Genomic DNA, 72,089 nt, shown 5'->3' with positions numbered 1-72,089 from the left:
CTTTTTCTGAAAATTAGGAGTGGCAGGCTTCCTTTTCCTTCATTGGACACAGCTTGAAACATGCAGACAAAATGTTGTTTGGAAAAGAGACTGTAGTCAAGGTCTTGTATCTGTAAGAGAAAACATGGCTGACAATTATGTTGGAATACATTATTAAAACTGCTTGCAACAGAGCCATTGAATCTGTCGTGGGAAATATGGCCATAACTAGTTTGAAATGCATTATTAAATGTCTTACCCATTTTAATATTATCCCAAGCTCACTGACAATTTACATGAGCAAGTTTGATGTGGCAAATTAGGAAAAGGTTTGCAGCACGTCAACTATTCTGTGTGTTATTGTCTGCATGCAGAGTCTTCTCAGTATTAGGCATTCTTCTTACAACATAGAGTAAAAGATGTGCAATGGGTCAAGTTGTAGATCAGATTAACATTAACTATTTTGTTTATAGGGCCATATTAATGGGAAAAAAAAAGAATAAAAGAATAGCAAAATGCATTAAAAATTCTGACACACAAAACAGAGAATCAAAACTGGCATAATTCTTGGCTGGCTCTGTGGGGCTGGGAGAGTGTATTCATTAGTCAGCTTTGGAGTTTGTTTACATGGATCTTCTGGATCACCATAATTACAAGACATAACTTCTTTACTTCTCTTGTGTCTTGTGGTCTATTGTGACATGGGACACATTCAGTCTTTCTTCCTGAGAGCCAGTATAACTGCCCTTCTGTAGTTGAGATAAATTGCCATGAAAAAAAGAAATACCCTTAAGGCATTTATTTCATCTTGACATTGTTCTAAACAGATTTCAAGGAAAATAGTATCTATATAATACTATCTATACTAGTAATATTGAACTAGTCTGTTGTATTATGAGGATTTATGTGATTGTCATTCTTACTGTTCATTCACACTTAAATAGATGGTATCAGCCTTCAGGTAGTTCGATAACTAATTTAACTTCCAACTTAATGTCCCTAATGATGCATCAGTCAAACTGCATTTAACTTTAGATGTTGCAAGTTTACTTTCAATCTTGGTGTGCTTGCGATGCATTTAGAAATCATTCTGTTTTACTGCAGTTATACTAACAAAGCTTAGGCTAGTTAGGAAAAAGCAGCATGATATGCAAATTTCAGATGAAAACTTTTCCAGCATCTGGAGATTGGATCGAGAGTTTTTGGCTCTCTTGCTTTTCTATGTCATCGTTATGATCAGACCCAGAATGTCCAAGCAAAATAATTACTTCTGATTTATCACTACAGATTGCTCAAAAGCATGATTTAAATTAAAAAAAAATATATTTGTAAGAGTCTGAAAGGTGCCATACAGGCAAGCATAGGACCATCCTGGGCTGGTTCAGCCCATAGAAGAAGAAGTTACTTTGAGATGCTTCTCAAGAGTTTAATAACCATGGAGGCACCATGGCCAGAGTAACCACATTGTATTGTTAATGTAGCCCTCCAATGACCCTATGAGTGCTGAGCAAACCTGGTCAGCAAAGGAGAAATGACACCACAGACATGCTGTAAGCATCTAGGTACTGTGGGACTGGGTTATATGTTGATTGGATAATGAGCTAATTCTGTGAAGTATGGAAGAAAGTAAGAGATACATCTTTAGGTGGGGTCTGACTCACCTGGCCTGTGGTACAAACAATCCACCCATTAATGGGGGCAACTGCCAGGGAAACATGAATAATCCTAACACTGCTCAAACATGATGAGAACAATCTGGGGAAAACTATACTGGAGGGGTGGTCCATAAGGACTAGGAAAGAGCAAGAACAGTCATTGTGCGTGCACCTGAAAACGGTCATAGTATTGTGTATCTGTGACTTAACCATAAAGCTTGGATACATGTATTACATTTTTTTTTAGCTTTGCTACACTTGTAGATTATCTGATGTTAACTGTTTAGTGTTGTCCAAAGTCTGTCATATATGTAGAACTGTTCATCTCTTAATAAATACTTATACCCAACAATGATCTATCGAGTTCAATGTGACCTCAAATCAGAAAGAATCCTGGATACCCCTCTAGTAGCACATCACATAGTCAAACTACTAAGCAGTTCAAGTGAAGAAAAAAAAAAAAAAGACTTTTTTAAATTGCAAATTCTCTCTCTTCCTGCAGAAATTTCAGTCATTTCCAATGGGAGGAAACTGACAAATTATTCATCAATCTTAACTATACAGATTTTTTTTTTCCCTAGAATGGTTAAATACTTCAAAATGCAGGTGCTGATTCAATCAGCTTCTGTTAATCAGTACTCTCTTTGAAGTATATGAGTGCTAACTAAAGGCAAACAGCTATAGCCTTGTAAATTTTTATTCTTACCTAATATATTTAATGAAGAGAGTCATGTGTGGGCAAATTAGGATGAAAAAACACAGTGTAAATCAAGTGTATAGATTCTTTTAAACAAAACTCATGGAGTAAGACAGAAATAAGATACTGCTTATTTCTCCCTCACTTGGAATGTACCACCTACTTTAGGAACAACATGGTGGCTTATTTTTTCACTTCTTACATTTACTCTCCCTGCCGTGTTCTGAAGGGCACAGTGTTTAGAACACAATATATGATAATAAATAATTTTTTATTTAATATAAACCTTATTGGAGAGATTCCTAGAAGCAGACTGTGGAGAAAAAGACTATCAGATTCAAAATCCCACATGTAATTTAACAAGAGGGTAGTTGTTTGGGATACTGGAAAGCAGCCAGTGAACATTGTGCATGTTTGCATTTGGCACAGGGACGGGAAGTAATGAACAGCAGATTTCAAAAATACAAGAATGCTTTTTAATATTTTATGCTCTGTATATACACTATAATTTATTTATTTTTGGAGGAGTGTTTTTCTTTTGTTCAGCTAGTGGGGCTTATGTATTTTTATAGTCTATAGGATTAGTAAAAATCTTTATATCACAGTAGATAGAACTAACTTCAGCAGAGCTATGCAGCTTTTCCCACAGTTTTCATATACATGCCTTTATATTATCTTTTTTTTTTTTTTTTTCCTCAAATTCAAGGCATAATTCCCAAAGCTAGGAGGAAATATTATCCTGGAAGACTTTTTAAGAAAGAGAATTTTTTTTTCTAGTGCATTGGCATCTTCTCTCAGATTAAAATAGAATAAAGTATCTAAATTAAATTGTACTTCTAAAAAATCTCATAGCTCTTGCATGTCATTTTTAAGGTCTATTTTAGGCTCTGAATTAAGGCAATTTTTCATTTAGTTTTACTTTACCTCTGAGATTGTATGGTTGGTAACAGTAGGTAAGCCACTAGGGTTTACAGACTTCACTTTCTTTTTACATAGGGATGCTATTTGTACAGTGTGAGACTTTTTTTTTCTAGTCATGGCATTCATAGAATAAGATAAATACATATGCAATATGATGTGATATGAATACATTTTACATAAGCACATACTAGAGAAAAAATACAGAAATCACTTACCTCTCATATGAATTACAGCTATCCTAATTCTTGCTAGTAATACTTAATATTCTGTTACACAACTACATGTATTTTGAATATACACACTTAAGAGTAATACTGAAAATTCATTTTGTAAAAGCCAAGCAAAATCTTTGTTTCTATATCTCAGCATTTTTTTCCATCTCAGTGATGGTAAAAACATATGTGTTAAGTTTAGAAAGGGAGATTTATGAAAAAAAAAAAAAAAAAAAAAAAAAAAAGAGCACCTTTCAGGTGATTTTAAAGTATTTGTACGAAGTTTGGGCACAAGGACACTGTGCCCTGAAGTTAGAGAAGTAATATTGAGAGTGCGTATACTTGTGTATGCTCTGTGGTATACAGAAGTATATATACTTATACATACAGGTATACACAGGTTTACCTTTTATACCCTGATAAGATACCAGCAGCAGAAAAGCTAGTTGCTGTAGCTGTAGCTAGGAACATTGTGCGTAGCATTTAACTCATCTCTTTCTTTGGCACATGCATTTGCAGAGGACTTTATACAGAACTGCTAAGTGCATTGTGAGAAGAATTATGATTTGTATATTCATATATATCATGCCACTGACTTTTTATCTTGCTATACTGCGTATGCTGAATAACACTGCAGTAATTCTAGGGCCACTCCAGAGAGTTCAGTACTAGATTTATGGCCAATGCAATGAATGATCAGGATCTGTGTAATGATTCCTTTACTAAAAGGCTGCTGATTTGAGGCAAGATCCAGTACTAACTTTTATTTTAATGGAAACTAATAATACATGATAATTTTTGGATGGAGCAGGCTGCCCAGAGAGGTTGTGGAGTCTCCTTCTCTGGAGATCTTCAAAACCCGCTTGGACGCAGTCCTGTGCCACATGCTCTAGGTGACCCTGCGTGTGCAGGAGGGTTGGACTAGATGACCTCTAGAGGTCCCTTCCAACCTTAAGCACTCTATGATTCTATGATTTTTACGTTTTTCTCCCCCTGTACTTAAAAGAACCACACAGTAGCTGCCCCTAAATGAAATTTTAATAAGCAAAATTCTTAAACTGTCTTATTGAGCTAACATTTTTGTGTGTGTGTGTGTGTGACTGTTATATGAATCCTAGAACAAAAGGAAGGCTATAATTTTATTTTACTATTTCTGTCTCGTACTCTCAAACACACAAACATACTGAGTTTCTGGAGGGAATATGTTCTGGCAGTTCTCCCATATAAGTAGCATTATGTATACAAATATGAAAACCTGATGTAAACAACAGAACTATTTCATCTTCAGGAAGTTAGGTGAAATTTCAATGAATTAAACCCATTCTTTGTTTTTGACCAGAATGAGTAACTAGTTACAAATTCAGGTTGATTTTCGTTAGCTAACATTAATTTAAAACATTTCTGTTTGTTAGTAAATTAAGACCTCTATTGATCTTTACCAAAGATAACATGACAATTAGATTTACATACCAATTAAATTTATAGAAGAAAAGTGGAAGATTTTTCCCGCTGCTTTGAACACTTGCTTATAATATTCACTTATTCTTAATAGATATTTAGGCAAAGTCTTTTACCAAACCATCAGCTCAGGTTTGAGCAAACTCTTTCGATTGGTCATGCTCTAAATCAAAGCAATTCATTAATAACAACATTGTATAAAGAGTTTTATTGCGATATATTTTTCTCATGCAAATGACAGACCTCATTGTATGAGCAATCCAAGTAGTAAATCAAGTTATCATTATGAATCTATGAAGACACTTCCCATCTTGTGAATGATTTTGGTGAACTCATGCAAAAAACAGCAACTGCAATAAATAGTTTCTCATAGCTAAAACACTCATGTGCAGTAGGAAACGGTCTCGTCTGATCTCCTGCCATAGAGTATCTCCAAGAAGATGAGGCTCTGTTCCTCACATCCACTGTTACCTAAAGGTGCACGAGGGAGATGCTTGTGCATCTTCTAAATCAGTGCATTTATTCCAAAAACTTGATGGCATTAAGCATACCTGGTAAGTAACAGACAGCTTCAGAGCATACTGTAAGAAAAACAAGCTGGAGAAATACACACATGCACATTACTTTATCAAAGAGGAGAAAAGTTTGGAGTAATTTTTCATAGTCAAGGATAGGAGATGACATTTGTTAAATCAAAGGGACATTTGAGCCATATGAGTAAAGATGAATGACTGACCACAAGACCTCCTGGATATGAAAGTGTTAAATTAAAGATTAAAATCTTTCTGGGATTATTCAAAGGAGACATGGGCTATACCAGCCCTTCCAACCAGCATTACTAGAAGAAGAAAATACTACTTTTTGGATATTGTGAATAAATGCTTTCCTCTGACTTTCATCTGAACCGTTCATAAGACATCTGAGCCACTCCTCACCATTTCATAGTGATCTACTTCCCCAACACACCCCACAAATAGCAAGAAAGTAGAGAGAAAGCATAAACATTCCTCGAGCTAGTCACTGATTCCAACCTTTCACTCCAACACTGTCAACACTGAATTCAGACCAGGTTGCTTAGACTTTTGTCAGGTCAGACCTTCAAGAATGATTTCCCCCAGATCCCTGGGCAACTTTTTTTCAATGCCTAACTAAAATGCAAAGCAACAAAAGACAAAAATCTGTTTGCTGGGTTACTTTTTTTTTTTTTTTTTTTAATGGCATTTAGTGAATTTTAAGGACTAATGTCAGGTTCCCACTGGTCATTGCCACACTTTATTTAAATACTGTAATTACCCTAATGACCTTTCCATTCTTTAGTAGGTCCTAAGATTTCCAAAAGGCGTTCGTAACTCACATTAGTAGTTCAGATAATTCTCCAGTAGCCTTTCAGGATTCTTCTGCATGCACATTATAGGCCTGTTAGCTGGTAAACGTTTAATAAGAAAAGAAAGAACTAGTCTGATAGAAAAAAAAAAGACAGATATGGAAAAGGTAAAAGTAGGGATTACTAAAAAAAAAAAAAAGACTTACATAAAAATTGACAAATTGACTACTACTAGACCAGAAATTTTACCTAAGTACAATACCTGACATTTAAAAAGGGATTGGTGATCTGCAGGGGGAAGGCTTAATAAAAACGATAATACAGAAGAATATAGAGGAGTTCACACTCCATTTTGGTATCTTCATTTTTAATAGTAATTATATTTTTTCATATGTATAAAGTAGTGAAATACAGTTATCTTTTTCCAATCTAAGCAAAGTAAATGTTAAGCTGATTTTTCTGCTTAGCACTCTAGCTGTTCCTGCTAAAATTTTGCCTCTGGAAAGCCAAAGATCTGTCTCATATCTTCAATATTTGCTGATCGTATAACTTTTTTATCTTAACTAAAGCTAAATTGTCCTAAGCTAACTGATATAAGCTATATAAAACTTGTATTTCATAAATGCATATTAAAACAATTAAGATTAAATGAACAGTCAACATTTGTGTACATATGCATCTCCAGTTACTGACTACCATGCTCTATTTACATGAAGAATATGGATCAAGATCCTAATCAAGTCAGCTTGAGCAATTGCTAAATTGATTTTTTTCCCCTTCCAAAATGTGGTTCAGACCTAATAAGGAAATACTTTTCTGTGAATAAGAAATATCCTAAGTAAGTAATTGAGGATAGTGCAGTCTGTCTATGAACATATTTTAAAGAGCACTCTGCCTGTGATATTATTTTGTTTCAGAGAACACACCACTATGTGTTTTAAAAGTTTCTATTTTTTAAGCTTTCATTCCCTTAAACACGTGTAAAAGTAGCAGCATCTTTACTGTAAATATTGTGCTTTCTTTTCTTTTTTTTTTTTATTATGTCCAACTAGAATGTTAGTTTTAACTGGCAAGCTTAAGCAAAATGCCACCGCATTTCAGTTGTATCAAGCATCACATATTTCATTTAGCTCACAGACACTTCCAACTCTGTTTCTTTATAATTGGCATAAGGAAACTGTAACTTTTCTGCACATGTCTTTCATACATGGAATTTCTTATGAGTGTGGCAAGCTGAAGATTTTACATATGAAAGTCATTGTGCTATAACTGCCTAGGACTCAGGTATCCCTCTTTCTGAATAATTAAAGCCTTCTTATATCTTTGCTATACTATCAGTTGGGTGATTGCTTTGGAAGCCATTAGAACCATCAAATTTTCTGTAGCAGATGTCTAATTTTTCACAAGTTCAGTTTCTCATCCCTCTATCACTTGATTAAGTGCTCTGCTTTTTGGGTTCTATCCTTATCTCTGAGAATATCAGGGTGTGTTAACAACCATCAGCTCTCTCTATAGGTTCCTCAGGGCTCTGTGAACTATGCAATGAACTCAGAATTTTATTTTTGTCTAAAAAGGGGTCCTTCTCCTTTCTGACATTTGGCTTCCTGAAAGGGAGATAAGATTGTTTCTTTTATTTAAAACATAGCTACAAGGGACTTCTCTACATAAATGTTCTTTGTCTTGAAATCCTGGTAATCACAGACCTGTGTTTTATTCCTTTTCTTTGGACAGAAAGACTTCCTAGGCTTTGAAAAATATTTTTAAGCAGGGAATAAGAGATTGGACAGTCTAAACACATTTTAAGCTTGCCTCCATGCTATTTCTTGTACAAAGACTGTCTGTCTTCTTTGACCAAATGGTCTTTTAGAGTTCTGATGTTTACCTGATTTTACTGTTGATCCAAAATTATTTCCTGTGGTAAGGAAGACTTCCCACAGGTACTTATGCATTATGTTATGAAAATATATTTCTTGGTATTATGTAATGATTCAATACTTATAGCTATTTAGTTATGTATAGTTTAAAGAAACACTCTCCTCTTTGTGCACGGAGCCAACATTTTTAATTTTCTTTTGCTGAAATTGTCTGTTATCTTACCCAAGCAGATCAAAGAGGGTAGTTGTTTCAGATATGACTGTGCATTTGTACTAAAATACAACAAAAAAACTAATGTCCTGGTGATTGCGAATGGCAAAATACTACATAATATTTCTTTCTGTGAAATGTTAAAAGAAGAGTGTTTCAGCAGATAAATTACTATTTCTACTGCAATGTTTTAATTTAGAGAATGTAGGTAATATACATTTCTGAAACCTAAAAACAGCAAGGAAAAACACTTTATTTTCATGCCTTTTAAAAGGAAAAAAGTAGTTATGATTGATTAATTTAGTAATGCCAAAGAAAACATACGATATATTTCTGTTTATGGTAAAACATCATTTAATGGCTTGAAAAGTAAGATCTTTTTGTACTCTTTTTTTGTTTCACTAAAAGAGGTCAACCTTAAAACCCTGATTCCGGTTAATCAGCACTAAATCAATAGACAGTGATGGGCTCTAAATTAGATATTATCATTAAAAAGAAGTTGGAGCCACAGTCGCTTATTCTCTCAAAAATGTCAGCTCATTTTACTTCAGCAGTCAAAAAGACACTAGAGTGGGAAAAGTCATTAGGAAAGGACCTGAGAATAAAATAGAAAACAGCTTTGTACTGCAAACTATATTCGGTAAGCCCATGTCTGGAATATTATGTGCAGCTCTAGCCATTCTGTCTCAAAAAAATAAATCTTGTAACTACAGAGGTACTCCAGAATCATCAAGAATGATGGTATTGCCAGCAAGTGAATACTTTGGAATTTGGGAGATAGACTAAATAGCCTAGGAATCAGACGTCCTAGCTGTAGAGCCCAAGAGCCAAAAAGTCTACAGATCATAAGAACATACAGACACTGAACAGGAAATAGAACAGAGCAACTGGAAAAATATCGTAAAGGGTATGAAAATTTAGGACAGCAAAAAAAGATTTTTTTTTATACAGAGGATAATGCCTTGAGAGAGATATACCGAGAATCTGCACACTGCATTGATACATTATACCAAAGGCAATAAGATATTAGAAAAATTGAGAATACCTATTGCTGAACATCATATTCAGATATAATAATCTGGTTGTAGCCTCCAGCTTAGAAGGCTTCAACCTCCTGATTTCCTGAAGTTGAGTAGTATAATAGGATTACTCTTATCAATTCTCTTTCTTGTACACAAGCATCTCTTCCCAGTCACTCTCAGAAACATAATGTTAGGTTGATTAGTCTTATGATCATATCTATCCAGTACCTTAAATACTCGCAGCACAATGAGTCTTTACCTTAAGCTGGTGTGAATTTCTACTTACTTCAGTAGTCATGAACTTGGGTAGTACAAGGTAATTGGACTTTATAAATCTCTTTTTCCTAGAAAAGAGACTCAAAATGAGATTATCCTGAACTGACAAGAAAAGTGATTTAAAGCTCTTCCTTTACCTTTTATTTTTTTCTAAATAAAAAATAATCAAAAAAGAAAAAGGTGGTATCTGAGTTTTGAGTCTTCATGACAGTAGAGGTGATTTTAGTAGGCAGTGCAATCATTGAAAATAGCATGTAGAACTATACAACATATTTAGAGTGCAGAACAGATTACGGTATGTAATGGACAGCAACATTAATATTGCATTCAAACTGAGATGTCAAACTTCAAATGGAGATGGGGACAGATTTCATAATCTGGACTATTGGAACAAAATCAGAAAACTGTCTAGAGAGATTCCTTAAAATGAATTTGATGCATTATTTTCTAACAAAAAATAATGTATTATGCATATAGTTGATCACAATCATAATTTTAAGTTGATTTATTCCATATACTTTCATATTACAAGCAAAAAAACAAGAAAAACAAAAACATACAAAAGGATATTTTCTTTCAACCAAATATGTGATCTTGGTGGATTTGGTTATTCAATTTGATAGTAACTGTGTAAGATATAGCAAATATTAGTAACAATGAGGAGGCTTTCACTAAGCTGTTATAGTCTGCCATTGCATTAGCATCATGAACAACAGTAATCTGAGAAGTACCTTGCCTTCTTGCAGAACATGGATGCTCATTCTCAGTAGAATACTTTGCTGACTTAACTTTCAGATAGTCTTAAGTAAATCTGCCCTTAAGAACTGAAGACTGTAGGTGTCTAACCTCTCTTCTCAAAATCTGTGTGCTATGATCAAATGGCATGTTTGCTCATGTCTCAGTGAGGAGTCTAAATAAATCTTTGAAAGTTGTACTTTTGAAAGGATCACATAATCACCTTTTTGTAGAGGATATCTGTAGAAAATACTTGGACTTATCTAGATACAAGTACTATGACTAACCTATCAGAGGAAGAAAAGGGTAGACCAGGCACTAAAATATTTACAGAAAAAAAATATATTTTTGCATCAATTGTTCTTAAATGACTACATGAAAAATATGTATAAAGCAGAAGTAATCTGTGTTCATCCATTTTCAAATAAAAGCTTCATATTCCACTCTGTGTAACAGGACCTGTTACACCCTGTGTAACACCAATAGTAACTGAAGATTTGGACACTTTTTAAGGACTGAAAGCATGGAATGTACTATGCATATTTACACAACTTCCCTGATGCATCCGCAACATGCAGAAGTATCCATGTATCATACTCTTAATTCTAGACGTACAGTTCATGAGTACATCTTTCCATGGGAAAGAGAAATTTATCTGAGGTCTGACTGACTTACTTACAAAGAGTAATATGTTCCTATGTGCTCTGTTGGACTGCAAAGTTTGAGTTGTATTTGCAGGATCCTGTGAAAGGAAGCTTGTGGATAAGAAGGAACAGTGTCTGATAGCTTCCTTGGGGAATCACCATTAGGGCTCAAAAGCAACACCAGGCACTTGAAATAGGTGTATTCGGTAGTTAATATTCATCCATAAAAAATAATGCTGCCGATGAAGATCATACCTATCCATACTTTTTGGAAATGGGGAATGTCTATATCATTTTTAGAGCAGAACCTTCCTCAGATATTTTGCTATAGAAACCATCAATTTAAAGAAAGAAATATAAAGAATTAGTTCTTTGTTTTGGAGGGGAAGCTGCTCTGAAACAAGATTAAGTTACAGATATCAAACCAACATAGCCAAATGAAACAGGATAAGAGGCTTCGTCTGGGTTTTTTATTATAAAAACAGAAATATCTTCATTTTAAAAACAGTAATATTGCATTCATTATATCTATATCTTTTTAAATGACTAAATGCTAGGGATAGTCCATTTCTACATGGAAGGAAATTGATATGAAGGAGATACTGAAAGTGAGACCTTTTAAAAGAAGAATTACTGTGCATCTGGTATTTGCATTTCCTATTAACCTTCACTTACACAAACAGAAAACCTGCTTCAAAATGGTGAAAGGCTCAGTTCAATTTGCCTTTTTATAAAATTTAATTTAAACAAAAACCTGCAAGCGAGCAGAAGCTGAACTAAAGTCTGTTGCTGATTGGTTTAATCTGGGGGACCTGAAATTGATGTTGACATTTTTCCAGCCTGGAGCAATCGCTACATCGCATCTCTTAATTGGCTACCCAAGCCTTTTTGCTCTCTCTTACACAGCAGCAAGCTCACACTTGCAGTTGCAGTAACCTCTTTTTTGTAAACACTTATATGGACGAACCGATGGAGCAGACAAAGGACTCCCTGCCCTGCAGAATGCAGATTGCCATGAGACTTTGCAGAAAATCTTGGTAACTTTCTACATTGTGTGAGACTGTGAAGTATGACATTATTAGCTTAGTATATGAACTTGCAAAACGTATATCAGCTTGGTATTACTGTACAGTCACAGTAGCATATCCTGGATTGAGCCACTTTTATTAATAGTGACAACCCTAACAACAATAAAAAGGATGCATAATCAAATTCAGTTATCATCAGTTTATGGGAGGTTTGCAGTCGCACTAGTTTTTCCCCTGAAAGGTTTGCATTTATAACATTTCATAAATATTATCTCATTCTTTTGTTAGTTTCACATAGTCTCTGTTAGAACCTACATATATTTACGTAGATTGCTTCTACAGTCACTGTGAGGTAAGATTTGGAGCTGCAATTCATATTTCATTAGTCTTTTTTTTTTCCTTAATCTTGTAAATAAATCCATCCCTGTCTGCAAATTCAAAAAACCAAAAAAAAAACCAAACAAAAAAAAACAGTTACCTGCTGTAGAGACTGTTATTGGAGTCATTAACAATGTATAGAAATTATGTACTCAGGTTACACATCTGAGAACTGCCCCTAGGTAGAAATTTAGCTTGAGAAATTTTCCTCTGATTTCTTCTAGTTATATGCTTCTCTTCCAATAGCAACAGAATTCAAAAAACAACACAAAGAAAACACTAATTCCCTTCAATACAAGCCCCTCTTTCTGAAAATGAAAATGTAGATAGTTTACTGAAATACACAGAAGACTAAATGTATCATTGCTTGTGGGAATATCATAGAATCGTTAAGGTTGGAAGGGATCTTTAGAGATGATTTAGTCCAACCCCCTTGCATACGCAGGGCCCCCAAATGACATCTGCCTCTCTCTCCTCATCTACCAAGCTGGTCATTCCATCATAGAAGTCTATCAGGTTAATCAAGCATGATTTCCCCTTGGTGAATCCACGCTGACCACTCTTGAGCACCTTCTTATCCTCCACATGTTTGGAGACAACAGCCAGGATGAGCTGCTCCATGACTTTTCCTGGGATGGAGGTGAGGCTGACTGGCCTGGGTCCTCCTTCTTGCCATTTTTGAAGACCAGCGTGACCTTGGCTTTCTTCCAGTCTTCTGGCACCTCCCCCATTCTCCAGGACCTTTTGAAGATGATGGGGAGTGCCTTAGCAACAACATCTGTCAGCTCACGCAGCACTCTCGGATGCATCCCATCAGGGCCCATCTATTTGTGGGTGTCATTTTTCCCTAAGAGCTCTCTGGCCCAATCTTCCTGTAGCCAGGGCAAGTCTTCCTGTAGCCAGGGCAAGTCTTCCTCTCTCCAGGCACCTTCTCTGGTTTCTAGGGTCTGAGATTCCAGAGGGCTGCCCCTTTGAGGGGCCCTCAGACTGCATATCCACTCACACTGGGTAATTCATCTGGAGAAATATTTCATGTTTAATCACAAACGGTGTCATTTTTTTTGCAAAAACACATAGAATGATTTTTCATAATTATTACTTCCTCAATTTTGATTGGCAAACTTTAGAAAACTATATCAGGAAACAAAGTTCTAGTAAATTTTAACTTGTTGGCATAACCAGTTTGTTTTTGTCAAAAAAAATGTGAGGTTTAGTGCTTCACAATTCATTTTTTTTTAATAAAATAAGAAGTCAGCTTATTGGCTTAAGACTTCCAGAGTCAAACTATAATTTTTCCTTTTTGTCTGAATTTCTTTAACTTTCTTTGGCAGCACTTTCTGTTCGCAGCTCTTCACAAATTTACATAGTTCTGCAATCTCTTACAGTTAAAATGTGAGAATTTTTAGCAGTTTACCAATAAGGATGCATAATCACATAAGTCTGCAGAAAGCCCAAGCACTTCTCTAGTTGTTCAGCATTTCCCTCATCTCAGTTATCTCTTCTCCATTCAGCTCACTTTGTCTAACCCTACTTCACATTTCTGAGAATTTTATGGCCACAGATTCACTCAGCAGCGAGAAATGCAATCAATGGGAAAGATGTGGTGATTTTGATAATTAAGGTGAGGATGCCAGTGGCCAGAATAAAACAGGTTTTGTCTGTTTTGTTTTTCCTTTTTTTTTCTTTTTTTTTTAATGATCAAAAAGTTTGTGCCTGGCTTTAGTAAAGTTAGGCAGGCCACGCAGGATATTTAAAGCACCTGTGCAGAAAGCTTAGCTGGGAGTAGGCAATTCACTGTTTGATAAGTATAGACCCAGCCACTTAGACTGAGCCATGAGAAAATTCTGTCATTCCCAAAGAAGACCAAAGTAACGCTAAATCATCATAACTACTCTGAATATCCCACACTCCTCTTTTGGGATGAAGATACTAAAGCAAGGAGGTGTATATTTCTAAAATTTGTCAATGCTCATGACTTGAACAAAGTCATGAGCTTGAAAGAGGAATACCTGTAAGAGAAACATGAAATTAGGTAGTTTCTTCCTGCTGGATATAAAAAATATAAGAAAATATAATAATAAGTGTAATTAAGTGTACTAATAATGACATAACAGACCTCTGCAGAGCTTTAAAGTGAAGGTCAGGAATCTTGCCTTTCATTTTGAAGATTTTGATTCACCAGTTCAATTGAGAACTCTATCAGTATTTTAAAGGGTTTGATGCAGAAGAGAAGATCAGTATCAGCACCAAAGGTTCAGTTCTACTACATTTTCAATTTCTTCAATATCCAGACCTAATGAATTTACAAATCTGGCCTGGAATTGTTAAAAACAAAAGGGTTCTTTGTTACAAGTCCTTTTGGGCTTTCCACAAATTCAGAAAACATCTCTTGCTCTTCTTTGGTGTCTTCTGTCAAATGCCTTTATGTTTCTTAAATTGATTATCCTCACTTTCCTGAACATTACAAGAGGTCTTCAATTTGAAATGTAACTCAAATTTTGAATTATGTTCCTTCTAATTCAAAATGGTTTAGAATCTATTCTTGAAAACAGTGGAATAATAAAGGAAATATGAGATAGAGAGATATGTCAACACACAGCTTATCAAGTTGACAACTTTCTGTACATATGATGTTTTAGCATTTCCTGATTGTTTGAAAGAATACAGGTTTTTTGTGATCTTTTCTGTGTCAAATATATATCTTCTGACTTCCTGTGATTTAAGTTCATGGTGGACAAATACGAATTCATTGAATATATATTGCAAATCCATTTAGTAATGTTCAGTATGAAAATGACAAAGTATGTAGCAATTTCATGATTTAAGTAAAACTTTTGTTTGAATTATGTGACACTATTTTTTCTATGTCAAAATAATAGCACTCGCTATTGCAAAAGACATTTTGAAAAAATATAAATTAAGAATAACCAGTGAACAATGTCTGTCAGTATTTACCATAGACATTAAGCCCTAGGTATTAAAACCTTATCTCTACCCACACCTTAGTACTTCAGCTACTTTGATAGATGAACTACTTTTTTCTGAACACTTAGTTCCCTGGATCACTTCAGAATTAGACAGACGCCAGTTCTGGCACAAGGTAAAGTGTAAGAAAGATCAGGGCAAGGAGCACAGAGAAGAAGAGTTAGAGAGGTTGTCTCAGCAATTACATGTGATTAGATCAACACAACTCTGTGGCAAATCACTGTAGGTTGATAAGTCCTACTTGGAAAATTAGTGTCCCTCCAAGGTTAGTTAAAGAGAGGTAGACTTCTACAGAGTGATTCAGATCTTAAGCAATCACCTCTGAATGTGCCTGTCTCCTTCTTTACAGAGCAAGACTACCAACCACATGAGGCTCTTCAATTTAATGCCTAAGCATGGGTAGAAGGGAACAAAACCTTTTCTCTATGATCATCTTGTGACTTTGTAAAAGTTTTATTATTTACATTCTTTCTTTCCTGCCACATTTCTTTCATGTGCTGAAAAAAGGGTTAGTCTGACACAGATTTACTGCTAAATGAACATAATTCTCCCTGTCTTGTCTGGAGAGAAAAAAAAATAAGGAAAAAAATAGTGTTTTGTCAAAATTGCCATTAAAGTCAAAATAATACTCATTTATACAGGAAATCTCACATTCACTAGAATATTAGAATCTCTTCTCTTTAACAAACAGTACAATCTAAATAAAGGGCTTAAAGTTCAAGATTTAATGATTGCACCTGGTTCATCAATTAAAAGAGAATTGTAAAAGAGATACTCTGACATATGCCAAAATTAAACATGCATTTTGCAATAGCACTTTTGCTCCTGATTCTTTCTTATAATGATTCTGATCAAAGCAAAGGAAGGAGTGAAAATTGTCTTTAAATAGAGGTGCCTAACCTTTAGCACAGAAAACCTGCAGCTTCTTAAATCAAAATCAAATCTTTATGCAACTAGAAAATTAATTATAGCACTATGTTTTTATGGATATGAAACCTCCTGGCAGTGCTGTGTTGCATAATAAAGCAATCTTAAGACTTTAACTTATACACATGCATCTTTTCCATCACAGATGTTTTATGCCTGTGGAGATAAGTGTGTTGACTACCATATTCTTCTTTGAAAGCTTTGAAAATAGAGTCACTAGCATACAACTTCAATAGTTCTGAGACAGTTTCACAATCACCCCAGATGTTAGCAAAAAGTAAACACATAGCACCAAAATTACATAGGTGTGTATGTATTCATGTTGGGATGTAATTATATTCTGATATATATGCACGCAACATTTATTTTTTTACTGTTTGTTACTCTATTTGTAAGCTCTGTTTCAAGAAGAGAGTGGTTATCTTTAATCATCTCTATGATTCCAATTCCTCCTCCCTGTCTTACCTGGTGATTTTTATTATAATATCACAGTCCTTCCACTGAGACCTGCAGGCTCCTGTCAACACTTGAAAGGTAGATAATCAAGACAGGAGACAGTCTTGCAAACTGGACTTTGGAAGTGCAACATAAGGAGGTGAAATAAATATTGTGAAGTGAAACTGACAAATACAGCAACTATGTGGATTCTCGTCAGAAACAGCATGTCTCTGAAAGTCAGAGTGAGGGCAGCCCAAATTATTCTTTACTTTGCACATCATGGTTGTTAGCTCATATGAATTCATTTAAGCAATTCAGGGGACTGACTCCCTCCCCAGTCACAAAAGCACACACAACTGCATCATATGATATCATCAAAGCCAAGGACTTAGGAACATTCAGAAGAGTTTGAAAAAGAATAATTAGACTTGTTATAGTAAGTATTAAGCAAAGCAGAAGTCTAGGAAAACATATAGAAGTCACTGCTTTAGGGCATAGGGGGATCGCTAGCTACAATCAGATAAAAAAAAAAATACTGCCTAGTGGTACCTTAAGGATAATATTTCCTGTGGTCCACCTCCTGCAGAGCTTCATGAACACAACTCTGAAGCTTAAAGTCACTGCTGACCTTTATGATGTATATCTACTGCTGAGCTTATTCTATAGATGTTCCTGTAAACTCATTTTTTGAGAGAGCAAGAAAATAAAGGTCTAAGATTTTCAACTTAGCAAGTGCAAACCACAGCTCTTTCTCCTCTTTTCAATTATTTTGTCTCTCAGTCTCTCATATTTCCCAGTGAATATGTACTTAGTCCCGCTGTTCTTGTGCAACCCAGGAACTATTTCTCATCCAGCAATCAAAAATAAGTTTCCTGAGAACAAATTGTTTTATATAAAAACACTCTGCAAGTCACGTATGTTTCAAATATTCTAATGTAAGTTTTATCAAATTTCCTGTGTGTGAGCTTTATGCTTGTCTGCACGTCGTAGTAAGATATATCAAAAATTAAAGATTTTTGTTCTTGATGTATGTAACACATGAATGCTGGATATAAACCGAGAATTAATGCCTTGAACCATATCATCATGAACTAAGCACTCTGTATAAGGCTTTGTAAGTTATCAGATTCATCAACTCCTTCTAGTTACTGAACAATCTCTCTTAAATATCTTTTAAAAAATCAGTTAATTCAAACAAAATTGTTATTTTGAGCAACTTTTAAATTACTGTATAACTTTGCAGCTACAAGCTTTCATAATCTTTAGATCAAACTGCAGCCCCAAAATTCAGAACTTCTATCTCATTGCCATACCAACTAATTGCATTAAAAATTGCAACTTTCAGGGTCTCATTTTCTTCTTTAAATCTTTATTTAGTGGTAACAGTAAAAAGAATTCTAGTAGAGAGTCAGACAAAAATAAGTTTTTATTCTTTTGGATGTTTTGAGAGAAACAAATAATCATATATCTTTCCTTTTGCTATCTGCAGAACAAAATAAATAGAAATTGCAATTCAGGTGGTTATTCATGGATCATATAAAAGTAAGGGTGCAAAACAGTCTAATGGAATAACACAAGACTCGTTAAAAAGTAACTTTGGTTTTGTTTTGATATCTTAGGCACAGTTTAACCTCTGTATCATGCTTTACCTACTTAAAAATAGAGATAGTATTTTTTATAGAATCATTATGCTTTCATAGTGGAAATGGAGACCTGTGGTTAGATATAGCTTTCCCAGAAACATCCAACCTTGGAATGATCCAGTCTTCTGCAAGATACACCACATAGGAGCAGTAGTACAAGTGCTACAAGCCAGTCTTAACTTCCAGCATCCATTTTGTGCAGATGTATGTTGATACATGCTCTGCATAATCATAAATACATCCAAAAAGCAATACCTAAATGCAGCTGCTGGTGGAAGTGAATGTGGATACTATCTCTAAAGCAAGCTACTTGCCAGTTAAAAGCCAGTTTATGTATGTGCAACACAAAGCACGAAGTATTCAAGGAAGCAAGTGAAGAATACACTACGTGACTTCAAACTGCCATTAATATTCATAACCGAATATAACAATGCGTGAACTAAACTTTAATCAACACCACATACCTCTTTAGTAGTAAATGACCCTGTGTAGAAAAAAGTAAATCATCCCCTGAATTGAAAACAAAGCTTCCTTTTATCTTGTTCATTTTCAGACCCACTAATGATCACTAAAACCTAGGCAACTAATGGTGTGAAACAATTTAAGTGCTAATCAGACATCAGTAAGAGGAAAAGTTCGCTGACAAGCTGCAGTGGTGATGTCTAATCTGTGTTCATTTATGATCAAATTCTACCACGGCATTCTGGTATTGTCACTGAAACATAAAAGTCTCTTGCATGCAACATTAAAGCATCATTTACACTGTTTTGAGGGCTTTGGGCTGAATCAAATATGGGGGTAGAGAAGGAAAGAAAAAAAGCAAAGAAACACAAAAATCTGTGAAAGTATAAGGGAAAGTTAGGAGCTAGAAAGTATCCCTGTAGATTTTAAAATATGGTTAAGAAAATTATTTAACTGGAATGCAGATTTGCATCTAGATAATGTCAACCTAACTGAGTTGTGGATGTCAGGTTTTCAAACACTGATTAATCACTATAATACGTTTCTTGGAAATGTATCTGTTTGACAAAATCTTGGTTACAGGGCAATTCTGAGCAAATCTTGCTAACAGATAGACTGTCAAATTCCTGCTAACTTGCCTGCTGGACTTAGTGGGAAGCTTGCACTCCTACAACTCACAGAGGCAGAGTGGGCACACCAAACAGCTGTCTAGTGATTTCATCTCAGCAGAGACTATACTGAGTGGAATAGCTTTCAAAGTCTGAATAATATGTTAGAAGCCTTGGTTAGAAAAGACATAAATAAATAAATAAACAAGGGTACAGAGAATTTGCCTTAAAAGACACAAATAAAAAGTCTAGAATTTCTTAATGAGCGAGGAAAAGGCTGAGGGAGGGTATGACAGGCTTACAGAAACACAAAGGCACCGAACAAGGCTAATACAGAACTGTTATTTACCAATTATCATAGCACTAAAGGTAGGGAACTTTCCTTGAAACTGGTAGGAGATCTACTTAAAATAGATTTTTTTGTTGTTATTAAAAAAGGTATATTTTTAGCATGGCATGTAGCAAACTAGGATTTGCTGCTGCGGAAGACTCTGGAGGCAGACAGGATCAAAGATTCAAAAGTGATTAGGGAAATTCATGAACAACTGATCTGTAAACATAGAATAAGGCAAATAGGTAGGAATATGTTATCTAATATACCTAGACTAATGCTTGTAGGTACAGAGTAATTGAAAAAGTTGACGAGAAAGTATATACTTTTCCTAAAAATCCTTTTCTATTGGAAGTGCTGCAGAAAAACTCTTGGCCTAGATGGACCACCCATCTGATCTCACAGGACACTGCTGTTCTTATCATGAGTGTCTCACTACAAATGAAACACAGGGAAATCCTTCCTTGAACGGAGGATATGGAATGGTATCTCTGCACAACACTTCATGTGATCCCCAGGACTCTAGTATTTAAAGGATAATTTCCAGCTTCTCATAATATCCCAAATATTTCTTCTATGCTTTGTGGTAAAAGTGGCAGGGATTAGGGTTTCCAACAAAGAGCATCTGAAAAGCAAACATCAAATCTAGTTTACAGAGGCGCCTTCTGGATGGTGACCCTTTTGTTTTGTTTTGGCAGGCAGAACAGAAGGACTTGGTCAGCCCTTGGATGGCTAAAGTAGGATATGCCTGGACATTTGGGAAAAGCAAGGAAATTGACTTCTAGGATAGCAGAAAAGAAATCGGCACCCATCCGTCCCTCATGATACATCTAAGGTGAAGTATGATCTTTGGCTACACAGAAATATAAGTTTCTCATGATCAGTGGCTGTGGTACCATGAGCTGCTAGAAAGTGTAAACCATAATAAGCCAGTGATGATTAACAAAACCAGAAGCACTTATAATAATACTTAATACAAATAATTTTCAATACGTCTTTCAATACACAATATGTTTGAAGCTCAAACTGAATAGACTCAAAATCTAGCACATAAATTTTCTGTTCAGGTAATAAATATATTATTTCTGCTACTGTACCTGATATGGAAATGCCTACATTTAATAGGTGTTATCCCTTCAACTTTTTGAAGTAGAGAAACACAGTATATGAAGATTGGGCACTCCATCCTTTCCAAGGCTAAAATTTCTTATGCAGGCAAAAAAATTCCAGAAACAAGAAAAAAAATAGCATCAAAAAGTTATTTCACAATTTTCATCATACATTTTGTCAGATTTTATTTCTTTAATAAATCATACGATTTTCTGAAGTGTTAACATTTGTTTACAAGTAAAGCAGATAAGTTGTGTTCAGATAAATTTCTTCTGCCAAATCCATGTTGCTAGGTCTGGTAATTAAGATGCAATGCATATAAACTCTTTTTGAAAGATTTTTGATTTCACAGAATCACAGAATCATAGAATCGTTAAGGTTGGAAGGGACTTTTAGAGATCATCTAGTCCAACCCACCTGCACATGCAGGGTCATGTGGTCTTGTGCATGTGGCACAAGACTGCATCCAAGTGGGTTTTGAAGATCTCCACAGAAGGAGACTCCACAACCTCTCTGGGCAACCTGTTCCAGTGCTCCATCACCCTCACTGTTAAAAAATTTTTCCTTAAGCTCCTGTGGAACTTTTGGTGCTTTAGTTTGTGGCCGTTCCTCCAGTTCTATCTGTGGCCACAACTGAAAAGAGGCTGGCCCCATCCCACTCCCTCCCTCCTTTAAGGTATTTATAGATGCTGATTAGATCCCCTCTCAGCCTTCTCTTCTTTAAGCTGAACAGGCCCAGCTCTTTCAACCTTTCCTCATAGGGCAGATGTTCCAGGCCTCTGATCATCCTTGTAGCCCTGTGCTGGACTTTCTCTCCACATCCCTCTTGTACTGAGAGGCCCAGAACTGGACATAGACCTCCAGATGTGGCCTCACTAGGGCTGAGTAGAGGGACGGGATCATCTCCCTCGACCTGCTGGAGGCGCTCTTCCTAATGCACCTCAGAATCCCATTGACAGTCTTGGCCACAAGGGTACACTGTTGCTTCCTAGTCAAGTTGTTGTCCACTGTGATGCCCAGGTCCTTCTCTGCAGAGCTACTCTCCAGAAGGTCGGTCCCCAGCCTGTGCTGGTGTCTGGGGTTATTCCTCCCTAAGTGCAGAACCTTGCACTTGGCCTTGTTGAATTGCATGAGGTTTTTCACCGCCCATTTGTCCACTCTGTCCAGGTCCCTCTGGATGGCAGCGCAGCCCTTGTGGGTATCAGCTACTCCTCCCAGTTTAGTATCATGAGCAAACCTGCTGAGGGAGCACTCTGTGCCCTCATCCAGGTCATTGATGAATAAATTGAACAGGACTGGACCAAGGACTGACCCCTGAGAGACATCGCTAACCACAGGTCTCCAACTAGATACTGCACCACTGATCACCACCCTCTGAGCTCTGCCATCCACCCAGTTCCCAATCTACCTCATGGTCCACTCATCTAACCCATACTGCTGGAGTTTGCCCAGAAGGATGCTGTGAGGGACAGTGAAATGCCTTGCTGAAATCCAGTTAGATGACATCTGCCGCTCTCCCCTTATCTATCCAGCTTGTCATTCCATCATAGAAGTCTATCAGGTTAATCAAGCATGATTTCCCCTTGGTGAATCCACGCTGACCACTCTTGAGCACCTTCTTATCCTCCACATGTTTGGAGACAACAGCCAGGATGAGCTGCTCCATGACTTTTCCTGGGATGGAGGTGAGGCTGACTGGCCTGTAGTTGCCTGGGTCCTCCTTCTTGCCATTTTTGAAGACCAGCGTGACCTTGGCTTTCTTCCAGTCTTCTGGCACCTCCCCCAATCTCCAGGACCTTTTGAAGATGATGGGGAGTGCCTTAGCAACAACATCTGCCAGCTCACGCAGCACTCTCAGGTGCATCCCATCAGGGCCCATCTATTTGTGGGTGTCATTTTTCCCTAAAAGCTCTCTGGCCCAATCTTCCTGTAGCCAGGGCAAGTCTTCCTCTAGCCATCGCAAGTCTTCCTCTCTCCAGGCATCTTCTCATGTCTCTAGGGTCTGAGATTCCAGAGGTCTGCCCTTGATAAACACTGAAGCAAAGGAGGCATTCAGTAACTCTGCTTTTTCTGCAGAAAAAGCTCTAGAAGGAAGGGGGGCCCAAGAGAGCTGGTTAGTTTTCAAGCGGCACTTCCTCCACGTCCAGCAACAGTGCATCCCTGTGTGTAGGAAGGGAGGCAGAGGGGGCAGGCGACCTGCGTGGATGAGCAAGGAGCTTGTGGCAATGCTCAAGCAGAAGGCAGCGGTATACAGAATGTGGAAAAAAGGACAGGCCCCCTGGGAGAAATACAGGAACGTAGTCAGGGAGTGCAGAGATGCGACAAGGAAAGCTAAGGCACGACTGGAAGGCAAGCTGGCAAGGGACGTTAAAAATAACAAAAAAATTTCTTCAAATACATTAACAGCAAAAGGAAGATCAGGGAAAACGTGGGTCCGCTGGAGGACGGGATGGGCACCTTGGTTACAAATAACACAGAAAAAGCAGAGTTGCTCAATGCCTTCTTTGCTTCGGTGTTTACCAAGGGCAGCCCTTTAGAGCCCCAGGCCCTAGAGACAAGAGAAGAAGCTGGTGGAGAGGAAGACTTGCCCTGGGTAGAGGAAGATTGGGTCAGAGAGCACCTAAGGAACCTCGATACCCACAAATCCATGGGCCCTGATGGGATGCACCCCAGAGTGCTGCGGGAGCTGGCAGATGCCATAGCTAAGCCGCTCTCCATCATCTTTGAAAGATCCTGGAGAACGGGGGAGGTGCCAGAAGACTGGAAGAAGGCCAACGTCACGCCAGTCTTCAAAAAACGCAAGAAGGAGGACCCAGGCAACTACAGGCCAGTCAGCCTCACCTCCGTCCCCGGAAAAGTGATGGAACGGCTCATACTGGCCGTTGTCTCCAGGCACATGGAGGACAAGAAGGTGCTCAAGAGTAGTCAGCATGGATTCACCAAGGGGAAATCTTGCCTGACTAACCTGATAGCCTTCTATGATGAAATGACCGGCTGGATAGACGAGGGGAGAGCGGTGGATGTCGTCTATCTCGACTTCACCAAGGCTTTTGACACCGTCCCTCACAACATCCTCCTGGGCAAGCTCCGGAAGTGTGGGATAGATGAGTGGACAGTGAGATGGATTAGGAACTGGCTGGATGGCAGAGCCCAGAGAGTGGTGATCAGCGGTGCAGAGTCTAGTTGGAGGCCTGTGGCTAGCGGGGTCCCCCAGGGGTCAGTCCTTGGTCCAGTCCTGTTCAATTTATTCATCAATGACCTGGATGAAGGCACAGAGTGCTCCCTCAGCAAGTTTGCTGAAGACACGAAACTGGGAGGAGTAGCCGATACCCCAGAGGGCTGTGCTGCCATCCAGAGGGACCTGGACAGACTGGACAACTGGGCGGTGAAAAACCTCATGCAATTCAACAAGGCCAAGTGCAAGGTCCTGCACCTGGGGAGGAATAACCCCAGACACCAGTACAGGCTGGGGACCGACCTTGTGGAGAGCAGCTCTGCAGAGAAAGACCTGGGTGTCATGGTGGATGATAAGTTGACCATGAGGCAGCAGTGTGCCCTCGTGGCCAAGAAGGCTAATGGAATCCTGGGGTGCATTAAGAAGAGCATCTCTAGCAGGTCGAGGGAGGTGATCCTGCCCCTCTACTCAGCCCTGGTGAGGCCGCATCTGGAGTATTGTGTCCAGTTCTGGGCTGCACAGTACAAGAGGGATGTGGAGCTGCTGGAGAGAGTCCAGCGCAGGGCTACAAGGATGATCAGGGGCCTGGAACATCTGCCCTATGAGGAGAGGCTGAGGGAGCTGGGCCTGTTCAGCCTGGAGAAGAGAAGGCTGAGAGGGGATCTAATCAGTGTATATAAATACCTCAAGGGAGGGAGTGCAGAGGACGGTCATGGTCTCTTTTCAGTGGTGGTCACTGATAGGACTAGAGGAAATGGCCGGAAACTGAAACATCAAAAATTCCATAGGAACTTAAGGAAAAATTTCTTAACAGTGAGGGTGACAGAGCACTGGAACAGGCTGCCCAGAGAGGTTGTAGAGTCTCCTTCTCTGGAGATCTTCAAAACCCGCTTGGATGCAGTCCTGTACCACGTGCTCTAGGTGTCCCTGCGTATGCAGGGGGGTTGGACTAGATGATCTCTAGAGGTCCCTTCCAACCCTAAGCATTCTATGATTCTATGATTCTATGATTCTATGATTCTGTTTGTCGAATAGTTTTTGACAAATATTTCATATTTTTTTATAAAAGTGAATGAACTGTGTGATAAAGCTAACACTGTGTGTGTGCAGAATGTTAAAACTCTCAATATAAACTTTTAGAACAGTATAAATCACTGTAAATCTCATATTTATTATTTCTGACAAACTTGCAATTGAAAGAGACGTAGTGTGAAAGCCAATACTTCATAATAGCCAGAAAACATCTTAAGCTTCTTTTCAATGTATATGTATACAGACAATTTTTATTTTTATTGAGAGACGATACTTCACCATTTCCAAATATTTAAAGGTTTTCTCTGATTGTGAGTCTCATTTTTCAACGATATACAAAAATAGCATGCAGACTTTATTACCCTTACCCTTACTATCCAACCTTCAATATCAACCAATGAGTTATAGATAATATGTTCTGTTGCATTAGATGATATATGATCTGGACAATTACCAAAAAGGACACTCATCTTTTCAATTCCCCTGTGGGAATGGTGAAAACTGAGCAGTGTTTCCCTGAATTAATATTGGGCCTGATAACTACAAAGACACAATGTCAAAGTAGAAACTATTTGATTTTACTACACTTTCATGTACTTTCATATATTTCCACATATTCCTAATGAAATTTCATTATGGTCTTGGAAAGTTAGTAGGCAGTTCATCTTTTACTACAAAGAAGTGAGGAGCTATCAAAATATTTTGATATTTTAATGTCTTTCGGCATAAGCGGCTACAGACCTGTAACAAATAAAAAGTATCTTGAAAGACTCCTCATAAAGTTGAATTTTCTTGAGAAAATTCTATAGTCAAAACCTTTTTTTTGTCTTCCATAACTGCATGGGATAAAAAAAATCATCTTCAGGGGGAAAAAAAAAAAAAAAGCCTTTGTGGAAATAGAGTAATCTTGTCTACAGGTTTTTTTAGATAATCTATCAATAGTCTTGAAAAACTTTGCAATTCAGTTGTGAAACAATTTGTATAAAGTCTCTAAAATAGATAAAGATTTACGAAGGTCTTTACATGTATTATACATATGTGAGCATATGTGACATATTTTTTAGTCTTTTGAGGTCATATATACATTACAAATTCCAGAAAGGCAACTGAGGAAAAAGTGTCTTCTGTGAAAGACACTTTCGCATATAAACATTCAGAAAATAGTGTGAGGAATAAGTGTTACTCATTTATTTCTAGTTTCTTGTCTCATCCTAGGCATGTGCTGAATGCCACATAATGTCTGAAGAACAAACCTGTAGGGGTCTCTTTTTTCTGTTTGGAGAAATCTTCACCTTTTCTCAGTCCTAATCTTAGATGATGTCTCTCTTTTCAGTTGAGGAATTTACCATACTGTCATCTTCACTACTCAGGTACTATCACTACCTCTTTGGAGCCTAGAGTTCTCTTATATAATAGATATTTTCAGATTCAGCCTATCTTTATTTATTCAAGATATTCTAGAAAAATTAGGCTTGACACTACATTTCAACTCCCTCTCATATTTTCATGCACACTTACTGAATTTGCAGTGTGAGTGAAATTGCAAGAAAGCATCATAGTACCCATGTATGGAAAACATTTGCCATTTTAAACAGCTTTTACCTGCTATATGTTTTGTTCTTTATGCAACATTTCACTACCCGGCTACCAAGCACTAAAAGCAAGGCCTGGAGCATTACAATGTTTCATAAAGCAAAGTCTGAAATACAGTACCATATTAGTGATGTTCATTTTGGGTACAAAAATCAGGATAAATCAATGCAACTAAAGATAACAGACTTTTTTGTTTGTTTTTTATTGTACCTACTTTTAGAAGACAAGATTCTTCCAGATAAATTCTATGCTTGGGATAAGGTTCACTCAAGAGATACTGCTCATTTTTGTTTTCAAAGGTGTTTTTATTTGTTTGTTTTAGTTTTTGTTTTCTTTTCTAATTGATTCAGACTCTCATTTGCTACAGTGATGAATGAAGTTAGAGTCACCCCCCAAAGTAGCGGATGAGTGAACACCCTAACATGAGTGTATCTCTAATGCTTTTAAGAACAAATATTTAGTTTCCATGAGTGCTTTTGGAAAGCTTGAAAGTTGCTAGAACTATCTGGTTACTATGCCCATCAGTATAAAAAATTCATCTTTTCTTGAAATAGTTCTCAATCCTCTTCACAAATCATCGCTGTACCAAAATAAGCACTTCTAGGAGACTTTCAGCATGAAAGGCCATTATTAGCTATATCTCTCAGTTTACCTAGGTGCAAAAAAAAAAAAAAAAAAAAAAGTCCTTTGAAGTACCACAAAAGTTCTTGAGTCCATCTACTATTTTTGATAGGTCTTTTTTTCCTATCCTGTTTTTTCTACATCCAAGAAATAACCTGAATAAACATAGTGAAGAGTTGTATAGAAGGAATAATTAAAGTCATTAAAAAGTTTTAAAAATTCAGTAGAGTGTTAAAAATATTACCCAGAGAGTGAAAGTATGGACTAAATGTGAAAATTGATCTTACAGTATTTTTGTGATTTATTTATAAGCTATGGATGGACTTCCAAATAACTTTCCAGTTGTATTGATTACAGAAAATCTGGGAAGTGGCAGTCAGAATGATCTTCTGCCTGGCAGAGCATCATATACCTTTTTGGCCCATATGAAGAACACCTCCTGCTGCCCTATATGCCATATAGTATGACCTATATCCATTTACATTACAAGACTTAACTGTCTACTGTACACTATCTGAATTTTTTTAACAAGTCAGTGTGGGAGAGTTTCTTGAAGGTCTTTCCAAAACGGAGAAAGTATCCACTGAAAATTCAACATTTTGCAGAATAATACAGTAGCCCTACATATTTTCTATATCCAGCCCTGGTCTTCTTGCAGCTTTGAGTGTGTATCAAGGATTGCAGCATTCAGGGAACTATGCCAAAACTTGACATACTATCTGATAGGAAGCACGCTGTCAGACAGACTCTTGAAAGAAAAATCTATCAGGGCTTACTAAGCACAATCACATTGCTTCTACCATTAGGAAATCCAAAGAAATCAGATTTTGAGAAACTGGGAGGATATACTGCTGGATCTATTGTTGTGTATCAGTTCTCTCTCACATAAATTTCCTGGATATCATTACTTCATGTTGGAAGTCAAAGGATTATGGCCTGGATGGATCTTTGGTGTGATTTGGCAAAGTCATTCCCACAAGAAGGTGGCAGCTGTGAAGCTCAACATTTGTTTGTAATGATCCTGAAATACTGAATGTCCTAGGGGCAGCCGGAAAGAAGCTGGTGAAAAATGGAACAAGTCACAGTGTGAGGCACTTCAGCACTGTCTTTACCAAATACTGGATGATCTTTTAAAAGTCTGAAAAATACAAAGTCTTTGGAAAAAAAAGCACTACTAAAATTGAAGTCCTCTTGTAAGCCGTTCTAGAAAAGCATTTTATCTGTAACTGACTTTATGTAACTTGCTGTGCCTGGAGAAACATTGGACAAGATATAACAGGTACAAATGGAGCAATACAATGTGCTTTCAGCCCTATTATTTTGGGATAAATAGAAATCCCTACGTACATGATACATTTCAGTTTGTCAGCACATCACCGTGACCTGTTTGTGATATGTTTCTTTTACAACCACTATGCAGTCAATTTTGTCAGGACTTTGAAAATGTATATAGCTACAAAAGTTTCTACTTTTTTTTTTTTTAAGAAGTGAGTTTTATATATTCTAACAAATTAATTCAGTCTGTAGTATTCAGTATATATATATATATACATTATATATATACACACAATATATATATACTAATATATTATATCATGTTGGCACTCAGGCTTCATCCAAAGGTTACTTCTTCTTTCAAAGAGAAATTCTATTTTTTAACCATTTTTTTTCCATTTGGGGAACTGCAGGGCTCTGGAATATAATCATATCTCTCTGTAGTAGCAAACAGCTGAGAAGCTCTTTAAGCTAGCCTGCACTGGGCATTTGTAACAGGAGTTATCTCTACTGCCCTTCTGTCTGTAATGTAAACATACCCCAGTGTTGGGGTAGTGAATCTGATTAGAATCGTAACATTTTCTCAAGGACTTTGAAGTGCCATGAACAGCAAATACATTTTCTTTCTTCTTAGATTGAAGCAAAGGAGTTCACAATAGAAGGGGATGCTAGGCACAGTCTCCAAAACTTCCACTGAGGATTGTCTAATTGGCCATTACTGCAGTGCTCTACTGCTTGCATTTCAAGAAATGCATGTCTGTATCTTATTTCATTTTTAATGGTTACAGGACCCCTACTAGGTAAAAGCAGAGAAACTATCCTTACTGTTAGTTTCTTAATGACAAGTCCAGAAAACAAACAACAAAAAATATTAAATTGGCAAAATAATCAAAAAAATTAAACTGGCAAAACAAAACAAATAAGCAAAGCCGAATGGCAGAATAACATAAAATCTTTCATTCCACCTATATTTTCCATGGGAAGAACACAATATTCCCTAAATAATTGAGAATAAAATTAGGATAACTGTCTTATAGTTATGGAAGCAAATAGACATACTTATTATGAAATGAATAAAGAAAATGTACTACGCATGACAAGATAGAGAAATGTTTGTGACAAAGACAAGTCAAAGCTGTAAAAATGATCCAATATTTAGGCAGTGGCTTCTGTAGCAGTTTGTGCATCTATCAGACCCTGAATGCAATTTCCACGCGTTCTTTTTTATTCAACCTAACAAGACCACAGTGAATGGATGTCAAACTGAACAAAGTTTACTTACATGGGTGAAGGATGCCTTCAAAGGCAACACATTCTTCTCATAGGGTGACTATTTGCATGACTATTTCTGCCCAGCTCCAAAAACTTTTCCACATAGAATGTAAAAACAAACAAACAAAAAAAACAAGTGGTTATAGCCTCAGGACTCTGTTGATTTATAAATGGTAAGTACAGATGTACTCCAATCATAGCATGACTTGTATTACAAAGTCAAGTATGTATGTATTTGACCACACTTTTAAGACCTATAAAAGGATTTCATATTTTCCTACAGAATCCTTAGCAACTCTTAAGCCAGATTTTGTGATTTCTGATTACAGAAATACCGAAGGAATTAAAAACCATCTACAATAAGCCCTCAAAATCACAAGTTTGCTTGAAATATAAGTTGGAACATGAGGCTAGTATCTAATTCATCTGAACTTGAAGACTCAGCCTACTTCACAAAAAATATGTAAATGTGACTGAAAGGTGTTATCTTTAGTTACTGAACTTTGAACTAATTATAAACAGTTAAAATGCACTGATGAAAAAAGTATAGTAAGCTGATCTGTCAAGAAGTAGAATTTAATTTTTCATGGCTGAATTTATGAATGATGATACCCAGACAAAAACTAGATTTAGCACTTAACACTTGCTCAAAGGATTACTGAATTTTGTTTTTTTAAGGTACAAGAATCTTGCATTTTACAATCTATATTCCTTAAATATTAGTCTGAAATGAAAAAATATTTGCAGACACAGACCCTGTGCAGATCCCCTGGATTCCCTTTCTGTAATATTAATGAATTTGGCAGATTATCCTACAAATATATTTCTATTTTAGATAACAAATGCCTGGTGGGTATTTCCATGGGTTGACAAATTTTCACAACAAATTGGGAAGGGGTTACGTTGATACAACACTTGAACCTGACAGCACAGTAATCAGAGCAGTTCATTTTAGCTTGAATATTATAGGATTTATCTTATTCCCAACAATAGGAAAAGTCTGTTTTAGACTGGACTCACTTCATATTCTGCGTTAGATAAGAAAATGAAAATATCAAAATTATTGGAAGGAGGGATTTCTCAAATCTAATAAAAGAAGAAAACATGTAAATACTTCATGATTAATGTGAAATAGACCTAAACTTCTTTCAAATCTTTCTTTCTCTATTTTCTTTCCTCTATTTCCAATTTCAAAATAGTGTAAAGTCCATTTTCTGTCTTCAGAAAAGTTAACTCTCTCATGAATTACAGTCATAAAGACTTCCAGAGCAACAATATATATATACGTACAAGTCTCAAAAATTTCAACTGAAAAGTCACTTAAAATAAGACTTGTCTGTCTCTTAATCAAATCTAGTATAGCCTGTCAAGTTTTCATAATTATCTGTGTTTTTTATTCATTCAGGAAGATTAAGCCCCTTCAGCAAAGCTCAAGACCAAAGAACCCCAAACAATATTTAGATGCTAAAAAAAAGAAATGCTAAATTATTTTCTTACTCAGGACTCATTAGCATGCCTTCTAGAGTAGGAAGAAAAAAAAAAGAAAGAAAAAGAATAAAAAAGAATATTTTCTCATGTTTTGCTGAAATGCTCTCACTAGCATTTTCCTATTTACAGATTACTGGTGCAAAATAGGATATTCAAGTCTTTCATGACAATCAGAAAAACATGGGGTGCCATTTCATGACATGGAGAAAAAAAAAACACCTTTGGAGATGTAAAACAGCTTATGCTTTTTATTTTTCTTGTGTCAGCAATAAATTTGCTTATCTGGTTCTCAAATACTAGTCTTGTCTTGTGCTTAGTTTATTCATAAAGTACATGAGAGAACTGAAACTCTTCTCTGCCTAAGGGATTTAAACCTTTTTCATCTAAGCTAGAATTGGTTGTACATAAATGCAATGTGTATTAAAATAAAAAAGCATAATAAAGAAAATTATCCTTGCAAAAAATTCCCTTAGGTGGTTTAAAGTTATACAGACATTTTTAAAATTCTTTACTGAAATGCTATATAATATTTAACTGAGATATGAATTTCCAAAAAAACCCCACAAACACTTTTATAAAAAATATATTTTTGTTATACCCCTTCTTTTTTGCAATTGCTTTGTTTATGTTTTACACAACGTATTTTAAAGCAGCCTGCATAAACTGTGTGATATTTTCATGAGTTTGGTATAACAGAGTCCAAAATATCCTTTTATCTTGAGGAGAGAAAAGATACAAAGTTTCTTTATTACTGTTGAAATAAAGCTAGTCAAATAAAAGCTGTGCTTATTCCCTGACATTTTTTTTTGAAAGTTAGAGACAAGACATCAAGGAACCTAAAGGATGTTTTTTTTTTTTTCCCTGAAATGCAAACAAGAATATCTGTGGAATATCACATTTTCTCCTTCCCAGTCAGATGGAAGAATAAATATCACAAGAATAAAACTGCCATGTTTACCCAGCACCTTGAGCTTGGGCAGGTACTTCTTTTTCACAGAGGTCTGCGTATTGTACATGCTGAACTCGAACAGGTAAGCTGCTAAAAAAAAAAAAAAAAAAGAATATCTGGAAATATAATTATCTTTCTATTTCAAGTGTAACTGTTAAACTTAAGCAGAAATTTTTGCAGAAGTCTTTCTTCTATACCTGCTATTGTGTGCTTGTGAGTGGGTACACCTCTTACTTAGAGCTTGTAATTAATGTGGTAACATTAAAAAAGATTTTCCATTTATTCTGTTAGAACACCAATTAGAAATACTTACCCATTGTAGGGAAGCTCATCCAAGAAAAATTTGTTCCCACATCCACTTAGGTATGTAGCCACTGAAATTGGATACACCTAGATAAGAAGATGCATTTTTGGAACACTAGAAAATAATTTAATACTATCAACATCGGCAGCAGTTGGAAAAAAATATTCATGAAATAAATTTAATTTCAGAGCTGGTCTCCCTGAGCAATTTTATATTTTCACCTTTCAAACTAGCAAGTATCTTATTTCTGTAAATTTATTAAGGCTCCTTAGATTCCCCAAGCAATTTTTCAGTGCCTTATATTTCTGTCTTCAGAATTATTCATTAGGGACATTTACTACATTCAAAAGAAACTCCATATCTCCATGGCACATCTTTGATTGCTGAGTTATTTAATATAAATATGTTATCTGATATTGGACAAAGCTCAAAACAGCCTAATCCTGACAAATTCCTTAACTACTAGACTACTAGACTTTGTACATTTTTATTTGTATGCTTTCTACTTGTCCCAGTTAAATTTTTACTGTAGGTTAATATGGGAAGCAAGATATTGACTTTGAATCGTCTAAGGATGAATGGGAACTCAGTGTGGGGTTTCTCATTTCTCAGATGTGAGTAGAGGTATTAACACCTCTCTGTCTTTTCTCAGAGCAGTTTTTGAAAAACTCTCAGTGAAGTCTATATGTGAAGAGTGATTGGAGAGCCTGGATGTCAAGGAGAAAAAAGCAAATTCCCACAAACCTCAGCCAAACCTGCGAAGAAAAGTCAGATTGCAGTCCTCAAGCTTAGCAGTTAGTTATTGACTAACTAAGTTAGCAATTGACTCCTCCTAAAACACCATTTATTGGCACGTTAGCTTTTCAGATCCCCTTCACTAGAAGTTTCCTCACTGGTACTGAATAGAAAATGCAGGAAGTTAATTGTGTGTTCCTTCCTGCATTGTCTGGGAAGCCCCGCTATAAGAAAAATAGAGGCAGAGAAAAACTTCCTCCTTATAACTTGTATGTGTAGATTCTCAATAACCTATATAAACACTATTTAATTACCATGGATAGGAATAGAAAGGCTATGGATAAATACATTTGTCAAACTCCTATATATTTTTCATTAGCTGATTTATGACCTGGAGGGGCTACTTTTCTGTACCTGCTCTCTACGCACCCTGCTCTCTGCCACACACGTTTCCTTCTTCTTTCAATGACACAAATTACTCTAAACATAACCCTATGTACCTTGTAGTAAGGAAAGCCCAGTTTAGTAACAAACAACTTTTCTAGATTTAAAAACATGATACATCTTTAAAGCCTGTGATCTCCTGGTCTTTCAAATCAAGAAACTGACCTCTAATACGTGACAGAGGAGATTAGCAGCTTCTCACCGCCACAGGCTACAGCTTTGCCTTCAGACCACAAGAAATTTTGTTTTGTCAACTTCTTCTTTACTAAAAAGAGAATATGTAGAAGCTGTTTATGCTTTGGTGCCTTGTGTAGCTTTTTAAAATTCCTTACATATAAGCTTATCATCATTAAAGTTCCTGACTGTATGCCCAAGAATTAGAATAGCCCCAAAGTATTTCCAAAGGTTATATTGCACATGCAAAAGAGTTAGCTGGCAACAATTCTATGCTAAAAGAGAATCATGCTATTGTATGATGCAGAAGCGTTACCATTCATGTGGACTGACCTACATATCTCATAGATGGCTTCTCTACTGCTGAGCAATAAATAATATCCCATGCTATTTCTTATATTTAAAAAAAATATAAAAAAAAGAAGCTCTGAGTGTATGCATGTCTATTCATTCTCTCTAGACAATCATAAATCATAGATATCGGTGATACTGTCTTGCTATACTGGTAACTCAAAAATGCTATGCATCCTCTGATTTTCAGAGCTGTGAAAAACAACTTTTACCATGGAAAAAATGTATCTATTCTCCCTTTCCAATTTCCTATTTTTCACTTTATATTATTATTTGTGCTGTGATGCCTCAAAGGAACTGTAGCAAGGCTGCTGACAAGACTCTTCCTACTGGGTTATCCTCCCTACATGATTCAGCAGAGCCCTATGGGAGAAAAGAATATTTGTAGCCTCCGTGAATTAAAGAGCTGAGAATTCAGGCATCTAGACAAGAATAAAGAAAAACATTTTTATTTCCTGTATCTAAAACTCACTTCTCCTCCTGCAAAAGAAACAAGTACTATACAAAATCTCAACCTCATCATCATGAGAGATCTTTGCTTCCTTTATAAGACATAAGAAAATATTTCCCCATTTTACTCAGAAGTACGTTCATACCAGTAAGAGTTTTCCAAGCTGTTTCTCCCAAGGCCATAATAAATTTGCTTCATGGACCACATCATTAAATAGTACTTCCTGTATTGTCTTTAATTAAGGCTCTATAATGCTGATACATAGTTTCACAGGATGAAATTTTGAATATTGATTGTCTTGTTAATTCAAGTTGGTAACCACTTCTGCAGATCCAAAACAGTATATATTTTATACATTCACACCACTGTTTTTTTTAATCAATAGCATTATTTTATGTTAAGAATTTTTCAATAACTTTTAACTAAAATTCAGAATATTAGCTCACAAATACAGCTTACAGCATATCAGGTCTTTCCATGAAGGGAGTGATAGGGGCTCATTCATTCTCCATTGAAATTCTGTCTTTTTCTCCTGGTAATTTTCATTTTATTTCCATCACAATAGAGCAGAATTTCAGACCCAACATTAAATTCATCAGTCTATCTATCCTTTTTATAGAAAAATCAGTGGGGTTTCTGTATTCTGTGCTTTCTGAAATATCAGTTATTTTGATATTATTGCAATGAGAATTTTAGTGTATCACTCAGTTTCATTTACATTTAATCAGGTCATTTCTTATTTTTTTAACGATAAAGCCAGTAACTCTAAGTTTTAAACTGAGTCACACATTTATAACAGTAGAGGAAGTCTCTCTGGAAGAAAACTCCCTTTTTACTTTGGGTGAAGTAGGGACCTGATGTCTAGATCACAAGCGATGTGCTGCACAAGTCCTTTACATACACACAATTCAGTTATTTGTGAGAATAAATATTTTTCTTCCAGTCTTTCTTTTCATTATTTAGGGTTTGTGGGCACTACTTAGAACAAAATTTGATTTTTTTTTCTTTGGGATCCATTCCCAGTTCTTGACCATATGAAAAATAGAAAAGCTTTTTTTGTTTGTTCATTTCTTTTGTTTTGTTTCTTCCAAGAAACACAAAGGAATGTGAATGCATATTACAGGAATGCTATACATTTTTCTGGCCAATCTATTAAGCAGTTTTGCTTAAGGTCATTGACAACTTCAGTCTGGTGTTATATTACACTGGTTCTTGCATATTAAACTTTAATTTGCAAGAAACATTTGATAATATAACACAATATATATAATATACAACATACAGCTACAAAATACTGCAACAATATACAATATATAACACAACAGAGTTTTCCTGATTTCAAATGATAGGAGAATCTCAAATTTGTTTTATGATCATGAATCCTTCATGTCTGGAACCACTACAGCAAAAGAAAAAAATAATTGAGCTTTGAGCCAAAATATGTTTCTGCTAAAATAGAGTTCATAATAATAAAATTTGTGTTAATTTCCTGTCAACACTTTGTGTTAACTTCCTGTCAACCAACAGACACCTGATCTGACATAAAAGTGAAATGTCACTAGCAAATAATATTTGATCTTACACGGTCTGATATTACAAGGATAATGAACCAGAAATTTCTGAACAAGTTTGAACTGGCAGACTGAATTTAGATCATTTTGCATCATGCTGCTACACCACCTTTGATCCAGAATGAGAAGCTTTAAACAAGATTTACTGTATAATCATGACCTTCTTACTCACAAAGTTAAGCACATATTTATTTTCAAAATCAAATCATTTTACAAATTATTTTCATAAGCATCTATGAATAACTTTCCTGAACAGCAGTTAATAAGGTTATTTTCCTTGCTCTTTGGGAATTAGAGGTCAAAATTACAAGCAACCATCTTAAGGGGAGAGAGAATAAGACTAGAAAACTTATCTCTTTCAAAATTGTTGCTTTTCTTTATAAATAAAATCAAACTCTCTTAAAAGAAAAAAAAAGGAAAAAAAGAAAGGAAGCAGTCTGAACAAGCAGTTCTTTACGAACAAGACAATAGAAACTTTTTTTATCCATTTGTTATTTAATAGAACATTTTCATATAGTTGGTCATTGTTACATTAAATGTATGATGAAAATTAAAATTTCTGCTTTTAAGATTAAAGACATAAGATGCATTGGAAAAAAATTCATTCACTAATTCTTATTTTCTAGTCTAGAATAAATCTTTTTCAGAATTCTACAATTCTTAATTAGCCATTCACTCATGTAAAAACCTCCACTGCAGTACAAAATCTACTGAGCTCTCAAAACCTGGTTTAGATGGACCCCACATTTGATGAGATTAATAATGCTTATCATACATGTCTACTACATTATAAATTTGATTTTAAGCACATGAAAGTTTATTTTATGACCTTGACAGTGGATATATATCAATGCATATATCAATATACTTATCAGTATAAATAAATATGTATCAATATGTAGATTATATTTGTCCTCTTTTATTTATTATATATGTAATTATAGTGAGATTATTGCATATAAGACAATATGAGATTTTTTAAACAGTTTTGGTTTTGCCATTGTATTCTAAAAGGTCCACTGAAGCTAGATATTTTTAAGATGATACAGGCAAATAAATATTTCTAAGAAGGTGTGCAGAAGAGGGGAGTTAATCTTTTAGATTTGTTTAAATATTTAGATATTCCCTATATTTATATATGTTCTTTACCTATATCAATAAATGTAGGTCAAGCAGTTACAGATTCTCTTTGAAATAGAACTAAAAATGTGTCTCAATAGTTCTCCAAATATTGCTACATCTGCTCGATTGAGCATGCAGCATGATTCTTTCTCCAGTGTAATTTTTGACTGTTCTGCCTTAAGGGTGCAATCCCACAGTTGCAGTCTGTCTCCTGCTTATGGGGAGACACAAGAATGAATTACCAGTACTGCTATTGGAAAATAAATGTATCTTTAGTGTTGACATCTTATTTATCCCCTGTTGAGAAATAAAGTATCTGCATGTATATCATGTATTGAAATGATGAATTATAACTGTTAAACAAAAATGTAGTGTGTGTGTTACAGCCAACAAGTAGACAAATTATCATTATACTATGCAAGTAATACTTTATAAACCCATTTGTCACACCAGAGAGGTGTCATATGCAATCTGATTCACTCTGCTTAATGTATGAAATGAAACGTTGCCTTTTTTTCAGAGAATATAAAACAATCACAACTTACTTACATTCCAGAACCAGTGATAGATATTATGCTTCCATTAAAAAAAAAAAAAAAAAAAAAAAAAAAAACCTCAGTGTCTTTTCTGCAATTATGATTGTCAGTTTGGTAAAGCTCTATTCATTTTAAAGAAATCCACAAGGATAGACATTTTGCCGATGTAAATCAGCAAAGACTTGGCCATCTTAAAACAGTTACACTGTCTTAGAACTGGTTTAACTTACAAGACTTTTGTCTGAGGGAGTATAATTTAAACTCTAATTTAGAGCAACGTGTGATATAGTGATATAGTGACTTTTGCTATGATCTTTATATGAAGCAGGATAAAAATGTCAACAAGTTCTTAGGACAAATTCTGTAGTATATATTTTCACACTGATGATGAGATATAAGTAAGAATTATGTTTCAGGATCTAGAAAGACAGTTTTCCAGCAAACGCTACCCCTGAAGATGCTTAAATCTTAATAGCACCTTGCACTGTTTATTAACTTCTTAGAAGTCAAGTGTCATCCACACGCAGCAGAGTGCTAGGTTCTGCTATGGACCCTCACCAAATACAGACATTTATGCTACAGACTTAAACGCCAAATATATTTGTGTAAACTTTTCTTTATTATTGATATAAAAAAGTGGACTCTAGAACAAAACTGTCCCTGATATTTCAGGAGATGAATCTCACTGTCTCTCTTACTGCCTCATACTCTGTCCGTGTCTCTGGAGAGCCCAAAGAAGTAGACTTGCTCTGCACATAAAGAATGCAGAAAGAAGGCATTTCTGTATTCGACATAGGCTATGGAAGAGTTATTCAGGAAGAAAAGAATAGCTGCAGGCTTTATATAACAGATATGTACATAGAGCACTCAACTGCATTTGTTTTCCTATTCATCTTCAGGATGTAAAACCTGACTGGTTTCTTTCTTGGCAGCTAGGATGCCAATACCACAAGCATTATCGAATTAGAAGAGAAGATGAAGTCTGACACTAGAGGGCTGGATTTGGTTGCTATGTCTATAGAAGCTGAGTGCTATCTAAAAAGCCACAGGATATCCCAAACCTCTGCACATGGCAGATATGAAACAGGAACAGTAAATTAGTAGCCTAATGGGAGGACACCTGTGGTACCCAAAATGACACTGGTTGCCAATGTTTAAGTAGAAATGGTTTTACTGAAGTGAGTAGAGGGAGATACAAGCTTGCTTACATTATTTTTCATACACTTGTCTTAAAGGTTTAAATGGTTTCCTAAGTCTTATGCTTGAAGCTTATAAGTCCAAGCAAGGGAATCTAACAATATTTGTTAAAATAAAGTTTATTATTATTATTAACTCAGGAATGGCACTTTGTATAAGCAACACTGCTTATCACTTCCCTAAAAAGCTGCTAGAACACCTTATGAATAATGACTACTGTCATTCCATATTATCCAGAGACAAAGCAAAATAAGACTTACTGCCATGACAATGGCATTAAGTGAGAACAAGAAAATAAGTACCCAGATTACCTTCTATTCATTGAGCAAATACAATTACAGAAAGAAATAACACTGTAAACAAAAGACATCTGAGACTGCTACTATCCCTTGGTACAGGAGCCAGGATGAATTCAGTAATTTTAGGTTACAAGTAATGCAAGAGATATAATAATTAATAATGAAGAAGAAGGAGAGGAAGAAGAACAAGAAAGAAGGAAAAGAAGAAGGAGAAGGTGAAGAAGGGGAATAAGAATAATAATAAGAAGAAACAAAAGAATAATAAGAAGCAGCAGAAAGAGAAGCAGGAGAAAGAGAAGAAGGAGAAAGAGAAGAAGGAGAAAGAGAAGAAGGAGAAAGAGAAAGAGAAGAAGGAGAAAGAGAAGGAGAAGGACAGGATAAAGAAGAAGGGGAAGAAGGATAAGAAGAAGAAGGAGAAAGAGGAAAAGAAGGGGAGGAAGGAGAAGGAGAGGGAAAAGGGGAAGGCGAAGGGGAAGGGATAGGAGAAGGAGAGTTTATTTGTCCAGGTACACTTTTTTAATCACAGAATCATGAAATGCTTAAGGTTGGAAGGGACCTCTAGGGATCTAGTCCGACACCCCTGCTCCAGCAGGGACACCTAGAGCACAAGGCACAGGGTGGCATCCAGTCAGGTTTTGAAGATCTCCACAGCAGGAGACTCCACAACCTCTCCAGGCAGGCTGTTGCAGGGCTCTGTCACCCTCACAGGAAAGAAATTCTTCTGCACATGGAGATGAATCTTCCTGTGTTTCAACTTGTACTCATTATCCTGTTACTAGCCACCACTGATAAGAGTTTGGCCCCATCCCCGCTACGTTCCCCGCTCAGGTATTTTTACATGTCGGTAAGATCCTCTCTCAATCTTCTCTTCTCCGGGCTAAACAGACCCAGCTCACTTAGTCTTTCCTCACAAGACAGATGCTTCAGTCCCTTAATCATCTTTGTCACTCTACGCTGGACCTACTCGAGAAGCTCCATGTCCCTCTTGTACTGGTGAGCCTACAACTGCACCCAGAACTCCTGGTGTGGCCTCACCAGAGATGAGGAGAGGGGGAGAATCACTTCCCTTGACCTGCTGGCAACAGGATTCCATTGGCCTTCTTGGTCAAAAGGGCACATTGATGACTCACGGTTAACTTCTTGTCAACCAGGACTCCCAAATCCCTCTCCACGGAGCTGCTTTCCAGCAGTTCAACCCGTAATCTCTACTGGTGCCGGGGGTTATTCCTCCCCAGGTGCAGGATCCTGCACTTGTTCTTGTTGAACCTCATGAGGTTGGTCTCTGCTCAATTGTCCAACCTGTCTAGGTGCCTCTGAATGGCAGCACAGTCCTCTGGAGTGTCAGCCACTCCTAGTTTAGAATCTTTGGAAAACTTGCTGAGGGTACACTCCGTCCCCTTGTCCAAGTCATTGATGAACAAGTTGAACAGTACTGACATAGTTCTGACCCCTGCGGGATACCACTGGCCACAGGCCTCCAACTAGACTTGACCCCCTTTATCACCACCCTCTCGGCTCTGCCATCCAGCCAGTTCTGAATCCACCTCACTGTCCACTCGTCCAGTCCACACTTCCTGATCTTTCCTATGAGGATGTTACAGGAGACTGTGTCAAAAGCCTTGCTGAAGTCAAGGTAGACAACATCCATGGCTCTCCCACCATCCATCCAGCCAGTCACCTCATCGTAGAAGGCTATCAGGTACATCAAACACAACTTTCCCTTGGTGAATCCAGGCTGACTAACCCTAATCACCTTCTTTTCCTTGACGTGCCTAGAGATGATCTCTAGGATGCAGCTGCTCCATCACCTTTCCAGGGATGGAGGTGAGGCTGATTAGCCTTGCAGTTTCCTGGGTCTTCCCTCTTGCCCTTTTTGAAGACTGGAGTGACATTGGCTTTCTTCTGGTCCTCTGGCACCTCCACCGCTCTCCATGACCTCTCGAAGATCATGGAGAGTGGCTGAGCCATAATCCCTGCCAGTTTCTTGGGTGCATCCCATCTCGGCCCATAGATTTATGGGTGTCCAGTTTGTCTAAATAATCCCTAAACCAATCCTCCTTGAGCAGCAGAAAGTCTCCTTCTCTCTTATGTCTGGGCTCTTTAAGACTGCAATTAATCAACTTTGCAACACTGAAATGGTCAGAAGTTAAGAATGTTACCTTCTTACATTTTTATTGATTGTTTTCTTGGTTTCTCTAAATGCAACTAGAAAAATATTTCAAGACAATATGAGTACTTTCCATTGCAACAGAGCCAGCCACTTTCTGGGGCACTTGTTCTTTTTTTTAGAGGCATTGTTGAGGTCCAAATTAAAATCTTAGCACCAATAAGCCAGAGCAGCTGTCTTGACTGCAAGTCAGACCTCTTCAGTTCTGTTTGAAATGACGAAGTGTCCATCTTTAGTATTACCAAATCTGATATAACATGATGCGATGTTTAATGAAAAGTTACAAGCCCATTTTCCTAAATAAATAGAAATTTGAATGTATAAAATCAATAGCAAGTTAAAGGAGTGGTTAAATATGTACACTGCTCTACTCCTAACTTGTTACATATTCACGCTTTCATGGTTTATACTGATAACCCAATCCAGCACAAATTACCTCTTCTTGCTTTCTGTGAGGCAATAAATAATGACTTTACACTACAAGTGACTGCAATACCTAGAGAAGATGGTGTCTGCATGTTTATATTCACCTGAAGTGCTGCATTCTGATTTTTTTTCCAAGATTCTGTTCTAACATAGGCTATTTTAGAAGCAATCTGAGCCCCACATTCCTCCACACGTAGTTTCATTTTCTCTTATTCAAAATACATCATAAAGTCAGAGGGTGATTTCTTCTGTACTGTCTAATAAAAATAACTATAATAACAATTACAATAAAGCACGTTAAACTTGGATGCTTTTAAGCTGCAGTCTACAAAAACAATAGAAGTGCACTTTCAAGAGTAAAAATCTTGAACATAAAAAGTGCATACTGTTAAAAAAAAAAAAAGAAACTCACCAAGGAAAAATGAAATTATACATGAATTCCACCCTTTTTGCATTCAATAATTACAGGGCAGCAGATGTGCACATGTTAATGAGCAAACAAAACCAGCAGGCAATACAAATAGATCCTTACCATATTATGTTTTAAGGGCAACAAAATTGATTTTTTTCTTAACAGAAAGGGAAAAATAATATTATGTATTTTTAAAGACAGGCAGATGGAAAATTTCTGATTATTAATAAAACTAATTCATAAGATTTATTCAACGTCACTTGCCTACTAAGATGAAATGACTAAATAAATGATTAGAGCTTATTTGTGGTAAAGGTTTCAAAGAACCTATATGGAAATGTCAAAAATGAAGTTATTTATGAAAATGCATTGTAAAGAAAATAAATCCTAGAAAGTTTTCAAGTTGCAGGAGCGGGATGAGTGGGTCAGTCAAACTATTAAAATGAATAAAATGGAACATCCTATCTGCTTGGAAAGGAGTGATGAGGAGTAGGAGAGGCAGTAAAAGTAAACACACAGATGCCAGAAAGAGCGATGAATTACACTGCAACAAGGTAACGATTTGGCAAGAAGTTCTGACCCTTTGTGGAAGAATTGTTTGAAAGGGGCGACTTAGAGAAAGACTAGAGCCTAACAGAAGTTTTGGCATTACAGAAGCTTGCTTGGGGTGATGCACAGTTGCCACTTCCAGAATGATTGCTATGAATGGACTCAGCTCCTCCACAGATCCCTAGGCAACACAGTCTGCCCTCCTCGCAGCTGCAAAGGGGAGTAACGGAGGATGGAGCGAAGTGAAGACACCACAGCCAAACTCTGTTGTAATCTCTGTGCTGGGCCACTGATAAGCCGCACAATAGCTGTCTAATGGGAGATATACGATAACATGTGCGGTGCTGAGCCAGCAAATTGCCCCTTTTGGATGAATTTTGCTTGAACTTTGCTCGTTATAAGCTCATTATAATGTCCATCCTAAAAGTTACCTGCCTCCGAGGTATGACCACCCCTCACTGAGCATGCGCTCTAGATTTTCGATTGACTGTACCTTTAAATGAAAGTGAGAAAGTTTTTTCACCAATCAATAACAAAGTATGACTATATGTTATGACAAAATCATAACAAAGTATGACTATAGTCACTCAAGCTCCACTTGAATGTAAAGAAAAGTGTAAAAGGTGAACTCAGGGGGAAAAGTGGAGGGAAGAAACCATCGTAACTCCTGGGTCAGTCAATGGGCTGAATCCCCTTTCCTACCCTCAGACTGGGACGCTGACTGAGGAGACTCAAGACTGAGAGCCCTGTCCCATCTTCTGGGGTGAGTGATGGTTGCACATTTGTACATCAGAGCTCGCTAAAAACCCCACGCTGTAGTAGAGAGTTTCCTGCACTGACATCTAAAATTTGCTTTTAAATGTTACATGTGAATAAATCATGCTGTCTTTGAACGCGACCACTTGTTTGGGGAGGGAGGCGATCGGACCTACAGTTAACAGACTGTTCGTGAACCCAATACTGCCAGAGTTGGACGTATAGCTAACACAGTATTTGATATTTCCTTTCCCCCACCACCACTACGGCTTTCAAATTGAAACATTTTACATCCTTTTCCTATCCCTTCATAAATTTAACAAAGTTCCATTTTAAAATCAGCTTTAGTCTAGGCGTAAACAATTTGATAGTATTTGTGGAAAGGAACCAAGTTCTTAAGACTTATTTTACCAAGAGGAAGAAGAAACACTTTATTAGGTACTCCTGTAAGTTAGGTTTTGTATGGCCTGGTAACCTTCTCTGAATCTAACTGATTTTCATGAGTTTTATGAACATGAATAACCAGATCTGTAAACAGTACACCAGATAATATCTTATTCATGTGTAGTTCAATGAAACTAATATTCTGATAATGAAAAAAAAACCCTATTTTTCTAACCATTAGAATTTTATAAGAATTCATGAAATCGGTGCCATCCCAAATGTCATAATAATTAAAAACATTCCTACAAATACTCATATGTGAAAGGCAAAAAAATATAAACAGTTGAAATAAGTGGCAATTACAACATAACATTTTGAAATAAAATTTTCCTGTAATACAAACAGCCCGTTTGAAAAGTCTTAGGGTCTGCAGAAGATGCACCTGGGATAAGGAATTAGATTAAGATTATATTAGATTAAAGTAAGAATGAGAAGCTAAAATGAGGTATATTCACATCCTTATTTTAATAGTAAGGATTGTACAAAATAATATACCTTGATTATGTATCTTACAGGAAAATTGTTGTGTTTATTATTCAGGTTCAATCTTCACTCATCAATGCAATCTTATTTCTTGTACCTCTGCTGTGTGTTTTAAAGAAGGTGGGCATTGAACTTAGTTACATATTGGTAAATAGCCTAAAAGATGAATTAAAAACATGGGAAATAATGTCATTTTATATTTAGCAATAAGTTCCTCTGGTTGTCTAGAATGGAAAGTAAAAAGTCTCAAAGCTACATTTTGATACATTTAGCCAAACACAGCAATAATTCCTCAGTAAATGTCCTACTGGTCTGTCATATGATACTCAAGAGCAACAGAGAATTATGCTTCATCTTTGGGCAATGTGGTCTGAGGGTATGGACATGCAAACAGCAAGGCAATGTTTGAGGCATAAACTAAAGCAAATTACGCTACAGCAGCCTTGAAGAAAAGAACATGCCGAAGTATTGACAAATTTCACCCTGAGTCATTCAAGGGATATATTTGCCAGTTATATGTGTGGCCTAAATTGCTTCTATAAAGTACCTCACACATTCCCACCTTTTAAAAATTCCACAGCTTCATTTGTCACGGGCTGTCATGTTACTGTGTCCATGGCCTCAGGACTATTTATAACGAAACCCAAAGTCAGGTGAAGTTCATGCAATTGAGAGCTTTGCTGCAAGTACTGTATTTGGTGGTGATCACTGAGAGAAGTGTAATGACAGGTTTTGTTGGTTTGGGTGCTTTATGTAATAGAGGAGAAGAACATGGTTATTCTGATGGAGAATTCTGAACATCTTTCCATCAATCCTCCCTTAATAACTTTTTTTTTTCCCATTGAAGAGTTTAAAGTGAAATCAAAGAAGGAAAGAAGTGGCAGCATTTAATTTTTAACTGAAGAAATAAAGAGTGATAGAGATTTACAAGGACTTTGATGACTAACCCACTTGCACAAAAAAAAAAAAAAAAAAAAAAAACACTTATATGAATTTTAATCTTAATCTTAAAAAAGATCTGCCTTACATGAGTGAAAAATAACAGAAAGAAAACATTTTTTTCATTCTATCTGCAAGCATTTAATGTACATGTTTATATCACAAGGCAGACAGCAGTTTGTTGAATACATTTGGAGGAAATGTGGTATGGGAGAGCTGTCAGTTGGAGGCTAGATAAACAGTACATAGGGATTAAATGCATGTGGAGGGGGAGAAGAAGGAATACTACCATTTATGCCCTGGCAGTAAACATTTGTTGGCCTTATTCAACTACATGCCTTGATTTCTGCGAGCCAACAATTTTAAAATGTTATACCCTTTTGAAAGATACTGTAGATGTTCAAATAATATGTATACAACTGCTTATTGTTGTCTTCCCATCTGTATTCTCTTTCCTCTGCCAATAAATCCCAGGATATTCTTGTTAACTTCATCTCCCACTGGAAGAAATGATTAACCCTAGGTTTTCACTAGGTTTTTTGCTTGTTATAAAGTCCACAACCCTGCTTTACAATAAAGAAACAAACAAACAAAAAAAAGTTTTTTTTTTTTTTTCTCTATAATTGACAAGAACATGTGTTTCACATCATCTGACTGATTTTCGTAGCTCCTTCACATGACAGTCCTGGCAGCATCTCCAACCTCCCTGAAGTTTGCAGTAGCAAACATTAACACTAACCTTTCACACCTGCCATTTTTGCCTTGAATAACAGTCCTCAAACTTTCCACTTTGTAAGCTCCTTCTCCTCTGTAGTGTTACTCTCCCATGTACAGGAAACTTCAGTTAATTATTGCAAACGATGTACCATACCTACCAAGATATTATAGCCATTTTTTCTACCTTAGGTAGGTAGAAAGGTGGAAAAAGGAGACTTGGAGGCACATATGCTTTGTATTGTAAAATAGGTTGGCCAGGTATAGCAATTTCAAGAACAAAATTGTAATACTGGCAGTAATCACTTCTCAAATAAATGATACAGACCATAATGGAATAGCAAAGGTTTAAATCCTGTAAAGTCTGAAAGTCACAAGGAAAAGACCAAGAAGCTAGGTAAGAGGAATAAAAACATTTAAATTCCATTTCAGAAATTTTCATAAGAGCATACTTTTAAGCATACTTTGAGGAATGCAAAATTAAATTCATAGCAAATGCTTATGGGCATCAAAAAAGAGTATCATCAGTCTCTACTCACCTTCCCAGACCTACCTCAATATTCCTATCTCTCGCAGAACCAACCAGAATTCTCTTCTAGACATAGTGCCCTCCTTAAGGAAGTGTTTCTGTTTTCTATTTCCTGTCCCCAGACTTTTCTGCTCTGCACATCCTCATCATCTATGCTCCCCTTTCCTGGTGGAAACTGGCTTCCTAGTGAGTCTCCCCTTAGAGACATTTCCCTGTCTTTTCAGGGAGGGTCTCTGCTCCTCATCCAGGAACTTGCACTCCTGTGCACCCGAGCCAGGCAGCAGCCTCCTCCCACGCTGCTTCTGGGTCCCTGTGGTGTTGGGATGAAAAAAAGAGGGGACAGAGATGGCCTCACCCACCCACAGAGGATAGCAACAAGGCAAAGAAGTCTATATAGCACATCAATAGCAAGAAGGTCTAAATTAAAATGTAAAACAAAAGTTATGATAAAAAATGTTTGTGAGTTACTAGTTTTTACTCACCTTTGCAGGTGAGTTTTTTTTTTTTTTGCTGTATTTCACTGCTTCTTCTATCCTTTGAGAACAAAGTACCTTAACTACTCTTAAGGACTATCATCTTCAGCTTTCCTGTGAGCAGTTATACTTATGTGTGCATATGTTTTCAAGTTGTCAGACTTTCCACATTTCCTGTGCTTTGATGTAGCAGTACCTTGACTGTTAGCAGATATGTATCTCATTACTAGTGAATCTGAAAAAACTAATAGAAATATAATTGTTTTGAATTAAAGTATCCAAAAGGCAGGGACTGCAAATGGTGGTGTGCCAAATCTCACTTATATTAGACTCAGATTTTCCACAGTTGCATTATTTTCATTGTATAAAATACACACAAGAATAGTGGTGAATTCTTCCCTATTAACCTACATTAATATTTTACTGGGGTGAGCAATTACCTTTTTTTAATTTACCAGCTGTGAAAAAAAAATCTATAAAGAATAGATCCTACACAAAATAGTCCCAACCTAGTGGCTGGAGACAATTCACATGCAAAATGCAGGCTCTGGTCTCTCTGACCAGAGATTAGACTTTCTCTATATTTTTTCCTGAGGTAGTAGGTTTACAGGAAAGAAATTGTATCTGTCCTTTAGATTATAGCCTGCATTTACTAAGAAATGCCACATTCCAACCTTGTGTCGTTACTTTCCCAAGTAACCACCTGGCAATTTTCCACTCCAATGTTATTCTACCTTTGCTGTCTGTTTTGCATCAAAGAAAGCCTCCTGATGCCATCAGACCAGTATAATTCTGCAATTTTTTTGATGTATTTCAATACATATTTTATAGTGATAGAATTATGATTCAGATATTGATCAAAAAAAAAATCCTGATAGCTATATTCTAAATAATACCCATCCTGATGCCTGCCGGAGGAAAAACACAGAGGGACACAATGAATCCAGAAGTTTTCCAGACTACACTGATGACATCCTGATACTGCTCTATAATGGAATGATGGGGTGACCATTTTTTCAGATGAGCTAAGAGTGCTTACTTATCTCAACTTCAGTAAGTCTTCTTTTGTGTGCAATTCTGAGCTCCCCAGTAGAAGACAGACATGGAACTTCTAGAGATTGTCCAGTGTAGAGCGACAAAAATGATTAGGGAACTTGAACATTTATCTTATGAGGAAAGACTAAGTGAGCTAGGCCTGTTTAGCCTGGAGAAGATAAAATTGAAAAGGGATCTTATCAATATGTATAAGTATCTGAGGGGTGAGTGTAGGGAGGATGGGGCCAAGCTCTTCTCAGTGGTGGTCAGTGACAGGACAAGAGGTAATGAGTACAAATTAAAACACAGCTTCCTGTGTCCATCTCCATCTCCATATGAGGAAGAACTTCTTTAATATGAGGGTGACAGAGCCCTGGAACAGGCTGCCTAGAGAGGTTGTGGAGTCTCTTTCTGTGGAGATTTTTACATGTCACCCTGTGCCACATGTTCTGGTGTCCCTGCTTGAGCAGAGGAGCTGGACTAGGTGATCTCTAGAGGTCCCTTCCAACCTTAACCGTTCTGTGGTTCTGTGATTATTTTGACATTGCTTCCCATACCATCTTTATAGACAAGCTGGTGAAGACTGGATAAGTGGTCAGGGAAATGGACTGACCTGCTTAACTGCACAGGACGTTGTGATCAGCACCTGCTAGGCAAAGTCTATCTGCAAACCACTGCAAAGTGGTGGTATCTCCCAAGGAAAAACACTGGTGTCCATATTGTTTGACATGTTCATCAATGATCTGGATAAGATGGCAGAGTGATGATTCTGATGATTCAAAACTGAGAAGAGTGGCTGATACACCATAATGTTTTACTGCCATTCTGAGAGGCTGGAGAGATGGGCAGAGAGCAACTTCTTGAGGTTCAAGAAAAGAAAAATAAGTCCTTCCCAGGAGAAGGATCAATGCTTTGATCCAATACAGTCTGGTGGGGGGGGCAATGAATTGGAGGACAGGTCTTCAGAGAAGGACGTGGGAATCCTGGTGAATGACAAGTTGATCTTGAGTCAGCCATGTATCCATAAGGAAAAGTGGCCAAAGGTATCCTGTAGGGCATTAGTCTGAGTGTCTCCAGCAGATGGAAAAAGGTGCTCTTTTTCCTCTACTCAGGCCTGGTGTGAGTGCACATCTGGAGCCCCAGGTCTGGGCTCATAAACACAGGAGCAACATGGAGCTACTGACAGAGCTGGGACTGCTCAGCCTGGAGAAGAAAAGACTGAGGTCTTACTGATCTTATCAATGTGTTTAAATACCTGACAGCAGGTTGTAAATTGGAGATGAATTAATTTGAGTCTTTTCGATGGTGCCCAGCAATATAGCAGGAGGCAATGAGCACATACTGAAGTGCAGAATATTCTGTCTGAACATGAGAATTAGCTTCTTTACAGTGAGGGTAACAGAGCACTGGGGCAAATTGTCTGGAGAGGCATGGAGTCTCCATCTGTGGAGATATCCAAAAGCCATCTGGAAACAGATGTGGAGTCACAGTCTAAGTGCTCCAGAGGTGCCTTCTGACTCCAGCTATTCAATGGCAAAGGAGATGTGGTAGTATGTAACTGAGTATATGACCATCATCAAAGACTATTTTATAGATAAGTTTGCATAGTGTGCCTATTCATTCTTAATAAAAATAGCTGCCTTTGACGAAAACATGCTGTCTCTCTGTCTCTTCCAGTTGTGTCATTTCCCATCCACAAAGGACCACCGTTAGCACTCGTTACTAATTATAATGTATTATATAGAAGAAAAATTATAATCTTTATTATCAAAAACTGTGAGACAATGCGGTGGTTTTAATGTTTCTCTGGAAACTAAAACTATTCAGCTACCTAAACTTTCATGATTAAAATCTTAAGTCTATTTTTTAACTGTTAAGGCATTTGCATAATTAAGCATAAAAGAAATTTAATTAAATCCTGAAGTCGATAATGAACCAAGCAATTATTTTTTTCTATTTATTCCTCAACAAAAATATCTTTGAGCAACACAAACATATCTTTCTACTTTCTTTTTTTAAAATTTGTTCTGCTGCCTTAAGGCCACGCAAGTGTCTGCATTTATTTACGTGTAGAAAGAACTTGAACCAGCTACTTGAACTGAAATAGACATGTGGTTTATGAACATTATTACTTTAATAGACAAAACTTTTCAGATGGTGACTGAAATGGACAGATATCTCCCATACCATCCTTTTGTTAGGAAATGACCCATACTTAAATTATCAAGAAAATGAAGTGACACAGTAAGGAAGAACGACATCTTCAATTTATTTACAGAATAATTCTGTTGGCATTATATGTGGTAGAAAAATCCCTCACATCACATTTGATCAAAATTCTATTCTTGTTTTGACTAATTTATTGAAGTAATTTAATATGTTTTCAGTTCATGGGCACATAAAAAGCATTCAGTAGGATTGTTTAACATATGATGTCATAAGTTATAATACACGGAGGTGTTTTGCATCAAATATCTAATACATACTAATACAAATATCTAATACATACCATTAATCAAGCTATAATCCCACTCCTTTCATGAACAGAAAATGCAAAATCATATTGATCTCTCTCACCTTTTTCTTTCTTTCAGGAAATAGTTCTAGTCAGCTTTAATGCAATTGTAGATCTTTTCATATATGAAATATATGTGAGTTATACATTTAAATATACAACTCATATGGTATATGGATATTTTAAAGTAGAATCATACTATTAAAAAGGTATGGCCACATAATGAACTTCCAATTTCTTCTCAAGGCATAGAAGAAAAAAAATCTTAAGAGCATAATTACTTGTATTCCTTATGAATTGCTTTTAGTATAACATCTTTCCATTACCAGTCCATAGAACAAAAGCCTGTCTTTCAGTAAGATTATTTTAGCTCATGTCTAACCTTAATAAAAACATTTACTCATTTAACTGTCTAGTATATAGTGTGAAAGAAAACAATCTTAGAAGTCACAGGTTTCTGATACTCTTACTCATATTAAATAAGTAAGTTTTCACATTCCTTCCTATCACATTCTTATTCCTATTCAGGAAGTAATGTAGTATTCAACGTAACTATGAACAGGGTCAGAGACACTGCAGTTGTCATTCCTGAAAGACTTGGTGGGATATTTGGGGACAAATATTTACCTCAGAGTTGGTTCTTAAACAGTCAATAAGCTCTCAGTCTTCACTGGAATGGGTTGACCAGAGGGCCTGTGGAATCTCCTCTCCAAGGGGATCACCTTGGAGATATTCACAATTCACTGAGGCCCAATCCTATGCTTTGATCAGGGGGATTTGGACAAGATGATTTCCAGAGGGGCCTTCTTTAGTGGTCCTAATGAGAGGATGGTTGTACATCAGGGATTTAGATCCATATAACAGCCAGAACAAGTACAGACCTGTGTAGTGCTGTACTACGTTGCATGTATAATTCGGGCATTGAGGCTATGCTGCACATATCCCTCAGCAGTAAGCCAAACTTAGCCCACTAATTGTAATGGGGGAGCCTCTAGGCAGCTCCCATTTGATATCAGAGGTTATGTCCCCAGTTTTCTCTGTCTTTATCTTAAAGTGTGGCAGCACGTTCTCATGTGAATGTCTTTCTGCTTGACAGTGGAAATGTTGAATAAAATCATTTTCTTCTAAGAAAATAGTGTAAGAGCTCTAAAGACCAAAATGCTGGTGAACCTTTCACAGAATCACAGAATGGTTGGAAGGGACCTCTAGAGATCATCTAGTCCACACCCCCTGCTCTAGCAGGGTCACCTAGAGCACGTGGCACAGTGTGGCGTCCAGGCGGGTTTTGAAGATCTCCACAGAAGGAGACTCCACAACCTCTCTGGGCAGCCTATTCCAGTGCTCTTTCACCTTCAATGTAAAGAAGTTCTTCCTCATATGGAGATTAAAATTCCTATGTTTCAGCTTACACCTGTTACTCCTCATCCTGTCACCAGCCACCACGGAGAAGACCCTGGCCCCAATCCTCCCTACAATCACCCCTCAGGTACTTGAACATGTTGATCAAATCTCCTCTCAATCTTCTCTTCTCCAGACTAAACAGGCCCAGCTCGCATAGTCTTTCCTCATAGCCTCTTTCCATGGATGGGATATGTGCTGCATTCGGTACCCATTTGATGCTGCAGAAATCGTGGTTCCCAGCATCTGAGGGGATATAAAATTATCTATCTTTTCTCTCTCATGTGCTATTTCCAATAATTGGTATTTTAACCAATGTCTTACAGAGTCCCAGTGCCTTTCTTACCGGGGTCATAATGAACACTAGCCATGATGCCTTTCCCTGGTGCACAGCTCACTTCGTCTTCAACCATTCTGTGAACATGAGTTCATTGAGGGCTCAGATGCACTTGCCCTGAACACAAAGAAGAAGCATTTCCCTGTAGCCAGGAATGCAGGTCATTTTTTTTTGCTGTGGCAATACGCTTTTGGATCATTCAGCTGTATCATAAAAGCACAGATTAAAGTATGACAACTGAAAGGTGAGGGTAAAGGCAGACTTCTGCAGAAGTTTGTGGGTGTGCATATTCCCCAGAATGGTTAGGAGAACATCAGACATGGAAGACTTGGAAGACACATAGATATGAGAATTCCAAAGTAGGTAACGCACATAGCTTTCAAAAGTGAGGAGATGATGATAGGTATTTGCCTTAGACATTATAAGTTTGAGATAAGATGGCAAAGGAATGGGCAATACAAGCCAAGAATAAGTGGAAAGAGATGGGAATGAAATACAATTCTTGAAGATGTTTAAATGGTTTGTAACTGAACATGTACAAACAAATAAACCTCTTAAAAAAGCTTCCTACTGCTGACCAGAAGAGATGGTAGTAATGTTGGAAAAAAAAAAAAAAAAAGCATAAAGGGTTAAAACTCTTACTGAATGGGAATGAGTGAAAGAAGTAATGCAGCATATATACAGGATGAGAAGAATGAGCTTGAGAAGGTTTTGGTCAATATCATCAAGAGAAAGTATTACTATTTTCTAGGATTAGTTCAATAAATTATTTACTAGTATAGTCTGCAGCTATTCACACCTAAGCCAATGGTTCTAATCATTGTTGTTCATACCAAATACGTTGTATTTCCAGTATTAGCTGACATTGTGTACCAACTAATGGAAAGACAGACAACTACACTTGCCAGTAGTACTTTCTGGCAAACATTTTCTGACCAAGCAATGACCCCTGTCATTGCTTTCAGGAAAATCTGCATCAGATAAACATGAATATAAATCCAACAGGGCAAATATCAAACCCTAAAACAAAGGTAAATGTTTTGCTAGAAAATCTTTATAGAAATCCATTTTCATTGACTAGTTTTCTGTATGCACAGAAAACTTTTCATTTTCTCATTGGGCATGTAAGTTAAAATTAAAGAATAATATGAGTTCTGGAGCACAGAATTGTGATAACTTATTATGCAAACAGACATAATGATATGCATTGTTTCAAACAAAAGGACACCAAAATGAATGGAGAAAGCTGAGAACGACCAGTTCTTCTGGCTTGCATACACAGAGACATACCCTTTTAAATTATTTTTGTTTCTTCCTTTGGGAAAATCTCAGACAAATGTCAAAAAAGTCCATGTGAAAAGATCATCTCATTCACTATTGTCAGCTAGATTAGGCACTGTGAATACTCAATTTACAATTAAATAAATAAAAAATATAATTACTAAATGGGCCATTCAGATGAACTATTTGAGTTATCTGCAGAAATAATATCTGCATTCTCTTCTGAAACTCATTCATCACCTGTCCAATTGTCCATATAATTTCTGGAATAAATTATGAAGATATGGTTTAACGTTGTATATTCAGATGATACAAATATTTTAGCTACTTTGTAGCAAAAGGGGCCTCAATTTGAAAATATTTTGAAAATTAAAAAAGTCAACAGAGAGAGGAATTTTTGTTAAATTGGAGATAAATATATATGTTAAATATTTCTATATTAATAAATAGGTATATTTAATTGCAAATGAGATATGTGTAATTAAATTCAAATCCCCATTGTATTAATGTGTATTAATAATTATTCCCAAATATTAATAATTATTCCCAAAGTGTGACATTAAGGCTCTGTGGGAGGCAGCACAAAAAGTAGTCTTTTAAGTGCATTAACAGGTGACAGAGAAAACAACAGCATATATAAACACAGGCCAACTGAGAGATGCAGAAAGAGTGAAGACAAATATGTGTGCTCTGTGAAATTAGATAATAGTACTTAAACTTCAATTTACCTGATAGCAGTTTGTATTTTTGGAAGTTTTTCATAGTGGAGGCTATAAGCAAGGTCCTAAATTCATCCATCTTAGTTTTTTATGTCTAAGGAGGCAAAGAGGACACTTAAGTACAGATTACCAATTGAAAAGCCCTCCCCACCGCCCCCTCCCCCCCTCCAGCTCTTCTGCTAACCAATGCCTCTCACTGAGTCTCTATTGCCTATTTAGTTAGTGTAGAATTTACCTTGAGGTCATCTCAAGACCGTTTGGTTCTGCTCCGAGGACTCAGATAGAACCCAAATACCCATAGACCTTGTACTTGCCCTTTGAAAAGGATGAATTAACCTACAATGGAAAATAAAGATCTTCATTTGAAAACTCTCTAGTATTAGAAAATATTCTTTCTGTAATTAACTGCACAGTAGCGAGCTGTTTATATATCCATTGCAGAAAACGCTTACTAGAACTGATCCATTAAATGGTTGTTTATGTCAGTGTGTGTAATTTTAGGTGCTCTCATAGCATTTGAGAATGTCACGTCCTAAAGCACAAACGTAGAAAAAGTAACTTTCTACTCCTATACTTGATTCTCTTTAGGTGGATCTTTGTGACTACATGGCTATCACATTACCAATACTCTGTAGTAATAAGGAATAAAAAGATTGGTAGATACAATTATTTGAAAGCTTAAGTTCTTCAAAGTTGTATGTAAGTCAGTCTTGATTCTTGGACGCATAATAGGAAAGGAGAGGGTATGAAGGCAGCATATGACCATGTTCATGATTATGATTTCTAATACTGGACTCCTTTGACTTTTATTCCACGGGGAAAAAAAAAATTTTTTTTTGCTATCTATTTCTTTTACTGTTTGGCGTGCCATAGGGGAATCAAACACTGCTAGCCCAATATTGAAAGGTAAATAGTTCAAATTTATTTGAATAATTCAACTTAAAATAATTCGGTAGGATAGAAAATGAAAATAAAAACCATACAAGGATTTAGACATATAGAGTATATTTGCCCCAAATTAAGTCTAGCTGGGATGCTAGCATACCTACCTTTCAGATAAAAATTACCCTGTAGCGACCACATATAACGTGTCAATGCATAAACTTCATCTAACCCAGACTGTCTCTGGCAGAATCTCTCTTCCAGGAGTACTATTTCAGCATTAATTCTAAGACATAGTGGTATATCATGTTGGATTCTTCTCTTTTATGTTTTCACACTCAAGTCTGATGATTAGTCTCCAAAGACAGGTACTTAAATCTAGTATCCATCCCATCACTCCATACATCTTCCTCAAAGTCCTGCAACAGACTAAGTATCTGACCTGCAAACTGCAGGATATCTAATAGGGGGCTACATATCACTCCCAGGATCCATCCATTTGTCATCAAAGGAAAGGAATAGGCATTACTTGTGTCAAGGCACATCAGTAAGTACGTGGAAAGGATAGAATTTTAAGTACCTATTTTTTCTTCTTAATGATTATAGGAAAAATATACAACGTTAGCATGAAATGTAGATATCTACGTTATAAAGAGTCTGAGTTTGGATGCTCTGAATCTCATCCATTTTAATATTCTTTTGCAATGAATGTAAAATACAGCCTGTTCTCAAATTATAGACTTGTGTACCAGATATCACCATACCAAATTGTGGCCACCAGATTAAGAGTTATCATACCACTTCCCTCTACAGGGCACTGGTGAGGCTGAACCTGTAGACTGTTTATTTTTGGGACCTCCTAATCTAGAAAGGTATAGAGATATTGGAGATCATCCAAATGTGAGCTACTAAAGTGTTCATGGACTATCTGGCATGATCTAACATAGAAGGTTGAGAAACCCGGGCTTGTTTGATCTGCCAAAGGTGTGGCTAAGGCATGATCTAAGAGGTGCCTACAACTATCTGAAGGACAGTTGCAAAGTTATGGGGCTAAATAATTCTTGGTAGTGCAAGGGACACTAATGGCTGTGTCACTTGGCTAATTACAGATTGTAATTTGGGAGGGTAAGGTGAACATCAGGAGAAGAAATTTCACTAGGAGTCCTATGCAACACTGAAATAGCTTGCTCATAGAGGCTATGAAATATTCCTCCTTGGAGATTTCAAGATTAGGCTAAATCAAGCCTCACTACCTGAGCTACTTTTGGCAATAGCCCAGCTTCAGGCAGGTCATTGGACTAATGACCTCCAGAGATCCTCTCTGACCGACATTTCCATGACTCCATTTTTAAAACTTTGGATATACTAATATTTCATTAGCTGAAATCAAATATAAAAATTTATGTTTTTGAATTGACCTTAAAAGTGAAGTTCTCTCTCTCCCCATAGGAATTCAGCAGGAACTTGTTCCTAACTTGTGGGGCTGAGTTGCAATGATAATTGTTATTAAGGATGAGCAGAACTGTGTGTGAACTCACGATATGAAAAAGACAACCTCAGAGGAAAAAATGGAAACATTAATGATATTCATAAAGGCATCTTTCCTTTCTCATTCCTACTTTGATAACTGTCAGAGATGGGTAATGTAAAATCTAAGAAATAAGACAAGTTAGTGGACTCATTTGATATAGGTCAGTATCAATTCACTATCTAATCAATAATCAAATATTTCATTTCATGTAGCTCATTTTCGATCCAGTGCTGAAAATGTTACTCCTGTGATGGAAGAATGAGTTTTCCCACTGAATAAAAAAACAGATATTTTAGTCTATTTTCAGTTCTTTAAATGATTAAAAATAGCTAATAGTTCAGATCTCACCTTAAAAGCATCCTATCAGTTTATGCATAGAATTATTAGTAGCATAATTCATTTACTACCTGGAAAGAGTATGTTTAACTTCCAGCTAAAAATACCAAAAGATTATTCACTGAAAATCTAAATATAGATTACTTCATTACCTGCAAATCAGTATCAAAAATGATGCAGCATCTGAAATGCTAAATGAGAACCAAGTGACTATTTAAGTGCTGTGCCATTTGCAATCACAAGGAATAACAATTACAGCACCAAGTGCTAATCCTAAAAAATCAAAACACAGTTAGGCAACCACTAAATTCTATTATAAAGTGTAATTATTATTATTAGAGTTCTTTCAGAAAATGAAGAGATGGAAACATTATGCAAGTACTTAACCTTTTTTAGTACCCAGGGCATTGTTCTTTACTGCTGCTGAATATATTCATCTTTAGAAAAAATCTAAGTTCTAAAAACACTAACTGGTTGTTCTCTTCAATGTTTAATCAGAAATGTTGAAATGTTCAGATTTTTTCCTTAAGTGATTAAGATTGAAAGCAAAGATAAGTTAAGCAGGGAGAATGTGTAATACGCTTTGTAATCAGTGTAGTCTAGAGCTAAAAGTATTAAATTAACTACTGATGTATATGTTTCCCTTTTTTTTTTTTTTTTCTTTTTGAATGCCTAACATATTCTAACACTACAGTGTGATAGAATAGCCATGATATGCGTGTTCATACTCACAATTTTGGGGATGTATATATTTACTGAAGGCATCATATTATTAACCAGCCTGGTATCCCACTCGCAAATCTCTCTCTCTCTCCTTATTTTTTCCCCCTTATCCATATGTGAAATTAAGTAGCTGTAAAGATGAATAAAAGCATGGATGCTAGAGTTATGATGTTCTATAAATCATGCCCTTTGTCTCAGACATACTTCTTTTCCTGACTAAGCAATTTTGACTCCTGTGTTTCCTTGCCTAGTGCTATTTTATCTTCTGCCTAGTTTTCTATCCAGAAAGCTGTCTATCCCTTTACTTTTATTTGACAATAACACTCTCCACACAATTTACTGAAATGCTATTAGAAAATGAAAATATTAGCCATACATTTTATCTCTCATGTTGACTGTAGAAGTGATTTCTTTAAGAATCTCTACTTGTTAAGAAAAATAAATCCAGACCCTCCATCTTCTCATAAATCTTTGTTGACTGTTTCTATTCAAATTCACTCCTTCTAAAATGTTTTCTTATTTTATCCAACAATTTGCTTCTAATAGCTTCCTCTCCAGGAATCTATAATCTCTTGTTGTCAATCTGTTTTCTGAATGTATATGCCACTATATGTTTGTTGGGAAAATCTGAGCTAAGAAGGGATGAAAATGAGATTTTAAACAAAGGTATTTTCCCTAAACATTGATATGCTGATAACTTTTCATTGAGTCTAATTTGTTATGAACATTTTATGTAATTAATCCTTCTCCATATTCCTGAAATGGTGACTGCTATTTGCTGCTTCATTCTGTGCATTTGTTAATTAGCTTTATTCATTTAGAAATTTGTGTAAGCAATTCTCAGTCTGTTGATTGCTTGAGAGCAGACTGTCTTCTTGGTGGCTATGGCTGGCTTTCCTTGCTCACAGCTGCACCTGGAGGCAAATCTGCAGCAGGATGCTGCCACTCACTGACTGACTGTGACCAGCCACATTTCCATGGAAAATGGGCTTTGACTTCATCACATGGCTCTAGAAGATTAAGAACCCTGTATGGATGCCCTCTTTCTCCTTCATCCAGAATGAACTCATTGGACATGCTGGGCATCAGCCTTGCTGCAGACTGTTTGCTGGACAATGCTGAAGCAGGATCCTCTGTGCACAGATATAAGATGACAGATATAAGGAGACAGTTTTCCAGTGTTTAGTAAGTTACCTTTTCTCATAGTACATTGAATAGTCTGGAACACGTACACAAAGTCATACAGAGGACATCCAAATACAATGAAGAGTGAAGCAGAGTTAGAGGCAATGTATAGCATATGCTAACTACCTTCAGATTAGTGGCTCATGTCCTGCTAACAAAGTCTAATTTAATTTTGCCAGACTCCCTCATTTTAATGAGGAACAAGTTAGACTTGCAGAATAATAATAAAGATCAATAGTTTCTGAAAGTCAGTACTTGGTTTACTATTGCCTTCCCTGATCTTCAAAGATTTCAACAATAATAGCGGATTATCTTGAAATTGTACAATATCTCCTGTAGTAATAACATACTTCTTAATACATTGTGACACATAGTAATGTATCTTATTACAGGAAATGTATTATCTAATGTTGCTTTCTTTCATGCACAGTATCAGAACAAAGTTTTAAGTTATCCAAGATTGCATTTTCCTCTTACTGAGACTTCAAAGTTCATGTATTTTCCCAACGTATTTCCTAATTTCTTTGACTTTGGATTGCTTTGAAAAGCAAATTGAATTTTACTTATATAACTGTTTAAAAACTGGCTTTATAATGCTTTTATTTTATGGAAAGAAGCCACTTGTTATGGCAACGTCAAGAATTTAAGCTACTTACTTTAAATACACAGAAAATTAATTTATTCAAATGATGTTTGTTTTCTTACAGACATCCAGTTAACAGAAGTGTGTCTAAAATGTTGTTGAAGATGAACATCCTTCAAGAAGACCTTCAAGAAGTTTGCTTGGACACTTACTTACATGTTGATCGGGTTAAGAAGTAAAAATGTTTCCAAAGATAATACAAGATTGGTTTCTTGCATAATTCACTTAAAATCCATATTTAAAACACAACAGCAACTAAAAACTTCTCTGTGTTTTGTGCTTCTTTTTACAACATGGATTGTCTATTGTCTATGGAACGTCTATTGTCTGAGCATAATACACATTTCATGCTTGGTAACGAAAAAGACCAAAATTTAAGCAAATTATTTGCTTAAATAATGCATTTACTTTTTTCATGATGGGTAAGATCAATAAAATCACACTCACATATACTTTCACAATGTATATCCAGAGCTAAGGCTATAATCAAAAAGCTAGTCTTCAAACAAAACATTCTGTCTTCAGGTCTGTCCTAACTACTCTTCCAAAAAAATGTAATGCATGGCTCCATTAAGGAGCCATGGACATTTTCTTAATGTTCAGGAGACATTAAGTTAACTCTACAACTCTTCCGGATTCATCGATTCATCTCACACAACCGTTCTTCCTGTTCACTTTTTTTTTTTTTTAATCTGGATTCCTGACTGGATCTGCCACTTAGAATCATAAATATATATGTATACATATATAGTTAAAATCAGTGGGGATAGGGAGAGGAAGAAGTCACACAAGGGAGGTTAGAAGCCTGGGAAGCTTGCTAAAGAAATAGCGATGTAACTAAATACATCACTGTATTTTTCATCTAAGAGCAGCAAGTGCGGGTTGCTTATTTACCACTTTTCCTTAACAATGAAGGGAGAGATTGAGTCTTTGCAAACAACAGAAAAAAAAAAAAAAAAGCATCCATACCATAGCAGTAAGTTTCCACGCTAGTTAGTGCTACAGAGTGCTCCCAGGGAAGCTCTTGGAGATTAGGGACCTTTCAGTCCTTTGCCTTGCTCCTCAGAAATCCATTTACCCTTACAAGTGCAAAGTGAAGGGAAAACTTTTGCCATTCCAATCTTGAAAATATCTCATGACTAACTTTGACAGCTGGAGGATTTTTAATCACTCCAGGCACTGGGAAAACAAAACAAAACAAAACAAACAAAAAACCCCACTATATATCATTTCAGTGTACTCAGGAAGTCTGAATGGCAGCTTCAGAAACTCTTGTGGAGCAGTTCATGAATTTGAAAAGACCTTTAGATTTGCCTTCAGGTGAGCTGGTCTGAGCCCTAGAAGAGCAAGACTGAGTTGGAGTCTCAGTCTCAAGTATATTTGGACCATAAATCTACAACAAATAATGTCTCTGACAGCTCCAGTTTAAAGTATTCCTGGCCTCCTGTCAGACCTTGGCTCCTTGTCCTCAATCCTACAGCAATGTGACACTTCCTAGTCATTCTAATGCCAATATCTGTGGGATAAAGCAACTGATTTGTGTAAAATGCTTTTAGCAAGAGGGGTGGAAGTAGAAAATTTAATTTTACCATGTGCCAAGCCCTGTCTGTCTCACAAACTGAACTCTGAAGCAGTTGCTTTGGCACAACTGGGAGCTATCACATAGCAGTGTGGGAATAAGAAGCCAAGGGGCAGGAACCATGACATGGTGTTGCCACTGAATGCTCCCTGTGATGAGACCATGATTCCCTTTCATCACTTCTAGTTCCTTGAAAATAAGTATGTTTGGGGCCTGGAATTTCCCACAGAGTTTTAAGCTGTTTAAGTGATATATCTTATGCAGGTTTTAAATTTAGTTAAGTGAATGTGAAAACTAAAGCTTTCAAGTCCGTTAAAGCACAACAATTTAGCCTACATGGTTTAATTTCTCTGCCCAGTGTGTCTACAAAGATTTAAATTCCTTAAAACAGAGCTAGGGCTTTTGGAGCTTATGATCCCTGTGGTCTGGAACAATGAAATTTTCAAGCTTCCCAAACAGCTGCTGTTAGGCATTAGGAGATTTTAAGATTCACTGTCCTCTGAGTTTTCTAAATGGGTTACATCTGTGCTATTGAAATGTAAGGCTTTACAAACTTTGCTGAACATCGCTATAATGTTTCTTAGCTCTTCATGAGAAAACAAAATCTCATCTGTATGATCAATGAAATTTAAAAATTAGACAGCATTTTGAAGATATATATTTAATTACCTAGTGCTGGATTTGAGAATCATGAGAGTTCTTTTCCCTTGGAAAGATGGAAAACATATCCATAAACGTATTTATGTTGTAGATGATCTGTGGTCTGTGCCATATAAAAAAACAGAAAAAAAATATATAACATTTTATACTGGACAATGAAATATGAAACTACCAAAAAATTATTAATTGCAATGAATTAAGTAATTAGCTAAAATACGGGCTCTAGGTCCAAAAACTCTCAGATTTTTTGAGCAGGATTCCTCTTGTGCAGAGAGTTTTGAGCAGGATTCCTCTTAGTCTAGTCTATCATATTTTTCACTAATAGGACCGGTATGCCCAAATTCTGGGTATGTACAGAAGTGAGCTTATTGATGTAATTGCCATTTTTTAATTCTGTCAAAAATGGAGGAATAATTCCCTCCAGAGTAAGATCCTTTACCTAACTCAGATTCTCAACGTCTGTGAAAATTTCCACTTTGTATTAAATGGCTGATTGCAAATTAACAAGGGAACTTAGGCCATTCCTTTGTTCTCCCTTTCAAGTAAAATTACTTTATGCTGCACCTAGATGCCACTTTTTGGAACTTTAGAAGTATGTACAGACAATGTACGTGGCAAGTGTTGCATAACTAAAAAGTATCTTGATTGCTACAATTTTAAGATAAACTTAGGTAATGGTGTTGCTCTTACTTTAACTTGTCCTGTTTTTTAAGATAAGGTAGAATAAATTGCATTCTATCGTTCCCATCTTTGCCTTAGAGAGAGTGAGACAATGAAGTTATTTTTTTTAAACAGATAAAACTGAGAGGCAGACTCGATCCCAGTCAGATAAATTAGCAGAAAATTGTGCTTGGCTAACTTAGATGATCCAACTTCTAGACAATTTGACTACTGGTAGCAAATTCTAAATAGGTCAACAGTGAGACAGAATCTATGATCTATATAAATAGCAAAGAGAATTTATATGGGATTGGCCAGAAGTACTTTGTTTAGAGCAATGAGCAATTTATTATTTCAGTGATGACTGAGGTTTATGATAATTTAATTATAACCAACAATGGACGTAGGAGTTAATATTTGTAAATCAAGAATAAGATGCTACTGCATGTCTCTCACATGATGTATTAAGTCAGTTTCTTCGTATATTTTTTTCTTTCGGAGCTATCTCACTGTTGAAAAGAGGAAGAGTAAAGAATCCACAAGTATAAAGACATGATACATACTTATCATGTTTGATTCAACTGCCTAAACATAAGTATCTAATGATGCTTGAGCTGTCTGACTGTACTCGCGGGGTCAGTATGACATCAGCAGAAGTAACATATGAGTTATGGGAGACCAAAAAACCCATGGTCAGATAGGATACATTAGGTCACTTCAAAATATAATACATGCCTATATTTAGGAGATCAAACAGTTCTCGGTATTTATTTTAGGTTTATCGGATAGCTTTCTGGATTATGTTATTTGTTTTGGCTAAATCACCATCGACACAGAGCTTAGATATGCACCTCATCTGTTGATGCCTTCCTACACACATGTGAATTAGGGCAGTTACTTTTGAGTTGAGTCTTACCATGACAATGTAGGCGTCTGAAGAAAGCATTCTGTTGCCAAAATTTGTGCACCTAGCTTTGGTAACAGTGACTTCATGATGCGAGTGACAACTATGATACAGGACTTACAGAATCTCTTCACCTTTTTGATACATTGTCTAGAACACAGGTGGAATATGCTAACATGATGCCATATTAAATGCATATGCACAATTGTGTCATCTCTCCCTAATAAATATCTAAACCCATGTGAGATGGATCACATGCACGATTTTATAGTACTGTTATTTTACCTACATTTTACCTATATTTCAGGCTATCTTTTTATTCAGCATGAAAGTTAGGTATATACTTAGTTAAGTATATTCTCATTATGCAAGGGAATTTTCTTCCACAGAAATAGACAGTTTCGAATATTTTACATCACATCTACCTAAATGCAAGAATACTTTTTTGTCTTTCCTGAGAAAATAATTCCCTGCATTGAATATGATCTGATTACTATTCTTTAGTTCTTCACCTAGCATTTGTTTCTAATATTATTGAAAATTCTGTCAAAAAAGCCAGCTCTATAATCAATAACATTTTATATACCTGTGATTAATAAGGCCAAATAAAGAGGACACGTTAATATAAATTCTGTTTTAATCTAATAGTACCAGGCCCTTTTAGCATGTCAGACACTATCTTTGCTTCACATAACCAACCAAACGAAAACCATGTAATTTGTATTATACCAACTTTCAAAACTGAAGAACTGAAAAGCTTAAGCTGTCTGATCAAGCTGTCAGAATGAAAAGCCAAAGAAGGGATTTATGAGTTTGAGCACCATCTGAAATACAAGAGAATATTTCTATTTTATTCTGTTCAGCTGCGAAATATGAAACTCCTCAAAAATAATTTTCTAAGGTGTATTCTGAAGCAAATAGACAGCTTTAAGTTTTAAGATAGAAACAGATGTAGAGAGACAAAGAATGAAAAATACAACCTTACATCTGCTTCTTAAATTAAGATTATACTCAGCAATATGTTCATAATAGCTTAAACAATTTCTTATTATTTAAGAGGGATTACACATGTGAATATACATTCACTATTATAATTGCAGTATGGCATAGCTAGTTAACTAAGCAATAAGGTATGATTACTTTATAGTTTAAAGGATTTCAAAATTGTGAAAATGCAATGCAAAATAAAAACATCCTGAGCAGTGGAGAAACAACGATATTATGTGCTGTTCATGAAATTCAAAATATCAGTCCATACAAAGAAGTAGAGTTATTTAATGACATTTTATAAATATCACAATAGTATAACATCTCTGTGCAGAGATATCAGTGAAAAGCTTTTTTTTAAAAAAAATCTGTTCTGCTGAACCATGGCATCAGTCTTTGTCACTGTGACAATTAGGGATTAAGATCCAGTAAGAAAAGCAGGTCTGTTTCTCAGTATTCTGCATCAGAACTGCACTATTTTTAAGTTTTTTTGCAGTAATGTGATGTGCAGTACATGTGATGGTTGCAGTAAGTGTGCATGATTGTAGTAAGTAGAGAAGGAAGACGGACAGAAAACTTGTGATCAAAAAGCCTTGTAAGTGAAATACTTCAAGTGCCACTTCAAGTAAGCAGGAATAACTATGCCACAAATGTTGTAATTAAATTGCCAGTCATGTGTGTCAATTCTTGCTCCCACCTCCATCCAAACTTGCAAGAACAATGTCTGTCAAATCATGTCAATGCAATTGCCCCTACAAGGAGTCACTTACAGACTGCCACAAGGTGAACACACGAAGCAGAAAAGTAGGAGAGTTTACAAGAATGAATATGCAAGTGCTATCTGCAGCATGCATGCCAGCGCTGCGGTATGCAAGGAGATTGGGATTAAGATGGACTGGTGGCAACAAGAGCAAGCCATACGGTGGTGGTAGAAAGCAAACTGCTCTCTCACTAATGACTTGTACTTTGCTTCTACTATTTTGATCTTAATATTCTCTTCATGCATTTTTTTTTAATGAAGTCACCTACCTATTTCCAAGCATCAAAAGTCAAGAAGTAAGCATAAAGATACGTATGGAAGTTGTTATAGACAGAGAGGTATTAATAAAATTCTTGTGTGATGCTCAGCAATGGAGAATAGTTTTTCCTTCTTTCATGTACAAGGCTTCTAAGTGAGCCTATTATAGGAGTTCCCAGACTGCAGTTAGACCACTTCTCAGTCTTTCACTGACATCTGAGGGTGATTTCTTTTATATGATCTAGCTCCTTTGGTTTCTTACCAGCACTTTACATTATAAGGAAGTAACAAGCCTAGTTAATTCTAAGCCTAATTGACTAAATTATGCTGAATTGTAGGAGAACAAAGATAGACAAGCTATTAAGGCTTTAACAGTTTGACCCCACCAGTGGAAAAAAAAAAAAAAAGAGAGAGAGACAGAGAGAATAAAATCTTCAGATCACGACTCTAAAGCATGATAGGGACCACAAATTAAAAGTATGATAGGGAGCTCCACCTCAAAATAGTAAAATTACTATGAAAGGGAGTTGAGTGCACAACTGCCATATCAATTTGACTGATCAGTATGAATTAAACATCTTGAGGAGAAATAAAAGAGTCCGTTCTGAGACATCTTGCCTTTTTTTTTTTTTTTTTTTTTTTTTTTTAACCCTCACTTCCTCCCTAGTCCATCCTGCCTTGCAATCAATACCACTACTTAGTGGAAACTCACATTAATAAGGCCATTCATGACTGCAGATTTAGAGTTTAAGCATACCTTTAACTGCTGAATGGGAAGGTGTAAAATCAGCTAGTTGATTAAGTGGTCAAACCTTTACGGGATTGATTGTTCTAATCCATGTCCTTGCTAGTGTAGATATGCTGAGGCCAATGGAATTTTACCTGCACAGGGAGAAGGAGTGAAGATATAAAACAACCAGAATATTTATCCAAAATATTTACACTTCTTTCACAACTATCAGACTTTTAGCACCAGGTTAGGCCGATATATTTATAACAGCAAAATGGATTTTTGTGCTATTTTTGTCATTTTACCTCATGAAAGTAAACTAGGAAATAAGAGTGAAACAGAACTGGTAAAAGATTCAAATTTTCTGTAATTTACATCTTCATGAAAGGTTGGATTTAATTCCAGATCATGAGCTCTGTGTAGGGCTGAAAGGAGTAATTAAAGAGAGTCACTCTCTCATTGACTAAAAATTTACTCACATTAAAACTGAGACAATTAAAAATATTCTAATTTCTCACATTTCAAAATATTTTGTATAACATTGTCCAGAAAACAACTTCAACTTTTGAGACTTTTTTTCTACAGGCACATAATTATTTAGGTAAAAGGAATTTATAGTAGGTTATTATTTATTCAGTTCCTTTGAATTGCTGGAGAATTAATTTCTCTGATAGATGGAGTGTTCGGTCTTGCCACGAGCAGCTCTACTTCTCATTCTATTGTCTCAGTGTCTCATATTTATAATTTTTTTCCTAGATATGGTGTGGGAGCAAATGTTTTTGTTCTTGATTCATCTCTACCTCATTGCTTATTTTATTGTGTTAAAAAACAGAAGACTTAAAATAGAGATTTGTGCATCTAGCTCTTAAGTAAATAATTTGGTTTCATATGCTATGCTAATTTTCTGCACCATTTTTTTTTCTTTTCTGTCTTTTATAATGTAATCTAGTAATCATTGTAAACCTTTGTTGATAATCTGATTTATCTTCTAATATGATTCCAAATGTTATGCAGCGGCTATCAAAAATTACTGAAACAAGAAAGATAGCAGGTTTAAAAAGGGCATTTTGCTACTTCATACTGGCACCATTTTAGTGAAAAGGTCTGACAAGAAGTTACTGAGCTCCATATTTTCTATTTATTGTTTTGACATTATATTCTTTTAAAGACAAAATTGTGACCACAGTAAGTTCCTTTTCTGTAAATCTTATATTGAATATACTAAGGTATAATTCAACTCTTCAGTGCATTTCTTCCAAATAATTTCACTTTGAGTATTTTTATACTTACAGGAGGAAATGTCTTTTTTTATTACTAAGCACAAGCATACTTTCCTTCAGTGTTGTTTGCAATAAGATGTAGATGGTATACCATTTATGATGCTCAACCTGATCATTTAGATTTAGTGTTAGATTTTTTCAGAGACTAATCAAAGTGAGTCAAATTGCACCAAGTACATTTTACCAGCTAGCAGGGGTGGAAAAATGGTAGAAGGTGAACCACAAATGTATCTGATGTCATTACAAATTATCTGAAAGTCATATGACATGAGTTTGAAGACGCTTGTGATCTGGTCACATAGTTTAATAAATTATACAGTAGAGACTATCTAATAAAAAGGAAGTCCTGGTGTCAGTTCTGAAGAGTACTTATGCATTTTTAAGGCGATAGAGGTTGATTTATGAACATCTGCACTTCTCGTAAGCCTGTTTATCACTATCAGTCTGATCCCTGCTCACTAGTCTACTTCTCATTGGAAAGAGGTTCTACCTCTAACTCACCAGAATAATCTCTTTCTCCTGGCTGTCTTCTTTTTGCTTTTCCTTTTCAATATATTTCACTTACTGTTATTCCCAAGCAAATATTCCCTCACATATATATTACTACTCTGAATTGCTGAATTAACAACATTTTAAAATACTCACCTGAAAAACTTAATGAGTTGAAGATTGACAAAGCATCTGTTTGGAAACAGACACCTAACAATTTCATTGAAGTACTAAGACCCTCTCCTGACACCATGGGACTTTTTTTTTTTCTATTCATGGTATGGAATATACATGATATGTATGTTATATAACAGACATCATGTCATTATGGGAAACGTACTTTGATATTTAGATATGATTGGAGTGGATAGGTTCTGACTGTTTTTTATTGTTACTATTTCTTTTGTTCTTTCCTATACTGAGATCAAAGAAATCCAATTGTTGATTACTCCCTGCATTTATTAGATTTTCAAGCTGCATTTAGATAGGTGAAAATCAGTCTTTTTTTTAGTGTTGCTACAAGTAGTGATTTCAGCAAGTGATAACATGGAAAGGGTGACAGCTTTATGAGATCTGTCTCTCCGGTGATGTCTTCACTCCTTCATTCTCCCTCAAATTCATGGGCTGTAAACAGTTTTAGCTGATATCAATGCACTAGAGTCATTCTGCATACCACAGGTGGCTGCCTAAGGGTCCGTTATACAGAGTCCATGATTTTGGGGGAGTAGGGACAAATGAACTAAGAGAGGAAGGACAGACCTTTGCTTAGATGCTGTCAGAGCTCTGGGGTATCTGGTGGGATCAGACACATCTTTGTTGTGTGCACAAAGTACCAAGATCCTGGCAGTCTCCAGAGATAACTCTGGGGTCTGCTAGAGCCACACTGACAAGGAAGTCCAGCCTGGGGTCCTTTAAGCTCTTAAGAGTAACTTTGTAGCAGTGAATTCAGTTGCAAATGCATCCAGTACATTTAATTGCTTTTTCAGGTGGAGTGTTCAGGTAGCTTCCATAGACATTCATGATTTTTCTAATAATTACAAATGGAAATGAACACAATAAAATGTTGTTTTGCAGTATGCAGATTTCAGGACAAATCACTTAGTGTAATCCAGAAAAGGGCCAAAATTCAAAAAAATATGAATAAATGACTGTATTTTCAATTTCCTGTATGTGGGTAGCATGCTGAAAACTGAAGATCCTGAAAATGTAATTCCATACTCCTAAACGTATTTCATGCACTTAGATGTTTGAAACAGTGAATGACTATGGATACAAGCTCTAGCAGTGTGATATACATCAACATAAGACGTATAGAGATAAGATACTGGAATTATGTTTTGAGGGAAAGGGACTCTGAATTCAATGAAGTTAGTACCATGCCCTTCCATTTATAAAGATTAAAGTACACAAAGAAGACTCTATATGTATTCTGCAAGATGTAACATTATCATTATCTTTGAGAGATTAGAGTCTTGAAAGCTTACTCAGAATTCTATAGTTTACATCCATTTTCAAATTATAAATATATAAGCACAATCTCTTGAGTCAAGGACAATATGATATTCAGTGTGTTAATGTATTAATACAATGTTCAGTGCCAGTAGTACTTCAAAATAAGTACATAATAATGCTGTGAACAATTTTTTATCCTTACAAGATGCAAGTATCTTTACAAATGCACATAACATTGCTTAGAAATGTCACTCAAGAAAATTAGTATGTACTTGATGTTAAGAGGGTAAAGTATGTCTACACACTGTTTTTCCCATGTCCGTCATCAAAAAGTACATAGTCTTAAAAATTATATGTGCTTTATAACTGTCATTTGCTAGAAGCTTTAGAGAAATCATGTAATTTCAACATGCAAATGTTTAAATGGAAACTTGTATTTCTAAAGTGTGGGGTAAGGGCCAAAGTATTAGAAAATTTCTCAGAAAGTAGTTAGTATTTTTAAACTGAAGAATTTAAATTTTCAAATATCCATAGTTAATGGAAAAGTTTGAGTTACAAAGAAGCATTTGGGTCATCACTGCTCCCCATGCTGATGTTCTTCTGGACTTCTCCTTGTGCCAGAGAGTTTTGGTTCCTTCCATGAGAGAGGTAAAAATCAGCATTCCCACCTTAGTGCTGGGAAATATAAAATAAAAGCTGACTGACTCAAGCTGATATGCTTACTAATTTAGTCATAGAAGGTGGGCTTTTATGAAGACACAGTGTCTCAGAACAAATAAGATTTCTTCGGTGAAAGGTGATGATTATTTCTCTTTCACTTCAGAGGAAGACTGTAGTAATTTAAAAGCACCACAAAAGCAGTAATAATCACGCTTCACAGATAAGATATCCTGTAGATATAAAATGCACAGTTGTCACCTCTCCCAGTTATCAGTTCTGGAGCTGACAAACAAAGAGAAAGTCTAAGATTTTCCTTCCACAGAGACACATCCTATTTATTTTAAAAAGACTTTTTTTCCTCATAGTGTTTAAAGTGCAAAACTATATTCAGTACAAGGAGGAAATGTTGCCACTGTAGGGAAAGGATGAGAGACCATTGCAAAAGAATATTCCATGAACATGTTGAACTTCATAAAAGGACTGGCTGAGGGTCTATTTTACTGCAAAAAAAAAGTCCATTTTGTCTCCTGGTGTTTTTTTGTGGCAAGCAGTCATGCTATGTGGGTGGCAGAACCTCTCAGCCATAAGGACACTTTGGAACTCCCTTTGTTAGGAAGTCACAACTTCCGTGACAAAAGGGCAGCCTGACATCAAGGTTCAAATTCTCTTCACAACCAGGCTAGGCAGTGGCTGTAGACAAATGGAGGTGACACCCACTGAGTTTTAGAGCAACTTCACGGATTCTTAAAATTATATCCAAATGGCAAGTTCCTAGCCTGGGGGCTGGAATGTGGGAACTCCCTGTAGTTTTCCTGAGGAGAAGGAGACACAATATTAATGAGAAGTATTAACTTTCTAGTTGCAAGAAAAGATTGTCTGCTCTGCAAGGAGGGGGATTAGAACCTAACCTTTCCTGATTATACACACACACACACACACACACACACACACAAATTATGAGAAATCTAGTTCTTATGAACATATCTCATGGAAATTTTCAGACTATACAGTTGTAAGGTTTTGTGATACTGTAATATGTCAACATTTTATTTCTTTTCTCTCTTTTTCTCTTCATGACAAGGTATATTCTTGAACTTAGATTAAGCTCTCATTAGAATGAGGATGAAAACCTATTAATTTTTAACCTCTGAATTTTATGACTATATTTTTCTGTCATCCTGAGACTTTTGTTAAGTGTTTGACATCTGGTTTTCCTTGTTGGTTTGTTTTTAACTTTTATTAGCATAGAAATATTTATCTTTGCTCAGAAAAGAATCTTTTCAGGCTTAGTCAACATTTATAGGGCACTTTTTGAAGATTTTAAGCCCTGAGTACAAATTAAGTGCTCTTAGTTTTTTACCTATTCTTGTGAAAGTTTTTTCCTCGTTTCCCAAGTCTTTGAAGAAAGAAAATCAGACCAATGTCACTTTTAAAAAATTTTAGGAATGATTTTGTGAAAGTTCTGAGAAGTGCATGTATTTAACAAGCAAAGAATTTACACTTCTAATTTGCTGTCTTCACAGTCGCTACTATCAATCACACTCCTTTCTCCAGTAGGGTATGAGACTCATGTACTCAGATGCAAGAGATGACACTGCATGTCAGTTGTTCTGTATGTTAGTCAAATTGCTTAATTTCCCAGCAGCTTATGTGGGTTGGTGCCATGCTTCTTGATTCAACTTAGAG

This window comes from Tinamus guttatus, unplaced genomic scaffold (genome assembly GCF_059628265.1).
Source record: "Tinamus guttatus ecotype Peru unplaced genomic scaffold, ASM5962826v1 Tinamus_guttatus_pri_ptg000083l, whole genome shotgun sequence".
In the NCBI taxonomy this organism is placed as follows: domain Eukaryota; kingdom Metazoa; phylum Chordata; class Aves; order Tinamiformes; family Tinamidae; genus Tinamus; species Tinamus guttatus.
This window is presented reverse-complemented; position numbering follows the sequence as displayed.